The 72,089-nt window shown below is 43.2% G+C and overlaps 1 long non-coding RNA gene across 6 annotated transcripts; it reads right to left on the minus strand.

The window, feature by feature from the left end:
* Positions 1 to 18,136: 18,136 nt before the first annotated feature.
* On the minus strand, positions 18,137 to 56,926 carry LOC132214569 (uncharacterized). Of its 6 annotated transcripts, none has more exons than XR_009448312.1 (7): positions 56,730 to 56,926; positions 33,829 to 33,950; positions 33,302 to 33,428; positions 28,145 to 28,261; positions 22,834 to 22,885; positions 20,059 to 20,271; positions 18,137 to 18,248 (listed from the first exon to the last, which is right to left on the minus strand). It is a non-coding gene; the product is annotated as an uncharacterized LOC132214569 (long non-coding RNA). The 6 variants fall into 6 exon arrangements; XR_009448314.1 differs by having other exon boundaries at positions 33,306 to 33,428; positions 33,829 to 33,953; XR_009448310.1 differs by having other exon boundaries at positions 33,829 to 33,953.
* Between the last annotated feature and the right edge of the window lie 15,163 nt (positions 56,927 to 72,089).

The following is a 72,089-nucleotide window of genomic DNA, read 5'->3' on the forward strand; positions in this document are numbered from 1 at the left end:
CGTGCCTTTAACATTTATGTAAAACATTTTTTTTTACTCATCCAATAGAAACTTATCTGGCCACTGGGTAAAGCTAGCAATAAAACTACTGGTCCACAATGTGTTAAGATATTCGATCTCACAGCTGTACCTCTTTTCTCCACTTTCCAGTTCTCAAGGATACCTGAGATACTACAATTAGAAAATCACATAATGACTTGTTTGCTTTATCCCATAATACACATAAAAATCTAAAAATAGCTATTTCAACATAATCACTAACAACATGTTTACTGTAACCAGTTTGAAACTTGGATTTTGTTTTGTAACTTTTTTTTTGTCCTTAGAGTTTATCCTGCAAGGGATGTGCCTTATAAAAGGCACCTGCTATTTTTTCTGTGTAAGAGAACATGAGGTATAAAGGAGTCTCATCAGGAAACAGAGGGTGAGGGCATGAACAAGTTTGGGGTAGGGGGCTATGGGGGGATAAGGACACATATGTGATACCTTAATCAATAAAGAAATAAACAAAACAGGTGTGTTGCACACACTGCCGTGTCCATTTGGAATTTAGGGCTTCCCATTGACATAGGAGCAACCAGAGATGCTTAATGTGAACCTGATCCAGGTTGAGGGCCCAGCCTCAACATAGGGCCATTTACATGTGAGCCTTCAATGCTGTGGCCCCTCTGTCCATCTTGAGTTGACAACAGAAGCCCAACTTAAGGAATTAAGAAATGTGTATCAAAAGTCAAGGAGACATTCCCTTCGTACCTATTAGTTTGGAGCAAATCTGCCCTTGGAAATAAGGACCCTCTAAAAGAAAAATAAGTCCATGCCTCATATTTATCTGGTGGCTACCACTATGCCTACTGTGCGGGCCCAGTTTCTGGGACCATGGAGGCTCTAAATAGCCTCCTCCATCAGCTATTTATCCTACTACTTACCCTCCCCCCTTTTTTTTTTAAAAAAAGAAAGGATGTTATAGCTAAAAGTGATTAAAACTCATTGGCTTGATTTATCTCTCAACCCTATATACACACACCTACCCATCCATGAAATGGTCATAATTCTAAAAGACCCTCAATAAGACAACACAAACAACTCCTATATGCCAGGCTCTATAGCAGACTCTTGGATATAGAGAAGAATAAGGCACAATTAGCCTTATTTTGATTCTTGTATATTTTCTCTTCTCATTGCTCAGATGACTGCCAAGTTGCACAGGCAGTCCAAAGACAGAAGACCATAAAAATGTTTGGGCAGATCGGTGATTCCATTCTCTATCCCTCGTCTGCAAAATTAATGCTGCTAGTGGGGTGGAGGTGGTGAGGCAAGACTATTTCAAATTATCTAGATACCCCTGGCTTCCTGTCTGAGCCATGCATCGATAAGTGGTTTCAGAGGAAGAGATAAATTGGCAGTTTAACGCATTGTGCAATATCTGGAGGGGGCAGATAGTCAATACTCATTGTACCTGCAACTAGGTACAGATTCTTGGAGGCTCTGGGTTGTCTCCAGGCTGCCCCAACTTTCTGTGTTCTCTCCAAACCCTGACAGTGCCTACAATCAACTCCTCTGTCCAGTAAGGGTGGACTCCTCTCTGCTGCGTGGAATTGATGGCAGGTGAAGTTACTGCAGGACATGAGAGAGTCTATCAATTTAATTTCCTCCGGACAAGTAATCCTGCTTGGTAGAGAAATAGCCTTGAAAAAGACAGGCTTAAAATTGAGAAAAGAATGAGATTCCCCATCCATACAGTTTGAACTGTAAAACAAAGTCACCGAAAAGAAAATAGAGAGCCTGCCCTGGGAACCAGACATATTGATTCATCAGTGTGGTATTTAAAAAAGGAAGGAGGCGTGGCTCAGTGGTTGAGCGTCAACCTACAAACTGGGAGGTCATGGTTCGATTCCTTGTCAGGGCATATGCAGGGGTTGCAGGCTGGATCCCCAGTGTGGGGTGTGCAGGAGGCAGCTGATCAATGATTCTCTCTCATCATTGATGTTTCTATCTTCCTCTCCCTCTCCTTTCCACTCTGAAATCAATAAAAATATATATTTTTTAAAGGAAAGAAAGAAATAAGAATGCTTCAATTTTATCCTTTGGCACATGTGCCCAGGGAGAGGGAGTGGGAGATTCAGAATTTAGGAAAATGAACAATGAACTTTTCATTACCAACTTTAATTTTCCTCTTTCTCTCCTCTGCTTCTTTCACAGAAACTCAGAAAATGTCCTTTATCTATTTGGCTGGGCTTTTCTTCCACCCTTCTTGCACTGAAGACTCCCTGAAGTTTTCCCCAAATTGTGCTTAAGTCTCTGCCTGGAGCTTTTTCCCCTGCTTCTCACCTGCTAATTTCCCCTCATCCTTCAGGTCCCTGATCAGACATCACCCCCTCTGGGAAGATTTTCCCCCCAGAAGTGGATTGGTTGTCCTTCTTCTGAGCTTCCTTCACAATGTCACAGCACAGATAATCATCTTTTTAGAACAGCTGTGGGCAAACTACGGCCCACAGGCGGATCCTGCCCGTTTGAAATGAATAAAACTAAAAAAAAAAAAAGACCAGTACCCTTTTATGTTATGATGTTTACTTTGAATTTATATTAGTTCACACAAACACTCCATCCATGCTTTTGTTCCGGCCCTCCGGTCCAGTTTAAGAACCCATTGTGGCACTCGAGTCAAAAAGTTTGCCCACCCCTGTTTTAGAAGTCAGCCTCTTTCTCAAGACTGAAGGCTCCTTGAGTGCAGGCAGGGTCAAGTTTGATCTCCATATCCTCACTGCCACATCTTGCACCTGGATTACAGGAGGTGTTCAGTTCAATTTGTATGAAAGGTGATGAGATGAATGAATGCCTGTCAGTTGTGCAAAAAGCTTCCCTTGGAGTATACTCTGATGACCATGGTTTAGCCATCTTGCCTGAGCACCTGCCTATTGTCTTTTACACAATTCATCAAGCAATTCAATCAGGTAAGGTTTTCTGGCTGGATGTGTTCAATGCCCTCTGGCAATGATATGGCCTGGCCAGGTCATGCCCTAGCTTAGCATCCTCTCATGGTCCCTCACTGCCAACTCACTCGGGTCTCAGTGACTTAGCGAATCATCCACATCTCTGTGGTTGGAACTCACGTGGTCTTTCCAGCCCCATTTTGTGCTTCAGTCTCTCCATTATCCCAGAAACACTTCTTCTGGTCATACACATTAAGCTGTTTCCTTTGCCATAATGTTCTACTTTTGTTCTCTGCCTAGAGAATTCCAACTCTTCCTTTATGACCCCACACAAATGTCACTCTCTTTGACAAGCCTTTGCAGATTTCTTCAGAGAGCTCGTCAGTTGCTTTCCCGTGTAACCTTAACAGTTTGTCATGTTGACTGCAGTCCAACTGGGGAGACAGGCTTGTTAAAGAGAAATCTTACACAGTATAAGTGATGTTTCCACACATGCTGTGCTTTACCCATCACAGTACTCTCCCCTCCCTAAAAATATTCTATGTTAGGTTCTTAATCGATGTTTGTTGCAAAACAGAATGGCAGGCAAACAGAAAGGTTATAGCGTGTAATTCCTTAGGGTCTTTTATTCCTCCAGGAGAAGTGAGGGACATCACAGCAAGTCAGTAAGGAGACAAGTCTCCTCATCACTCAGGTTTGTGCTCACAGGGCATCTCCTCTGAGAGGCCTTTGGGTGGCCACTTGTCTAGATGCGGTCCTGTTGCCCTATGTTGTTTCTTTGTGATACTCCCAGTCTTTATTTTGCTTTTTCCAGTCTGAATTCTCTATGGAATTGGTAACTCTAACTTGAGCCCTTTATGGAAGACAGTCTTAAATTAGTGTCATTTTTTCCATGTCTCTGTAGTGGGGGTTTTGCTCACTATGGGTAGATGCCATGCCTCATGGATGAATATATTTCCACAACAGCAGCACCAGGACAAGCCCTCACCTCAGATATGATGGGTGGCTGTTGCCAAAGTGCACCAGTGCCCCAGGCCACAGTCCCTATAAACGTGGTCTATTTAATCCTTGTAATGATTCTCTCTAGGAGTAGAAATTATTTTACAAGCAAGGGCATTGAGATCAGAGAGTCTGAGTCATCTACCCAAAGCCACACAACTGATAACAGGCAGAACTGGGACTCTACCAGGATTCAGCCTGAGCCTTTTCAGCCTGTATCTGGCTTGGAGAATGTGCTCCCAGCAGAAGGATACTCAAAGCCAAGGCTCAGTGGCCATTGATGGTAGACATGGAATCCTGCTTCTGAAACTATTTTCATTCTCAGATCCATACACTTTAGACTGGCTTCTAAGTGCCAGCAACAGATGGCTCTCTACCTCAGGGCCCATTAGAGGGTCATGAGTTAGGGAATTCTGGGTCCTCATAAGTGTGCCAAAATTCACTGGCTAGGAACAGGACAAGAGTTGTTGTGCTCTGCTGTGTCCTGTCTTGGGACTCAGAGCAGCTGGGGGAGAAACAGGGAGAGGAGGCAGTCAAGTAGTTTAAGTTCCTGCCAGCAATAGACGCAATATCTCTTCCCTTGAGTTTAGCATCTTGGAGAAAAAAAAAAGCCCTCCTAATTTTAGAAAGAACTCTTTATTTCTAGATATTTACAAGTTCCCTTTTGATCGGAAAGAACACCATGGAATTTAGTTTTAAGTTATCTTTTTAAACACAGAATTGAAAAGGAGAAAATAAAGGTCACTTGTATAGAAAGAGGCTAGATGTAACAAATGTTACTAGTGGTTATCTTCGTTAGAGAGATTATTATGTTTTAGAAACATCTGTGATCAGGCTTTATATATATTTTTAATCCTGATTTATTTAACACATCACAAGTGTTATTCTCATATCTTTACATATTCCTCATGAGCATAATTTTCACTGACAGCATCATAAATACTTTATGGACATACCATAATTTGCTGCCATTTTTCTAGCATTGGACATTGAAATTCTTTCCAGTGTTATGTTTCACTGCATTCCTGATCGCTGTGGTGGAGATTTTGTTTTCATGGTGGCCACTGGGAAGTGACCAACTTGTTAATTATCTTAATGGCCATCCTGAATAGCCACTCTAAATTTCCATGTGTTTATCGTGTCACGACATCATGTGAAACTCCCTCTGGAGGTCATTATGGCTAAACAATGGTCCACGAGGACTTTCAACACAGTCTTTGTGTCATATTTATGCTTTCTAGGAAAGGATTGCTCTCCCACAACTAAGTTTTCTGAATTAATGCAGTTCTCCATGGAAGTCTAGGGGAAACAAGATCTCTTATTTAATGAGGGACCATCAGCTCAGTTAATGCTGATTTCCACATCACCCAACAGAGCTTTGGAAATAATATTCTTCTGCTTTTGTGTGTATTCCTGTGGAATAATGATGTTAACACCTCCAGGAGACTTGACATCCAAGCCTGAAGTGGAGACTGTCATTAGTTAAAAAATCATGATTATGTGAATTTAATCAAGTTTTTCTCTCTGGCAAAGTTTATTGCCATCCTTTTTAATTCATCAATGCCTTGTTCTTACTCCCTCCCCTCCTTCCCAATAGAGTTGGCTGGTAAAGTTACTTCAGTTAATTAAAAAAAAAAGGAATTGAGACAGGGTGAAGAGGTAAGAAGCAACTTTTTAAGGAGTCAGCATTGACATGGCCCAGATTCTGTTGTGGTGCCCATCTGCCTGGTTCTCTGGCCTCAGTGGAATCAGGCCTCTGTCCCCTCATGCTCCTTTGGTTTCCTCGACTTGCCTTCTGTGGAGCCGTACCTCATTCTCTGGATTTTCTCTTTACCTTAAAAATCACAAAGGGAGATTATGGAGCACTTTTAGACCTGTGAGAGCCAATGATGAAGCCAAGAGGTGACCTTGACCCCTCCATCTCCAAAGTCACCCTCAATAGTAATAATCCTATTGGTGAGAAAAATGACAGCATAAACAGAGACAAACAGCATTTTCTTAGTCTGATGGAAAGCATCTTTAGAAAATGTTTCCATTCCTATTGATCCGAATCGCATGCTGTGGGAAAAGTGAATGTGCTCGCTGTGCAAAGGCTGCTTCACAACAACCGTTTGCCAACTAGCGTGCTGCCATCAGGCCCCTCCTGCGGACACATCCTGGATCTGCGTAAAGAAGTGGCTTTTAATTGACTTTTGGATTATGGGTCTCTTTGAGACGCTGATGGAAGCTGTGGTTGCTCTGCCAAACTCAAGGTGTGTGCAAATTTAGTGCTGCAACTCAGTTCTGCTGCTCCAATCCCAGTGTCATTCAAAATATTCCTTGTTTACTGGGCCTTTAAAACAAATGCCATCTCTTAAAATGTATTAATTTTGATGTATGCAGACCTAGCAACTTTAAAAAATATATAATTTCAGAGAGAGGAAGGGAGAGGGAGAGAGATGGAAACATCAATGCTGAGAGAGAATCATCCATCAGCTACCTCCTGCAACCTGGGCATGTGCACTGACCAGGAATTGAACCATGACCTCCTGGTTCATGGGTCAACACTCAACCACTGAACCACACCGCCAAGCACAAAATACCATCTTTATAACAATCGTTTTCTTTAGCAACTTCCTAAAAATATCTTCTCTTCCGTTGCTCTTTATATTTTATGGCAAAACATATTATCCAAAGTCCCAAGTCAGAGTAGATTCAATGGGGCAGTATCCTTGGAGAGAAGTCAAAACTACCTCCTGAAAACAAAAGTAAAGTGAGTGTTTTGGACCTGCTGTGGGGAAAACTGTTTGGTGTTGGACAGGAACAAAAACCCTGTGCCAATGGGGTCTCATCTCAGAGGCGCTGCAGAGGAGCGTTCCATGGCCGGGGACACAGATTGTACCGTGGAATTCAAAGCATTTCATTGCAGTGTTTCATTGCCCTAACCGTTCCAAAATGGCGAGAGACATTTCCTGCACCTCAGTGTTTCTCAAGGCAAATATTATTTCTTACCCTCCAAAGACATCTACTATGGAAACTTTGGAACAAAGATAAATGAACCCATCCTCTGTTTACTGTAATTCCCTTAATTGCTAAATTATCCCATGCTGTTTGTCTTTCTACAGTATTTTTGTGAAGTTGAGACCTGGAACAGGTAAGGTTCTCTGGGTTGTGTCAACAGGATTATCACAAATCCTCTTTCTAATAGCTCTGCATGTCCTGGCATACATCAAAGTCCCAGTTTCAGCTGCCAGACTCTCCATATTCGTGAATTATCTGCATATAAAAACTAGGGTTTTATTTGCATATGGATTAAAATACAAAGTGGCCCTAACCGGTTTGGCTCAGTGGACAGAGCGTCAGCCTGCGGATTCAAGGGTCCCAGGTTCGATTCCGGTCAAGGGCATGTACCTTGGTTGTGGGCACATCTCCAGTGGGGGGTGTGCAGGAGGCAGCTGATCGATGTTTCTCTCTCATCGATGTTTCTAGCTCTCTATCCGTCCCTCTCCCTTCCTCTCTGTAAAAAATTAATAAAATATATTAATAAAATAAAATAAAATAAAATACAAAATGATGTGAGTTTTCCTCCAGTTTATGTTCCTCAAAGTAGGGGTACAAATGGGCTACGTTTTCCATGCAATTTTATTTTAACTTATAGTTGAAAGCATAGTTTACTTTTTCCTAATTATAAATATAGTATGTGCTTATTGTGAAAATTGGAAAATGCAAGATAATAAGAACAAAAACATCTTCCACAAGTTTGCCACTCAGTTGCGTCTTGATGTGCTGACATTATTATGGCTTTCCCCCCAGAAGTTGTCAGGATTCTGTATATACAATTTTATTCTTTTCTTTAAATTTAATATGATGATATTTGCATTTTACGTTTTATGATATTGTTTCTATATCATTTTTAAGAGCTGCATAATATTCCATCACAAAGGTGCATTATAGTTATATAGGGGCTATTTAGAATGTTTCCTTTTATTAATTTTATTATTTTTTTTGGTGCTGTTGATTATACTGCGTTGAAGATTTTTGTGCATTAAGTGTTGGGTAACTGCCCTTAAATACTTATTGCAAGTGGTATGACTAGTTCAAAGGGTTCTGTTTTTTAAATTACCTTTATTGTTGAAAGTATTACAGATGCCCCCTCCCCATTTACACCCTCTTCCCCACTCCTGACCCCTTCCCAGGCCTTCATAGCACTATTGTCTGTGTCCATGGGTTACACAGACATGCATCTAAGTTCTTTGGTTAGTCTCTTCCCCCTCCCCCCTCCCACATACACCTTCTTTCTGAGAATCGTCAATCTGTTGTATGTCTCTGGATCTATTTTGTTTGTTAGTTTATTTTATTCATTAAGTCCACATATAAGCGAGATCATGTGATATTTGTCTTTCTCTGACTGGCTTATTTTGCTTAGCATAATACTCTCCAGGTCCCTCCATGCTGTCTCAAAGGGTAAGAGATATTTCTTTTTTATAGCTGCATAGTATTCCATTGTGTAAATGTACCACTGATGGGCACTTGGGCTGTTTCCAGATCTTAGCTATTGTAAATTGCACTGCTATGAACTTAGGGATGCACACATTCTTTCTGATTGGTGTTTCGGGTTTCTTAGTATATATTTCTAGAAGTGGAATCACTGGGTCAAATGGCAGTTTTATATTTAATTTTTGAAGGAAACTCCATACTGGTTTCCATAATGGCTGCACCAGTCTGTATTCTCACCAGCAGTATACTAAAGTTACTTTTTCTCTACATCCTCGCCAGCACTTGTTGCTTGTCTGTTTATTAATAATAGTCATCCTGGCAGGTGTGAGGTGGTACTCATTGTTGGTTTAATTTGCATCTCTTTGACAATTAGTGGTGTTGAGCATTTTTTCATGTGCCTCTTTGCCATTTGTATGTCCTCTTTGGAGAAGTGACTATATAGGTCCTCTGCCCACTTTTAATTGGATTGTTTGTCTTCCTTTTGTTGAGTTGTATCAGTACTTTATTTGGAAATTAACCCCTTATTAGATGTATCATTGGCAACTATGTTCTGCCACATAGTGGATTCCCTCAAAGCGTTCTTTTTAAGGTTTTTTATACAAATGACTGGTTTACAGTCTAATATAGTCAAACCAATTCACACTCACTAGCACACTGTGGGGATGTTCATTGCATCCCAACTTTGCCAACCTTGATGTTTATATTTTCTCAGATCTTATAGACAAGGGTAGCATCTCATTGTTATGTAAACTTAAACATTTTTTATTGCAAGTGAGGTCAAACTTTTTCCATATGGTTTTTAACTAGCTGTAGTTCTTTTTCAATAAACTTTCTTTCAGTCATTTCATGGGTTGTAGTTTAAGATTGGAGCTGGGCACCATGAGATTGCCATTGTAGGAGGCTTGTCTGCAATAGAACATAGCAGAAAGACAAAGCCACAGTGCTTTTCTTTATATCAAATGGACTCTGCCAGTCCTCTTTAGAGATGCATGAGATTTTTAAGTTGATGTAAAATTTTCTACTTATGACTGTGGGGAACCAGTCTGAAATGAACTCCTACTGAAATGCCAAATGTTGGTTACTGGTGGTGGGGTCTCATTTGGAATGACTGAAATAATGTTCTGTCGTTCGCCTGGGGGTTGTCCTAAGAGGTTGGGCAATGGCTCGAGCTGAGGTCTAGCACAGTGGAGGTGGTCCTGAGCAGCTTCCACTCGACATATGCCAGTAATGAGATGTCTACGCCTGAGGGTTCAGTTTAATTGGTGTCTTCCTTCTTCTCTGCTCCCATGGAGAGGCATAGCCACTTAGGACATTTAAATGGTGTCTTCTCTGAAGTCTTCTGTCCTGTGTTATCTCTGAGAAATAAAATCTCCATCTTGCAGGGCTTATGTAACTGGAAATATTTGACACTTGGCAGTTCCCAGAGTCATGAAAAGGAATCAAAGAGGGATGAGGATGAGAAGTGCTGATTTTTACCACATCCATTGTCACCTTAGTGGAGCAGCACTTTTCCCAGTAGTGTCTGGTGTGTGTGTGTGTGTGTGTGTGTGTGTGTGTGTGTGTGTGTGTGTGTATGTGTGTGTATGTTCGTGATTGAATGGATTCAATTATTTTGTAAAGGAACACCCTCCCCCCCCAAAAAAAGTGAAATGACTTAACATTAAAATCTAGCAAGTTGATGCGATCTTCCATCATCTCATTGCATTGTGACCCATTCTGAGTTAACAACAAATGTGCCCTCCTTGTTGTACTCATGCTGCCAAGACTTGACCCAGCCATTTGCTGTTTATGTGGTCCTTAGAAAACTGAGGCCTGGGAGCAGAATTCATTTGCTTGGCTCTACACAGAAATTGAGCTATTGGTCTCTAAGTTCCTCTGCAATGCATTTTGTATACTCTCAGACTTCATGACCCATTCTCAGAAGGAAACATCTTTTGAATTGTATTTTGATTGTAGGCTCTCATCTGCTTCTAATTTGTTGCCTGGTCTCCTTGTGACCTTGGACATTGCACATCTGAGATGAATGCCTGGGTCAGGGGTATAATCTGTGACTTGGGAGCAGCTTTCCTCTTTATGAACCCAAAAGGCCTCTACAGCTCCCAGGAGCCCTCCCTCAGTTTCACATGCTGTTGTGCTGTCTTATGTACAGTCACTGTATCTTTTTGACCCACACCCAGAAGTGTACATTCAGAGGCTCTCTGGAACTTCCCATCTGACTCTAGTTTAGATTGGTGTCCCACATAAGAAGAAGTTGAGATGTCCATTTGCCATCAGGAAGTCCTGGGAACTGGAACTCCATAAAGAGCTCAGACTACAGGGCTAGGTCAAAACCAAGAAAATGAAGCCACCTGTACTTACAGCTAGAAGTCACCTGTACTTACAGCCAGAAGCCACTTTGTAACAAGTGGGTGGTTTCTTATGGGAGAGAGGGTAGATTAAAGCAAACAGCATGAGTAAACCAAAATACTAAAACACAAAAATCTCCACAACATCCTTTTAAGCATAGAATAAATTTGGAAAACAAAATCTTTTAATTCATTCAACAAGTGATTATTGAGTGTCCTCATCTGCCCGCCACTAATTGTGCCAATCTAAGACTAGAGGGGCAAGATAGTAGTGAGTGTATGCTTGGGCTCAGCCCCGAAACCATAGATTTAAGACAGGAACTAAAATGAAAGGAAAAGATAAGCAGAAGAAAGGACACCTGGATAGTTTGATGGTAGAGAAATAACAGATTACTAGGTAGAAGGTATATGTATCAATTTGTCACAAATTATCACAAACTTAGTGGCTTAAAAAAAAAACACCACAAATTTATTTTCTTACAGTTCTGGAAATCAAAAGTCCTAAAATGGATCAGCAGGGCTGCATTCCTTCTGGATGCTTTATGGAAGAATCAGTTTCCTTGCCTTTTCTAGCTTTTAGAGGCCATCTGTATTCCTTGGCTCATGGCCCATCGTCCACCTTCAAAGCCAACAGCATAATGTCTTCCAGTCTCTCTTTGTCCCTCTACTTCCCTTGTTACACTGTTTTCTGTTTTGTGAGGCTCCTTGTGATTACATTGAATCCATCTAGATAATCCAGGATAATCTTTCAAATCCCTTAACTTAATCACCTCTGAAAAATCCTTTTTGCCATATTCAGAACATATTCACAGGTTCTGGGGATCAGAGCATAGTCAGTCATCTTTGGGGACCATCATTCAGCCTACGATAATACAACAGAAAGGAAATAGGACATTTTGAGACATGGTAAATTATCCTTCACAGTTATTTATTTTAGGGGCAAGGATAGCAGAAACAGATAGTGTCTCCTCTCACACTCCATCTTGGTGTCTCCCCCTGGCCCCGATAGAATACACATGATGGCTATTTCCAATAAGTCTACAGAAAGAAGAATTGCAAGCAAAGGGTAAAAGACAGGGAGGACTCCTGATTTACAATTCTTCCAATTGGAAATGTCTCCAGTCAATGAAAGTACAGTGTCAGGCAGGCCCACTTTAATAAGATACAAATTAATGACCTTGTGGAAGAGGGTTGCATGGTAACTGAAGAAAGATGGGCATTTTCTCCATAGGACTGCTCTTATTCTGCCAAGCCTGGGGTACAGGGGTCGGGGAGCGATTTAGTTAGGTCTCTTGCCATTAGATCTAAGAGGTCCCCTCTACTACATGCTCCCCACCATGCACACTCAAGCACATACATACCATTCACATTTATATATATATCCATTTCTATAATTTTTAATTAATAGATTTTTTGGAGCAATTTTAAGTTCCCCTATTATCAACATATACATTAGTGTGGTACATTTCTTACAATCGATAAGCCAATATTGATAGATTATTATTAACTAAAGTCCATAATTTACACTGTTATAAAAATCTATGAATTTTTGAAACATGTATAATGACTTGTATCCACCATTACAGTATCATCCAAAATAGTTTTTACTGCTGTAAAAATCCCCTCTATTTTACCCCTATCATTTTAAAATTTCCTTTCCTGTGAATTTTAGTAAAATTTTGGGTCCTTTCATACTAATCAATGTGTGGCTTCCTCAAAACCCTATAGTTTAGTGTTCGTGGGTACACTATGTCTTGTGACAATCCTACATGGATTCATTTAGAGAAGTTTTGCTCTGGAGCTGGAAGTATGCTGGAGTTGCTTCATTGTATGCATCTCTTCCCAACTCTGAATTCAGTGAGGTGAAGCTGGTAGTTTGAAATCAGCCATGGTAGAAGTATTTATACCATGGAAATCAGCAAATGCTACAAATCAGGTCTTTGCCCTCAAGAGATCCAGTTATTAAACATTGACTAGCACAATATTTCCTGGAGTTCTTCCTTTTTCCTTCTTTAAGGCTGGGAAATGGCAGAACCAGAGCATTTGCTTGGGAGCCAGAGATGAAAGCTACAGGTTGGGCACAGCTGGGTCAATTCCATGGCTTGTGTTCTTGACAATTTTGTAGGGCAAGGGCCATCCTGCAAACCCTGGGCTGCTCAACTATGGACCTATAGGAAAGAGAGATCAATTTGTATTTTCTTTGAGCTAAGGTATTGTGAGATCTTTTTGTCATAGCAGCTTTTCTTATACCCAGTTAATACAACCTGCTCCTTTCTTGCCTGTTCATTCTGCTCAACACTCCCTCACCTCTCCCCACCCCCAATTTAGAATGAGAATATTCACTTACTGATATACACATGAGATTGCATCTATTTTTAACCTCTACAGTCCATTTTCCAAATAGAAGTCAAAGTGATATTTTATCAGATCATGTCATCCTCTCACTTAAAGCTTTCCAAAGGAATCAAACCCAGAATCTTTACCATGATGTAGCCCCTTCCCACTCCATCAGACTCCTCTTATGTGTTTCTCACTCACCAGGTTTGAGTTAGTATGCTGGTCTGCCTTCTGCTCTGGGAACATGCCAAGATCACCTACTTGTTAGGAATGATGGCTGACTCCTTATCATTTAGTTTTCAGCTCTGGAAGTCTTCTCCTCTCATTACTTTTTATTTCATTGCTGTTTTATTTCTCTATAGGACATTATAGACTTTGTCACCACCTGAAAGGATCTTGTTTATTGATTGGGTTAGTTGTTTATTATCTGTCCTTTCCAGATAGATAAAAGATCCATGAAGGTAGGCATTCATCTATTTTATTTACTTTTGGGCACCAAGGGAATGCTAGTAAACAACCACCGTGGATTCTCTATAAATATTTATCAAATAAAAGCATGTTCATACAACGGAGCCTTGCCTCTGTCCTCAAAAAGCTTTTCATCAATCTGCTGGTAACACTGAAGCCAGGCTGCCAGCAAGGTAGAACAATTTCACGTGACACATTCCGGGATACAGTCTTCAGGGACAAACTGAGAATTAATTATAACACCAAAGCAACCCAATGTATTTATATAACTTAATTTAATTTAATTTCCTGAAAGACTGTAGTCCCCTCCCCCCTTTTTCCTTTGAGAATTTCTACTTCATGAGAAGGTGAAATGGAAAAACTATTCAGATTTTCATCAAGAAGTTTGTTAAAAAACAGAGAAGGAGAGAGGAGGACAATGGCTTTTCCAAGCCAGTATTTAATCTGACTCTGTTGAATTTTTACAAATGTCTTTCTGGTGATGCTGGAGAGGTCTTCTTGCTTTCATCAGTTAGCAAGGGGAGCTGATCAGCCAGATGTGAAAGTGCTGGCAGCTGTTTCTCAGAAAACCCATTTTACACACCTTACATCTAAGACTTCCACTGAAACTCTTCAGGGCCTGCCTCTGAAAAGAGTGAAATGTCTTTAGAAATCTTTACACCATCTTTATTCCACAGTTACTGTCAGTCTCTGGCACTCCAGGCTCAGATGGGCAGGGAAACCTCCCCGTCTCTTGAATCACTGGTGCCCTTCCCATTAGACTGGAGAGCTCCACAAACTGTGCAAAGAAATTGTCTCTTGATGTGTCGACTGCTCTCCAGAAAGGGAGAGTTTCCCCAGCCCCCTCTCAAGCTGTCACTGGGAATGGTACTGCAGGGGTGGACTTGCCAAATGGCTGTCAGAGTTGACAGGGGGCAGCGTCAGCAGGGAGCCCGAGTTGCCTTTGGTGATGTGATCTTTCCTCCTGCACTTGTCCTTGGGTTCTCTCCTACTGTTCTGCACCAATGACACAGATCTAAGCTCCAGGAAACAGGCAAGTTATTCACCAGCTGATTCTTCCAGTAAATGGTGAGAATAAGCCAGATCTCCCTCTTTATTTTTACTTATTTATTTTAATGATTACCTACTAATACAGGTAATCAAACATTTATACAAGCATCTGTCTTTTGTGTTCAAAACAGGATGCATTCCTCTCAGAAGTACATACTGTCCATTGCCTTAAAAAGGAAGGCCTAAGTAATAACCAATGACCTATTAGAAATATTATTTCAGTGTAAAAGCCACCAATGTAATGAATGCCCTTGGTTATCAGAAGGCATTTGATAACCAGACCTCTCTTTTTAGAGCCTGTCTGGACCCACTTATGGAAATAGGGGGTGGGTGATAAGGTTTGCTTCCAGGTTGACTTACTCAGGGAGGAGTTTGCTGTGAGTGACTCTGGATTTAGATTTCTCTCCTCTATTATCAGACAGCTTCTCAGGATAGACCTGTTTCTCAAAGGGGCTTTCATGACAAGGAAACATGGAATAGGAGAGCCCGCTAATTAGAAACTTTGAAATAAGTGCTCTAATTTGCATATTCATATTTATGATTCATGTTGCTGTTTGTTGTGGGAAGCAGTAATTGAAAATGATAATGCAACAGAGCTTTATAGATATTTCAACATTTCAAAGACAAATCCACCCTGCCCCCATCATACCAAGTTGAGGATGGCAAGCACTTGGTACATGGGTGCCACTTCCTCTATCTCTGCCACAGCAGACATTGCTGAATGATCCCAGCTTTCTTTCTTGCTGAGCTGAAATACAGCTGGAGAATCCTTCTGAACACAGTGTTCTCAACAGCCGCTCTAATCTATCAGGAATGTCATGCAAAATGAAAGCCATTTGCCATTCCTGTTTCAAGTTAATGAGGTCTACTGTATGAGTGTGAGCCCAGGTGCCACCTGGGATAGCCTCAGCTGCAATGTCCTCATGTTTTTAATTTCGATTCCAGACTCACCTTTTTTGGGGACGCAGTTTCCTGCCCAAAGTGAATCAGCCCTCCTGTTTCCCCCTTCACCAATGTTTCTTTCTGGGCTCACTTGAGTGTGGATATAAGGGCAGCTGTTGAGGGCACCTCTTCCCATGGCCTTTGAAAGTCAAGTCCTGATAAATTAGTCCTCCAAAAGACAAGTACATTGGAGGTGGGGTCTTGCCCCACCTTCCTTAAGGAATCTGTGGTGCAATCACACATTTACTTTCTGAAATCCCATGTATTGGAACAGATCTTGTAGAATGAATTTGAGGCGGATTCTCAGTAGACTAAGCTCCCAGCCCTGAGCCATCATCCATGTTCCCACTGCAGTGTCCTGTGACTGATCTTCTTATTTTAGAGAATTGTACGAGTTTTGCAGTAAATTATCAGGAAGGTCTGGTTCCTGAAATCAGCCGAAGGCTAATTAAGGTTTCTTGGGGCCCTCTCTCTTGGCTGCAATGTCATCCTAACTGACTCTCCAGGGCAGTGCAGGGCTGACATTTTGTAAACCAACACCATATTGGGAACTGATTAAAATCTGTATTTGAGTCACCTGCCTGACCAACTGCCAGTAGCCATGAAAGAAAAATACTACAGTCAATTCATGTGCATTCAGAAAATGGTTTGAAACACTATTGGTTTAAGCTCAGTGGGGCTTAATCTGATTTCAGATAGAAAGAAGAGATGTGCAGTGAAAGGGGAGAGAAAAGGCGGAAAAGAAATTCAAATGAGGATTTCCCCCCAAAGCTTTCTTGATTTGTTAATTTCCAAAAGGATTTATTAAGTACCTGTCAAGTTCTCCTTTTAGGATAGACCCTGAAAGGGTATAAAGGAAGGGGGAAATACAAGCAGTGGCTGTCCTTGGAATTTGCCATCTAGGGGGAGAGATATACCATGTACTGAGGAAGCAGCCAGAGAATTAGTGGATTCATGTTGACAGTAATTTTAAAAATATCTTCTAGGCATCTGACTACTGTTGGAGAAAGAAGGAAAATGAAAAGTGATCATAGCTCTTACTACACGGTTGCATTAAGTGTTTCACACATATTAACTCAGTCTTCACAACAATCCTAGGCTATACATACCATTATTATCCCCATTTTGCAGATCAGGAAACTGAGGTCCAAAGAAGTGAAGAAATTTCCCTGAGGTTTCGCAATCATTGAGTCGAGGGGATGGAATTGGCACACAGATAGTCTGGCCCTAGAATCTGAGGATTGAACCATAGCTCTGTGTTGCCTCCCACGGTGATGAGTATTCCCAAACCTTGAGGATTTACATTCTCCCTGGAAGGATCAGGCCTGAGAGTGTGGAAGAGTTAAGCTAGAAGTAGAGGATGGAACAATGGAGGCAGAGACTAGAGAATGATGACTTCTGGGTGGGAGGGAAGTGTGACTGAACTATGGACATAGATGTGTATATGCAGGGAGAGGCTCTATACAGACGGGTAGAGGAGGTTCTAGACCCGGAGAAGGGCAGTTGCAAAGCTGACAGAGAGCATGGTTGCTGCAGTTAGGGTTTCAAGGGTTTGCAACTGCCCAAGAAAGAGGACTCATTAAGTCAAAGGCTGTTTTCACACATGGACAGAGTTACAGGCCTGGGGACAGAGCAAGGACTTGGAATCAGACAGACTAGGCTTAAAGTTTGATTGTGCCACAGGCTGCTTAAGTCACCATGAGCAAGCTCCCTAACCTCTATTAGTCAGTTTCTCCACATGCAATATAAGAAGAGTGGCTCTAGAAGAACCAGGGGAATCTTCCACCTTGTAAGGAATTCATTTATTCATTTCTTGGAAAACGTTCACCAAGTACCAATTGTGTGACTTGTGCTGTGCTAGATGTTGGAACAATGAACAAGAGGAACATGAGTGCTGCCCTCTGAGAGCTTGCATTCTAACTGCTGAGGTAAAATTATAAATAAGTGGACAGGATAATTTTAGATCACAAGAGGGTTTTGATGAAAACCAGGGCTGAGGCCAAGTGGAATCAGTGGTTGTTACAGTGCCTAGGACAGTGTTTGTCCTGTAGGCAGCAGTGAGCACATGGGAGCCTTCATTTTCTATAATATCAGGTACTTGGAATTCAACATAAGGGAGAAAGCCATGGTACCGGGTGCTCCTTTCTTCCTTGCTTACAGACCCCTATTCAATCCAAGATTCCCCTCCTAGCATAGAGAAACATACCAGCCAATGATGGCAATCCTGATCATGCGGCCAGGGTCTGGTTTAAGAGAAATTATGTGCTTGGTTCTGGCTGAGATGTGAGGGGACTTCTGGGTAAGGTTCCTCACTCTAAAAAACCCAACCAAGCAAAAGGTACATAGAGAAAACAAGCCATGCTCTCTCCTCCCGACATTTGCATGGGACAGGTAAACATGCAGTAGCTTTGTTGGGGCCATGAAGGAGCTGGCCTAGCAGGCAAGCCAGCATGCTAAGTGTGGCCGAGGAGAAAGGGGGAACTGATGTGGGTCGTGATGCTGCTTGGACACTGAATCAGTCACCTTGGAACCACCCCATCACACATTCCTTCTTAGGTGAGATAATGAACGTGGTACTCACTGTTCAAGCCATTTGGGGCTAGATTTTCTGTTATTGGCAGCCAGAGCATCCTGACTGATAAGAGGCAGAATATGGAAACAATGAGGATCCTGGGAGCAGCGTACTGGTTCTTCCTAAGGGCTGTTGATCGTGGGAGAGGGAAGAATTAGACTCTGCTATTGACATGCAACTTTTAAGATCCATCCCCATATTTGGCAGAACAATCCCTAAAGTAAAGTAGGGCGGTCCTTCCTGGTCCTGGCTTGTCAGTTTCTCCTGAGAACACTGCTCCTAAATGTGTGCATCCAGACCCTAGGGAACCCCCATGGGCAAGGTACTGAGGGTACAGGGACTCCAGGGTGCATGTCTCACACCCCAAGGAGCTACCACTTCCTACCAAAATGTGGGAAGAAACTCTGGAATGCAACTTCATGAGGACATGAGCCTTATTAATTATGTTTACTGTTCTCCACCCCCACCCCTGGTGCCCAGAACAGTTCCCAACACAAAATGGGGGATCACAAATATTTGTGAAATTATTAAGTGCATTGAAACAAACATAGATATGTTTAATGGCATATACAAGCATGGCCTGATTTTTTTAAATCCAAGTAAACATACTGGGAGGGTGTCTTTATATTTTCTACCACTAAGGACATTTGCTGAAAATGTTTAAGGAGCTGTCTCTTAGGGACATCCAACTTGGCTTTAGTGTGAGCCTTAGTGCATATCCTTAAAACCTTTTCTTAATCCTCTTTCCTGGATCACATTCCTACACAGACAGCCCTGCTCCCCAGGCCAGCTGCAGCTCTGAAGGAGAGGGAATACCCATGCATTTGCTTCCTAGTTCCTTTTCCATGAGTCAAATCAGCATCGTTAGCCCAGGCTGACTAGAAGGAAACAGGATCTCAAATGGCACAGGGGGTGGTCTTTGCTACTGCTATTTTCCTCATCTGCCCTGGTTTCTCCTTGCTTAGAGCATCCCTCTCTGTCCTGCAAAGCCTGGTGGGAAGTGCATTCAGCTTTCCTCACTTCCCTAGGCCACAGTGAGCTGGCTCTCCTATTTCATGATCTGCATAGCATATTATCTTATCTATCCCAGGCATGAAAACATAGAATGGTAGCACAGGACAAAGCCAGGCAGAGCCCAGCAGGATGTATATACTAGAGCCAGAGGCCAAGCCTTCTGCTCCTTCATATCTCCTACTTATAGTATTTCTGGGTCAAGCCCTGGTGATGCCACTTAGCAGTATATTCTTAAAGCTTTTCGAGACTCAGTTTCTCCAGTTATGAATGTGTACTGTACTCCTTCACAAGGAAACTATAAATATGAAAGAGGTAAAACTACTCCTGCAATATCTTGTATGAGTGTGTACTCAGAGGTTGCCCTCTCATTATTAGTCTGTGGTTGGTGCTCAATCCATTTGAGGATTTACTGGGTGATCCAGCCTCTGAGAGCTGAGAGCAGACTCGCCTCTCTCACCTTCTCTAGACAGTAGTGCTCCTGCTGTAGCGAAACACAGTTTCTCAAACCCTGCTCTGCAACTGCTGTCGGGGGAGAAGCCAGTGGCTTCAGGGAATGGGAACCCAGGGGAGGCTGGGCTAGCCTCTGCTCTCAGGGGGGTCACCAGTCTCTGGAGTGGCAAGAGCCACCAGTCAAGGAGACCAAGTGCAAAGTTGCCAGAGACTGTTGGGGGTGGCAAGGCCTGCATCATGCACCCAGGCCCTCCAGGAGAAGGTCATGCAATGAAGAAGTTTGAGAACCACCAGCCCTTTGGAGGGAACTTGGCTGAGTCAAAAAAGCAAGTTCCTTCCCTGTGCTGGCTCTTAGTTACCAGTCTCCCTGTGAGGGCCTCATAGTAATGATCAGATAGGAAACCTGAGGCCTGGGCCTGGCCTGACCCCCCCCCCCCATCTACCCCCTCAAGTCCTGTTGCCACATCAAGCCTACCTATAGGACCAGAGAGGCGAATGGACTGTTGACTCTGGGTAATTCTTTAGAGGTCATTGATGCCACCTCCTCATTGTACAGATGGGGAAACTGAGGCTCACAGAGGCGAAGTGGCTGGTGCAAATCACATGGCCCATTGATGCTCAGTTTGGACCCAATTCTTCATCTTCTGCTCTTTCCAATCGTAAATGTAATTAGAAGACCCCTTCTGTTCTGGAAGACAGAAAATAGCCATTTTCTGACCATAAAGGCCATATAACCAACTCCAGAAAAACAGATTGCTTCAGCATATCTTTGCCTGGATCCAGAGAGATCCTAGACCACAAAGGAGTGGATGGATTAACTCTTAACTACCTGCTTTATCATGAGCTCTTTGCAGCTTTTTTGTAATCTATGAGGTTGGCAGACCCTCACATTTGATGCTCCCCTGTAGTGTGCTTTCACAGGAACGTGGGCTAGCAAGAGGTTTGAGTTATCACCACTAATAATAAGAATATGATAGTTAACAAGTCCTGCTCACAGCTCCAGATGCTGTTCTAAATTCTTTGTATGTATTCACCCATTTGATCCTCCCAGCAATCCTATCAGATCAGTTGATAAATGAGGAAACCGAGGCATGGGAAGCAAGGAGTCTAAGATCACTCAGCTTGTAACCGTTGGGATTTGAGTCAGACTCTGGAGCCTGTGCTTTCTACCACGATGCCTTACTGACCCAGGTGCTGCAAGTGGCTCCTTAGAACAGGGCTTCTCTATCATTTAAAAGAAAATCTTTATTACAAATTCTGTCTCCCTGTGCTCAGGGACTAGAGGTGGGATGGGCTCAGAAAGGCAGTGACTGTTCCCCACTTCTCCCCAGTACTGTGGCCATGCACTCCATCCCCCACCCCAGCCCTGCCCCAGAAGGTAAGTGCCTGCTCAGGCACCACACTCTCAGATGCTCAAGCCCCTCCAAAGACAGAGGAGGTCAATACTGGATTGAGTTTTCATATTCCCTTGGGGTCAAACTTGCAGATTCTCGCTTGTGCAGTGAAAAACAGCCATTTGATCTCTCTCAACTCTGTATAAATCTCATGAACTGGTCTCCAGAAACCACTCGAATGACAGGAAAGAAATAAAAGGAAGCCTAGTCCATATGTCCAGAGGAGGAGTTAGAAGGTTGGGATAATTCATCAAAGCCAGCCCTCAACCCCTGCATACACACACACACACACACACACACACACACACACACCAGTGCTCCACTCTGCTAGAGGAGCATTCGGGCTGCCTCTGCATTATGTGCCTTTGATTAATTTCTAAAGAAAAAGATCAGCTTTGCCAGAGCCCATGTTGTGTTTTCTCTAAATCAGAGCAAATAACATTACTTCTCCAAACGTTGCTATTAGGATGAGATTTATATTTACCTAGAGAGGCTGCTCCTGAGAGAGAGGCAGCGAGAAGTTTAGGCTACAGACAGAATAATCTGCCCTGCTGAAATGTGATTTGCTGCAGCGGGCTGTTTGGGGTTTGCATAAATGAGAAAGATAAACACGATGACTGCTGGTGGTTTTCAGTAACATGATTACTGCTTGGGAATAGATCTCTCTCCCTCCTTCTGTGTCTCTCATTCTCTCTTGTGAATGAGCCCAAACCAGTAATTTTCTAAAGTAGAGGATTGAGCTGGTGAGGTCATGACCCTTGCCCATGTCCACACCCACCTCGTTGCACATGTCCACGGTCACACACATACACTCACTTGCACACACGTGTGTTATTTGGACTTCAGTGCGGGCAGCCTGGTGGGCAGAAGAACACCCATGGTCCCCTTTCCTCTATCTCCAGGCGGAGCACATTGTCCTAAGAGCAGTGGTAGGCAAACTCATTAGTCAACAGAGCCAAACATCAACAGTACAACGATTGAAATTTCTTTTGAGAGCCAAATTTTTAAAACTTAAACTATATAGGTAGGTACATTGTTATTAACTTAATTAGGGTACTCCTAAGGCTTAGGAATAGCCACACTCAAGGGGCCAAAGAGCCGCATGTGGCTTGCGAGCCGCAGTTTGCTGACCACAGTCCTAGAGGAACTACCAATTCACCGGCAGGAAGCAATGTCCCACAAGCTGAAGCTGTAACATTCAGACAAAGTGAAAGAAAATGTGGCTATTCACCCGCTGGGTGCTCAGATTGTCACTGTCGTGGCTTCAGGCTATGGATAAAAGTATTTAATGGATGTAGTTGGCTTTGTGTTACTCTTATGTGTTTTGCAGGGCAGAGTCAGATCTGGAAAGAGGAACCAGGAGTCCTAGATTCAGGTTCCGTCCTCCAGTTCAACCTTTGTGGAGCTCTCACGTATGTGCTAGGCTGGTCTGGGTCTCCGGGAAGGAATCCAATATAGACCCTGCCTCCAGGAGCATCAAAGCATGGCCCCAAGTAGACTGAACCTATGCTCAGAAAGGAAGAGGTGCCAAGTGAGAGGCACGGTGCAAAGTTTTTGCAAGGGAGATATTGCCTTCAGCTGGGGAAGAAGAGAAGCGCACTGTGGACTAGCCCCTGAGTTGGGTGCTGGGGGAGATGTAAGATTTGGACTAGAGAGGATGGAGAGTGGAGGTTATTTCTGGAAGAGGCAAAAGTATGAGTAAAGGTACAGAGAGGGTGTCGTGAGCAAGGGAGTATCTCCCAAAGGAGTCACTCACACACATTTGTGACTTTCCACAATGCCAGGTTTGTTAGGGAAGACCTCCCCAATAAACCAATACAGTCACTCACAGGTTACACACAGAGCAGGGATCTTACATGACAGAAGCGAGCAGAATGTCCAGCGTAAAGTCCTGGTCCCTGTTGGCATCTGCAGGTGGAGCGGCGGGTGTCAGTCTCAAGCTAGGTGGCTGCAGGGGCGGCAGGCATCCGGTGGAGCAGAAGTCCCTTCGGCTCCTAGCATCACCCGTGGTGCAGCCATGCCTGACTATTGCATGATCAGAGCTCTGAGTTCTTATAGCCCACAAGGGGAGGAGGCCCCACTCGGATGGGTGTTCAGATGGATTTCTGATCCAAATGTCCAGTTTTGGGCATTCTGAGCCCCATCCTAAAGGTGTTCCCATTACACCCCATTACCTCAGTCTTTACTTAGCACTTGACATAACTCTCATGGCGGACAGTGACTCCATATTGTACTGTCAAAGTGTCCAAAAAGTCTGCTCTGCTTGTGCTGTAAACAGAAGGGGGAAGGGGGCATGTTTAGGGGATACTGAGCAGGCTATTCTAGGTCATGGAACACATGTGTGGATGTAGAAGAAAGGAAAGTGGGTGAAAAATAAAATATCTTTTCTATATCCCCTTTCCTCCCTGTCTTTGACCACTTCTGCCTCAGTTCAGTGTGCTCATGCCTAAGACTGCTGATCTGAAGCCATTTTCCCAGGTAGCAACCACTCTTACCATGTAAGGATCCTAAGGATCCCTAAGGGCTCTGTGCCCAGGACGGGGCACCAACGTGGAGGGTTCTGGAGGATGCCCAGGAGAGGAAACATATCTTCTACCATGCTATTGCCCAAGTTATTGCCTTTGCCTGAATTATTCTTCCTCTGCCATCACCACTTGTCTAAATTATACTCATACTCCAAGATGCAGCTCAAATGCAAGTTTCACAGGAAATTCTTCCCTAATGTCCCCGGCCAGAAACAATTCCTTCTCCAGGACCTCGAAATCCTGAGTGTCCTCTGGGAATTAATGGGATTCTCTCGCAAACCATGGAAAACCCCAAACGATGAGCTGTGTCCAAGCTCCCAATTCATGTGGTTTCTGTGTCTATTTCTGTAAAAAGTTCTTATGGATCTGAAGTCAACTGCCAAACTGTGGCTTAAAAAGCATAAAATATATAAAGCAGAGAAGACTTAAAGTTTCAACGCAGTAGCTCTGAATGTTGAATCAGCTTGTTGACAGTATTGCCAACAGGTGAGAGTGTGACAGCATCATCCCAGCTCCAATGATCAGGGGTCTGGAAAGAGACCAATCAGACCTAAAGCCCCTCATCCTATGGCCCTAGGATCTTAATTATCATTTGCTCAAAACAAAAAATTACCTTTCCTCTCCCCAAACCTGACTTCTCATGTTTCCGCTATCTCAGTCAGAATCAATGCCATCCACACACTCGTGCGATTCAGAAAACTAGAAGTCATCCTTGGCCCACTCTCTGCCTCTCCCTCCACTCCCAATCTACCATCGGATCTTGTAATTTTATGTACATCATTCGAATCCATCCCCTTTCTTTTCACCTTTCCCCCTAACTCCCTAATCAAGCCATTATCATCCCGACCCTGGATAATCCCAGTAGCTCCTCTTTATCCTAACTCTTTATAGTGTTTGGCTTCCCTAGTTTGATAGAAAATTGATAATTCATTCTTTTAGTCACTGATCCAAGCCAGCCAGGGGCTTCCTGCTGCTCCCAGGTGGGGAGCAGTCACACAGCCTAATGGGCCATGGCAAGGAATTTGAAATTATTTTGCCCTTCAGTCGGCATCCTCCCTGACTCTCCGTATCTCTCTAGACTCCAAATGTCATGACCTTTCCTGACAGCATTTGCAGACTGCCTTTCTCTCTGCCCAGAACGAGCCTCCTCCTGGTTCAAGTTTCAGCTTAGTTCTTTGTTTTTAGTTTAATCATCATTTGCTCCCTTTACCCAACAAACTAGACCATGCTCTTCAAATATTATGGGCTCTGAAGTACCCCATGCTTGTGGCTCAGCACTCTTACCACAGTTTATAATTAGACATGAAGCATGACAGCAATATATCATTTCTACTCGACAGACAATATGTTAGGATCGGAAGGTGCCATGGCTGACTTCTCATTCTTGTATTCCTGGAAGATGGCACCTGGTATCCTATGTTCCTGGCACCTAATAATGTCCAACGCACATTTATTATGGATGAGTGAATGGATTGATAAATTCGGAATGAACCACAGAGCTGTAAGGACCAGAGGCAGCTAGTCCTTGGAAGAAAACTCTGTAAGGATGAGAGCTGGGCTGGTCTCTGGTTTGTTTTCCTTGTTTAGACCACTCCTGGCCAGTAGGATGTGATCACTGCAAAGAACGTGCACATGTTAAGCACTGGACGAGGGACTGGCTTCAATCTGGGGGGCGGGGGCAGGGTCTTTGGGCACAAATCTCTCCCTGGATATTGGAACCTGGGCTTTATGTGGCCTTTCTCAGACTAGCCTCTTACTTCAAAACTTCTTCCCATTTTTTTCATGAGTCAATTCTGAGAGAGTTAGGTCCAGCGTTGTTCAGTATGATGAGCTGTCTAGATTTTAGAAATGGCCTCCTAACTTGTCTTCCTGGCTTCAGTTTCCCCAAGTATCAATCATGCTGACACTATTGGCATTTGCACTTCCTAAAGCAGAACCTTCCATCTGTCACTCTCTGGCACAAAATCCTACTTCTGTTTACAGGAGGAACCCAAGTGGGGTAACTGAGGACACTTTAATCCTCAGCTCAAATAATCTTTTCCTTCAAATATACAATTAACTTTAAGGCACACTTCCCAGCCACGTCGTGCTGGAATTGTAACCCGGGGAGGCAGCACTGAGATCTCTTTCTAGCCATATCCCATAGTCCCAATCCAATTGTAGCCAACCCTAGTTCCCAACACATACCCACTGCTCTGGGTAGTAGTCTCTTCTCTCTTCTGGCCTCTCAATGTCCCAAGTCATCTCTCCCTGGCAGAGCTGAATTAATAATAAAGCATATAATAAATTATGCTTTTATTGGGGTTACATTGGTTAATAAAATTGTATAGGGTTTGTATATTATATTTTGTGTTTACCATCTCAAGTCATGTCTCTTTGCATTACCATTTAGCCCCCCTTTACCATCTCTTGCCTCTCCCCACCTTCCCCTTCCCCTCTGTTAATGATCATACTATTGTCTGTCTATGAGGTGTTTTTTTTCTTAATCCTTTCATCTTTTTTACCCAGCTCCCCTACCCTCTCCTCTCTAACAGCTATAAGTCTGTTTCTATTTTGTTAGTTTATTTTTATTAGCTTCCACATATAAGTGAAATCATATGGTATTTGTCTTTCTTTAACTGGCTTATTTCACTTAGCATAACCTCTCCCAGTGACCCCAACCTTTCCTTGTATGTTCTCTTTTTAAATGACAGCAGGCCTCTGCATTGGTTAGGATAGGCCAAGTTATGCTGCAGTAACAAATTCACCTCTAATTACAATGCCTTGACACATAATCGATGTATTTCGTCACCATGAAACTTATCCAGCGCAGTTCAGCACAAAGCTTTCTCCCCAAAGAAACTCAGGGACCCAGGCTGACAAAGCCTCCACAAACCTGGAATGTTCTGGGACACACAGAAACTTCATGTGCTCTTCTTGTTTGGGCCCAGAAGTGATACATATCACATCCCCTCCCAGTCTATTTTCCCAAATAAATCACCTGGCTCTGCCCAGTGCACAGAAGCAAGGATATGAGGGCAGCATGAGGTGGTCCATGAGCAGGATATGCCTCTCCCACACGAGTAAAGCATGAGTGCATAGAAATTCTCAGTAAAGGCCTGTGCAGAGTGGGATGCAATGCCAATTGATTTTCTCTCTATTCTGAACACAATATTTATGCCTGGAGGGCTTATTAATTGACTGGCGGCCAGACTTTGGCCTTGGTGTGATATTAGCTCTGTATTATGTTTGTCTTGTTTCTCTTATCAGATGATAAATGCCTTTCCAATATTAATAAATAACTTCCTCAAGCGGCAGGGATAGAGGAAAGAGCTCTGGGTAGGAGTGGAGCTTCATCTCTGGCAAGTCGCATGATGTCAGGCTAATTATTTAACCCCTGAATTCAGAAGAGCCTTGAATTTCAGAGCAAGGATACAGGACTTCCTTAGTTTAAATACCAACTCTGTCACCCACTATATGTGCAACTTAGGGAAACATAAGCTCTCAAAGCTTCAGTTTTCTTATCTGTAAAACTGAGATGATAAAGTCTGTATCTTAAATGGTTGTTGTAACCATAACGTGTGCAGACTTGTTTTGCCCAGCCCCTGGCACTCAATAAGTGCCTGCTCTTCCTGGCTGTTCTCTGAACCCTGGTTTCCAAGGCTTGCAACTATAAATCCTGCCATGCCGATGTAAAAGGAACAAGCATCGAATGCAGGCTGGGGGACAGAGTAGGTGGCTAGTAGATATTTATTGAAATGAATGAAATATAATCAGTAAGAACAGGAGGCTTTTCTAATTGTTTGGCACCAGATATACTTCCTGTGAATATGCCTGTTTGCATTTTAAGTAAAAAGCGCTCAGAATCATTTCAGGCACATACAGGCCATCCCTCCTGGGGGCTCAAGACAACCTCCATGGCCTGAGACACCGTGCAGCTCCGACCCTCTTGTCCCCCATTCATCACGCCTCTTGTACCCCTGTCCATGTGGTAGCTGAACCAGTGGCCCTGCTCTGTGCTTGGTTGTGTTAGTATCTCTGGAGATAAACTGTTGTCTTCAAAAGAGGAAGCGAGCTGTTATTTCTCTGGCCTAACTCATTTTTCTCTTAGAGACAAGGCAGAGCGAATCATAATTCTCTCTGAAGTGTTTATTTCCCCTGTCAATAAAAACATGGTTAGCTACCTGGCTGGGCAGGGCTTAACATTGGCACACTCATTTGGTCAATCCTATTTCTATTTCTCTATTAACCCTGGTTTGGTGTTGGACAGTTGAAATGCTGGCTCCTTGAAGATCAGAACTCTCAGGTACAGTCAACAGCCCAGGGCTCTTAATTTGGTTTGGAACTTGTCCTCTCATTCTTTCGACAAACATTATTATTTGTCCTATGAGGGACTGTAAGGAACAAAGAGAGGCACTGGAGGTGGTTGGGGATGGCTGAATGGAGAGGGAGGTAAGAGTTTGATCTTTGGAGTCAGATTGCCTAGGTATGAAATGTGCCTTCACCAACGTAGGATGTTTCTATACCTATTTATGTTTATAGTTTTTGAAATAATGACTCTAAAGTACTTGGCATGGTGCCTGAAAGGAAGTAAGTAGACAGTAACTTCTAGCATTGATAATGAGTATTCAATGTTCACTGAGGATTTAAAAGCATCACTTACATGCCAGGAGCCTTTTTTGAATATTTGGAGCTCATCAGGAAACAAAAATCCTTGTCCTCATGGAGCTTACAGGATGATGGTACTGAGGATGGTTCCTGTCCTCTGGGATCTTAAAATCTATTGGGGGGAAATAAAATAAATTCACGTGTTGCCATGGCCTTACCCTGAGATACTTGCAGCTCAATGAATGTCCCCTACTGCATGCACAGTGAGATCACTAAGTCAAAAAAAAAAAAAAAGCTCTATTCATTGTTGGACCTGTACTGCCTGGTTTTTCTGAGTATATTAATAAGTTTCTTGTATTAACTTTTCAATTTCATGATAGTGGGTTGTCTATCATGGGTGAGAAAGATGGCTCATGGAGGCTCCATTAAACCAGAGAAATATGTGGGGTGTTGTAGGACAGAGTTCACTCATCCATTCATTCAGAAATATTTCTCCAGCAACTAGGAGGTAGCAGGAAGAGTGCCAAGCACTGTGGGAGCACAGAGGTGAGTGATGAGTCACACTTCACCAGAGCCAGAGCCACACATCAGTGGCTATTTCCCTTAGGTTGTTGTGTAGCCGCTCATGCTTCTATCCCCCTTCTCTACAATTGGGTCCCTCCCTTAGGGAAGAGGAGGAGGGGCTGCTACTAATGGAAGTGTGTTTGGGCATAGAACAATCCACTGGAACACAGACTCAGAAAAATAAGGGAAACTGTACCATCCTCTGCCATCTGACTGTGAATAATACCAATGTCTCGAGAGGAGAAAAATCAATTACGTGAACACCTGACCTGTAATTCAGTGAGAAAGGTTCCACCCTTGAGTCAATACCTTCTACAGTCGATGTTTTGAGGATTTGTCATGAATGACAAGAGAAAGTTAGTATTGCAGTGATTTGAGGGTTAGCTGGTTACTCTTAGAAGCCGTTTTTGTGTCACAATCAACTCCTGGTGTCACCTTGTCAAGGTCTTGTGCTTAAAGACAGGAGGAGGTCTCTGGGATGGAGAAGATCTCCTGAGTGATGAGCCTGTGAGGGGGGAGGAGAGTGACATCTATTCTGCAGGCAGTTAGTTGCATGCGTTCCTCCAAACGACCTAATAGAGGTGACAGGAAAGAGGTGTGTGTCTTAGGTTCCTCAGTGGTAAAATGGGGCAAGAGACTTTCCCAAGGTCTCAAAACTAGCAAGGGTCAGAGAGGCATCTAAAACTCAGGTCTCTAGGCTCCAATGTGAGTGCCTTTTCCATCATGGCAGCTGGCCCACTGCTTGTGACATGGACTTGAGTAAGAAACTTCTGGATGAGTAGATGATTTCTCAAGAGCACTAGTTACTCAAAAATGAGAATGAGGAAAGCTAAACAGGCTGCTTTACTGCAAGACATCTCAATGCTTTTATAGGCTCACCCAAGTGATTTCTTGAAGCTATTCAAAACAGGGAAAAAGGATCCAGTGACCTCTTCAATTATGTAATTCCTTCTTCATGGATTACATTGTAAAAGGCACTAAGAAATGTCCTTACAGAAACTATGCTTTATTTTGCAATTTTCTTCTTTAGTTTCCTCTAAAAACTGCACAGAGACATTGCTATGAACCGAGGAAGACTTTGGAGGGATGGTAGACCAAAGATTTGTTTCTGGCCTGGGTAACCGTCATATCCATCCCTCTGTTCTTACACAGGTCTGTCCCTCTAAGGCCCAATATCCCCACTGAAAATGGCTGGCCTGGAGGTCAGAAGACCCTGCCACCTCCCTGCAGTGTGACCTTAGGCAGGTCCATTTCCCACATGTGTCCTCAGATTCCTGTCCTGAAAAGGGTGCATGAGACTGACCGGGGCACTTCGTTAAGATACAGAATCTTGAGCCTCACCCCAGGGATTGCAATTCAGTAGGTTTGTGGTGAGGCCCTGGGGTCTGTGAGTGTCATGACAGGTGATTGTGGTCGTGTGAAAGCCTATCTACATGAGGGCCCAGGAGAGATTTATTTAGACCCATGAGGATCTCAGGAATGAGGTGATCAGTCAGGTGAGCACGTCCAACATACTGCCTGACTCTCTGAGAAAGTGACCTTCTCCCAGCCCCCACCTTCTTCTTACCCACCTTGATTATCCTCTTCTGATTCACCACTAGATGGTAATTAATCGCTAACAGCCGTCTTAGGGAAGAGAAGACTCCATTTGTTTATCTACAATTCACTGCCCATTACAAGGCACTAAAAATAACCATAAATCCTGTCACACTTTCAAGGGTGTATTCTGAAAATACCAGCAATGTAGGATTATAATTTGCTTAAAAGCTGCTTTGATACCATGGGTTCTAGAAGAGAAGCTGGCCCTTTTAGAAAAGTTTTTCTGCTAAACTCAGAGTTACATAATTCTAAGCTCTCTTTGGAGGCAAGCTGCCAACAATTTGGGTTGCTGAAGAAACAATCATTTTCCAATTTCACTCCAAACCAGGCGTGGTTAATAAACTTTAAAATTAGGGCGATTTCCTAGTGAACATATATTACTTTGGTAATCAAACATAAGTTATTAAAAAAAAAAGTTCAGAGAACTGAAGTAGGACTGGGAATATGAGAGTATTGAAATCTTTTCCCCACAGGGCCAATTGGCAGAGAAAGTTCTGAGGATGAAAAGTTCTTGGTGGAAGAGGTTCCCATTCCTGCAACCAAGGTGACCTCCACCATTTTTCCACTGGCAGAGGGTAAGTACAAGCAAGGGCTATGATACAGCTGTGCTTCTTAGTTTCTTGTGCTCATATTGTATACATGCTCTTTACCTTGCTTTTTCATGTAATGTCTTAACACAAATGCTTCCCCAAGTAGCTACAAAGCCTTGCAACATAATATACAGTGGCTGCATTGTTCTCCATCCCACAAAACACTATAATTCATTTCACCATTGCCCTCTTGTTGGACATTTTGGGTGTTTCTATTTTTTTTCCCTCTTGTAGAAAAATATACTGTGATGAACTCTCAGTGCATAGTTTTCTGTATTTAAATTTTTTCTAATATAAATGGGAGTTCTAACCACAGCAGTGTAAATTGTCCTCTTTCTCAAAATGTTAGGGGGAGTTTTTGAGGACAAGCTGGTCTGAAGTCACATCCTGGGAGGGGTCTGACTTTAAAGATTTATGGAAAGAAAAACAGCTAAGTAACTCCAGATATAAAATCAGGATGCAACTAACTACTAATTGAGTTCTGTATGTTTAATTATTTAAATTTTTTGCATCTGTATCATCTTTTCACTCATTTATTACAAAATAGCTAAGATAAAAGGGTCACCCGATTTAAGCCAGAAAGTCTAGTTCATGCTAGTAACAGTGACATCTTTTATTATATTCAACTTACACATTAGACATGAAAATACTCTGAGACAAGTAATTTCTCATGTGGCCATTACTGCCCACTAGAAGAGTTGTTTAGTTATTATCTGGCCATTGTTCAGACTAAAGAACCAAACACATCTTGGAGGAGGGGGGGTCTAAGTTCACAGGGCCAAGTAGAGGCCATACCAATGTCTGGGGCTGTGTTTCTTGATTCCCAGACCTGTGGTTAATGGGAATGCTTTATCCCACTACCACAAACCAGTCTTCATGCTTCTATTTATCTCTGCATGCAATAAAGGGCACAGAGATTGAATCTAAGAGGGGGCCAATATGCTGAAAATATATTTAAAATTTTTCTGCTATCAAGAAGCTACCATTATAGTGGGAGACTTGTAAGTTCAATGTATTTCCTACAATCCCTACAATTGGATTATGCATAACTCCGAAACAGCAGTTAAATACTGAGGACACACGGAAGGGACCTAACTAACAAGCAGGAAAGGCAAGGAAGGCTTTGCCAAAGTAGGGACATCTGAGATTAGCCTTAAAGGAAAAATAGGTTTACAAGCCAGGGAATAGGTGTGTGTACTGGGGAAGGACATTCAACCTGGAGAGCACTGAAGAGGCATAAACAGAGAAGTGGTAAAGGGCATGGTCTCTTCTGGGGATGGTAATATTAATTCAGTACCATCGGCTTCTAAGGCTTGGAGGATGGATGAATGGGAGACAAGGCAATAGGTACTGGACACTAGTGGGCTTGCAGGTCATTCTAGAAGTTCAGACTCAGAGCACTGGGTGAAGGGAGTCAAGAATGTTTTGCAAGTTATGTGGGAGGGGTGTGTGTGTGTGTGTGTGTGAGAGAGAGAGAGAGAGAGAGAGAGATTTTTGCAAATGACCTTACCTGTGAATGAGGGTCAAGAATATACTGGAGGATTGACATTTGTAGCTGGGAGATATTTATGAGGTTAGTCTAAGGCAGGGATGGACAGCCAGGAAGGAGAGAAGAGGCCAGATGCAAGACACTAATGGAACTGAGCGTCTCTTCAATGCGGGGAGTAGCAAAGAATTGGCAACTGAGGATAATGTTAAGCTTTTTGTTAGGGAGAATGAGTGGAAAATGAGAGCTGGAGAAGCGGTTTGAGGGAAGGGAGATAAGAAAGTGAGTTACCTTTGTGATGTTCAAAGGGAATCCAGGTGGGTGTGTGGCAGCTGGAGCTGTGAGCCCAATCACAGTCGGTATAGTTGAATATGTGGCATCATCCAGAGAGGACAGGGAGAAGGAAATAAGAAAAGAGGAAGGAACCACAGCTGGAAAATGCTGACCTTCATTAAAAAGGACCCAGTCAAGGAATCTGAGAGGGAAGAGAATTTGTGATTTCTCTGCCTAAAAATTTCCTGCTGGAAAGAGTGTGGCTGGAAAACTATTACCTAGCCAGGACTCTTCTGTCCAGCAAACGCTAAGCTGGGCAGGACACAGGGCCCACAGCAGCAGAGTGAGGTTGACATTGTTGCCCTGGGGAAAGTGTCTTAGGGGAGCTGCTACAGAACTTGGCCTTGTTCATTTCCAAAATAGGTTAGGGAAGGGGTAGGTTTGGGGGAAAGAATATGGAAGGAAAGAAAATAACCACAGATGGTCACTGGCTCTCTGATTGATGCACCACTTACTGATCTCATTTGATTATTTCACCAACTACACGGAGGAGGTGGCAGTATCTGATTGAGGGACCTCTTCCTCTGTCCTCATATTTTCAGGTTTCCATCACAGACCCTCCCAGACTCAATGTCATACTCCCACCCCCAGGAGAACCTGTTCCATTTTACGATTGGTGGAGTACCAAGGTTCTGCGCACCCACTGGCTCACTGTTCTTTTCCCAGGTGATTTGAGGTCATCGAGTCCCCTCTTCTTCCTCTTGTTTTTGAAGTGATGTCATGCTCTGTCTAATCTCCATTATCTCTTCTTTGTTGCCAAGAGTGACCTTTGGGGAAGACAGATGGTTATGACTTTCTAGCTATTTTGTCTGAATTTGGTTCAGTTTTTGGAAAGGGTAAAATATTAGAAATACTAGGAATGAATGGTTCATGATTCCCAAATCAAGATGCACCAGTTATTAATCTGATGTTGGGCACCCCCACCCCAATTTGACTCGTCTATTTTAATTGAAGGAGGAGAAAAGCATTTATTATTGACCTGTTCAAATCTCGTCCATTTTACCTATGACAAAATTGAATTCACTCAGTTTCTAAATGACAGGCAGGGATTAAACCAGACTCTTTTGCATGCGCTATTTCTGTTCCTCCATGCTGCCTCTTCAGGTTGAAATTATGTTGAACAAAGAAAGAAAGTCTTATATAGCCGGATGATGTGATTCCAATTACCACGAGTCACGGGTTCACTTAAGCCAGCTTTTGAGGTCCTGCTTGCTCCCAGGCTATCGGTTCAGGAAGGCTCTCTGCTCTATTCCCACGAGGTATATTCTGAGATGGTCTTCTCATGGGCCCTGCTGGGAAAGAACAAAACGTTAACATGGCAAATACCCTTCCTTTTCCCAAAGATTCCACTTCTTTTGATGACAGCAACTTTCCTAATGGGGAACAGGAAAAGGGTCAAATTTTTCTGCAGGATCATTCAAGCCCTTTCCCAGGACAGGATGATCCTTGGGAAAGTTATGGGACTGTCCCTTCAGGTTCTACCATGCTGTAGGCTACAGAGAATTCTTGACTGTTTTCCCCTCATCCTAACCATCATCCTCTTCCTGTCCCCTCTCTAAGCACAGGCACGCATGGGAGGATGCATTGCATTTAGGCCCAAAGTAAGACTTTATTGCTTCGTTCGCTCTTCACAAAAGCCCTGCTGGTCCATGTTCCCAAATGAGGAAACTGAGTCCCAGAGAGGCAATGAGCAGTGTCCCAAGCTAATCAGATGTAGATGGTGACTAAGGGATTGCTAAACATAGGGTCTGGGTCTTCTGACTTCTGGTCCTCTTTACATGGTAAAGAGTGGGTATATTTTAAATATTGTATTCCAACATATAAAACAGAAGAGGAATCTGTTGGGTTTCCTTGTTATTGCCTTTTTTGGTATTCAGAAGTCAGAAGTACTCACTATCTTTGAGGTAGCACTGAGGCTCAAAACTGAAGTAAGATGGGAAAATCTGTGATTACTCCAAAATTACTAAGTATAGACATTTAAAAATATCCAAATCCACCCTGTGAGTTGTCTGTGAAATATATGTGCTTTGAGAACTGTGAGACATGTTGAGTTGGGGACCAATATGACACATGGCTGGTAGTTTATGGGAAAATGCTGGGCTTGGCTGCTACAGAGACCTAGTTAGTGGGTTTCAAGGCCTCCTGGGCCAGGTGCTACCTTCTTACTTAGACCAGGGTAAGGACTCTAGAGGTTAGGTGAGATGCTTAAGAGATAGAGTCAGGGGAGCTCCTACTCATTCTGGTACATTTTTGCACTTTGATAAGCCTTTGAAAAGAAACAAAGGCCAATACTTCCTGGCAACATGTTGTATATCTTGAAAAGACCATTTGAATATACATAGACCAAAGACTAGTGAATTTCCCTGCACAGCCTATGAACTACTTTGAGTATAGATAGATCAGTGTCACGTCAAAAATTATTTATTTTAAAGTTATAAAATTTAAAATGATAAAAGTTTAAAATATGAGAATAATAATTCTTAAAATAATAAAAACAAAACATATCATAGGTGAAACCCCCAGTTCCTCCTATGTGACTGGAACAGTAGAGAAAGGTGCTGACCTGGAATTTTATCTGGGATAATCAATATAATTTTTAATGATTCTCTCTCCACCCCCTCCCCTTTTCCAATTTGGAAATGCATGAAATGCAGAACATCTGAATGGAGGTAAGGATTTAGTTTGGTAGATTGCTTGGCATTGGCACTTGTTTAGACAAAAATGTACCGGTAGAACTTGTTGTTTTTCAAAATAAACTTTCGAAGGAACAGAGATCCAAAATATAAATTATCTTTTAGAGAAAAAAATGGCTTTAAAACTTTGCAAATCAATAAAATAAATTTGCTTTGTGACTATCATAGAGTTTCTCATTAGGATGATTTTAAAAAAAAGGGGGGGGGAAGGAAATCTCAAACTATCTGCAGACATAGGCAGGCAGGCAGGTAAAGTTTGGACTCTCTGGACCTACTTTGATAACTTACTACTCAAAGCATGATATGAGGACCAGCCCCAAAGAATCACCCAGGAGTTGGCTAGAAATGCTAAATCTTAGGCTCTACCCCAGACCTTCTGAATCAAAACCTGCATTTAACAAAATACCTATGTGACTCCTATGCACATCATAGTTTCCGGGGCTTTGGTACTTTGAGTTCTCAGGGCTGACATTTGGAAACAATCCTAAACTAGATGCCAAACTAGACCTCTGGAGTCACACACAGGAGGAGAGACTGCTGATATTGGAATGACAGTTTAGTTCCCAAACACAAGACACATATTTCTGTGAGTGACCAATTGTCCTTTTGTATAAGTGGGTGCCTTTGCCCCTGGGCTGTGGGTGAGTCACAGCATGTGATTTATCAGACAAGGGATATATATTTAGAAATAAATCATTGCCAAAAGGAAGGGTATGAAGAAATAATAATCACTCATATCTGGTTTTCATTATAAAATAATATTGGAGTTTTGCATGCTTTCTAGACTCCTTAGGGTATTCTATTGCCACTCTGAGGTTTTGTCTTTTTTTCTTTTTACATATTTAGAAGCTATTTAATAGAAATGGTGCTGCATGGAAACAAAAATATTTTTCTCACAAAATGTTCCCATTCAATAAGTTGCCACATATTTTTGTTCCATATGGTGCTTCATAAACTAACAGTATCCGCAGGCAATGCAATTGAGCAGAGGGGTTCATTTATATGCTTAGAGTGGCAATATGAACCCATGTTCAAGGATTTTTTGTTTTAGGCAAAAGATAATTGATGTTTAATTAAAAAAACATATAATGTTAAAGAGTAGTTCAAGCTAAATTCCTTAAAAGAGACTGTAGAGAAAGTAAATTCATTTATGCATGTCATTCATTCATCAAGCATTTACTGATCTTTTACTGGACTTACAAAGATGAATAAAACATTGTCCAAGACACCGAAGAACTCATCCTCTAGTGCAGTGATGGTGAACCTTTTGAGCACGGCATGTCAGCATTTTGAAAAACCCTAACCTAACTCTGGTGCCGTGTCACCTATAGAAATTTTTTGACATTTGCAACCATAGTAAAACCAAGATTTATATTTTTGATATTTTATATATTTAAATGCCATTTAACAAAGAAAAATCAACCAAAAAAATGAGTTTGCATGTCACCTCTGACACGCGTGTCATAGGTTCATCATCACTGCTCTAGTGGATGAGAAAGAAAGAAGACACCACAGAGTGATTTAGAGGGTAAGTGTGGATATTCTGGGTGCGCACAGTAGGAGTTCTCAGTGAACAAGAGGGATGGGACAGGAGCTGAGGGAAGTCTTTCTGGAAAAGGAATTCTTTAAAAAGCAAGCCATAAAGCTACCCTTTACGTCCCTGATATGTATCGGTGAAGCCCTCTCTGACCATCTGTATTAAGAGCAATGGTAACTCCAAACCCATGCCCTCCTACTCTGCTTTCTCCATGGAGTTTAATACCATCCATGATAGCCAGCCTCCCAGACAGCCCTAAAAATCCCTGGGTCTTGGTATCCATGCCCTTGCATGGTCCTCCTCCACATTTTATCAGGGTTAGGAATAATAGAATATGACAGACGCCACAATATGTCATTTCCAAGATTAGGTTATAACGGCTTCCATCTTGATCACTCTCTTTTTCTTAGCAGATGGCTTTGCCCAGAGTGAGCCATCTAAGTTGTGAGCAGCTCTTGGAGAGGTCCACATGCCTCATGATAATGCCACATGAATGAACTTGGCAGCAGATCCCTCAAAGCCAGACATATCTCCAGATGAGACTGCAAGCCTCATGACAACTGGATTACAACCTCATGAAAGAGCAAAAGCCAGAACCACACACCTGCTCTGCTCCCAGGCTCTGATTCTCAGGAATTGTGAGATAATAAACCGTTGTTGTTTTAAGGTCTAAATTTGACATAATTAGTTCCACAGTAATACATAACTAATATATCATCTGGTGCATTATACACTATTTTCCTTCTTCTCAAGTAAGATGTAACCTCCATGAGGACAATAACTTGCTTGATTCATTGCTGTACTTCCATTTCCTAGAACACTACCTAGATCATGGTAGGCGCTGAATAAACATTTAAACCAGCGACTGAAGTCTGCTGACACTCATTCTAATAATTTGAATCAGGATTTATAGTGTTTCCGTGTACATAGAAGGGCTTCATGATAAGCACTAGCTTTATTTCTCTTCTGATTTAACTGGTTGGGCATTTTGTAAGTGATGAACCCCACAACTAATAAAAAGAATCCAACTAGACTTTCCAGAGAAAAAAAAGCAGAGGCATAAAAGCTCATGTTTTTTTCAACCACACATCACAGGATAACAGATTCTCACCACGGCCAATGGCGGCAGACCACTATTGGGACTGCCCATCAACACAAAGTGGTGCTGGACCACGAGAACTAGCTTCTTCTAGCAAAATATGGTCCCTGAAGTTATGAGCCAAACAAACTCCATGGACATCATAGTGCAATATCTGCCTTCTCAGTGCCTGGCCTTGGGTCCTATAGGGCCATAGTCTTTAATGCTGGAAGAATCCCTGGGCCAAATCTAAGCTATAACTGTGGGAACCCAAAGGCCAAGAGTCCATTCAGTCCAAAGGTAAACTAGAAGACCGAAGGAGCAGGCTGATGATCATCGGCAGGATGAACTGACGGGGGACAACAAAAGCAAACCAGGAATGCCACAAGGAGAGTCCTAAATCATAGCTTTCAGTAGTGAACCCTGCCTGTCCAACAGATCACCTGGGGGCACAGTGCTGGTTATTAATTCACGTTTTTTACTTTAAATCTACCCTTCCATGTACTGCTTTGAAATGCTAGTGTTGGAACTGTGCCAATAGCATTTCTCCTTTACCAGCTCTGATGATAGAGGGCACTAGAGAAAACTGGAATATGGAGAAGGGCTTTTTCTCCACCCTGTTCCATTTCTCTTTCTATCAGTGTCAACCTGGCCCTACCAGTTAGTTCCAGTAGGAAGTTGGTTTTAGTTTCTAGTTTTGCCACAATCCCAGAACCATTTGCATCTGAGGTACAAGTAAGTTCTAGCAAGCCCGTTCCTCTGAAATCTGGGTCCTATCAGCTCTAGGAGGTCCTTCCCCTGAGGTCAGACACCAGCAAAAGCTGGAGAACACTGCCCAGAAGCCAGGGTCTCAGCTCTGTAGGGCCCCTAGCCCTGACTTCATTCCTTTGTTTTCCCCACCCTTAGAGGTAGTAGCTGCTTCCTGAATTCTCAATAACTGGTTAACTTGTTAAAATTATTTCAATTAAGTTTTTGGTTCTGGTTTCTGAGTCCTGATAGGACTCCTGACTGTAGGCATATAAAAATGCACAGATGTCTGGATTTTTCCATAACCTAATATTGATTTAATTGGTCTGTTGTGATTAGACACAGAGCATTAGTGACTTTAACATACGGCCAGGGTAGAGAACCTGGTATTCTTCTTACCTCTATAGAATGGTCCAGCTGACTTAAAATGGAGGGCAAGAGGTACTCAAAGCAGGACTCTGAACTGTCTCCATTTTGAACAATTCCTTCAGCTGCCTATACTTGTGTTTAGCAGAAACCACCTTCTTTTTTAATTTGACAGACTCATCCATTGAAGAGTAAGGATTCATTTGGCCATTCACACCTCCAACTCCTTGGTACACATGGTCCCAACCATTTGAGCTGGTTCCATCCATCTGCTTCCATATTCAGACTGTCCCTATGCTGTAGGCAGTTACATAGACCTGAGCAGAGCAAGGACGATGGGCCAGGTACAGATGGTCATCAGCCTGGAAAGCCCCAGGTGCCTAGCAAAGGACAATCAATTATAGGGTGGGACCTTGCCCCCAGGGTGACTTTCCTCCCCTAGAATATCACTGGTCATGAGGTTTGGACCCCTTGACCTTTCCTCCCTAGAAATAACATGTAGCCTTCTGTTGTATTTTAGCTCCAGCCCCAGATAAGCAACAAAACCAGCCATGGCTGACGTCAGGACCAGCTGCATTGGATAATGACCCCCTGCCCTGGTGCCACCAATCAATCAATGGAGACCACAACCCTGAATGGACACACCTGGAAAGCTACCGAATATTCTATTAAGATCTTTCCCCTGGGGCCTCCCCTAAAATCTCCACCCTTAAAACCCTTAGGATGGAGGACCCAGTGCGCTCTCCTTCCAGGGAGCGCGCCTGTGCCTTTCAATTACCCACCCCTCAGGTATGTTACCATTAGCTTCCTCACTACCAAGCTCCAAGGGCCCTTCCTTTTTCTCCATAACTTGTTTCCTAAGCCCGTTTCTTCTAGGAATTACTTCTTTTCCTCTGTAATTTACCAAATAAATGTTCTCCTACAGTTTGCGTCTTACTCTGAATTCTTTCCTAGCCAGAACCCAAGTACAGAGGTTGCTGAACCCCAGTTTGGTCTGACCCCATCAGTCAGACAACTGGTGCCATTCCCAAAGCCTACCACACCTGGACTCCTAAAATAGCTCTGAATATCCCATTCTGGGTGACTTCAACTGAGACATGAAATAATGAAATGAATGTTTCCCTGTCACTAAAAGCAAAACAAAGGATAGATCTTGGGTATTTGCCAAGAAAAAACAACAACTTGCATTTGCATTCAGAGAATGTTAGGCCCCCAGAGCAAGGGCAATAGGCCAGGTACAGAAACTCGCCATGGCAGAAAGCCCTGGATGCTGAGCAAGGGGCAAAACTGGAAAAACAAGAACCTCACCTCCAGGGTAACCCATCTTCCCCTAGCATATCACTGGTCAGGCAGTTTAAACTCCCTGACCTTTTCCTTCCTAAAGATAACATTGAGGCCTCACTTGTATTTCAGCTCCAGGCCCAGAAAAGCAGCAAAACTAGACAAGTGGCACCTGGCTGCCTTAGAACCAGCTACACTGTCTAATGATCCCCCCGACCCCCACCCCGGCCCTGGCACCAACCAATCAGTGGAGAGCACAACCTTTAAAGAGCACACCTGGAAAGCTGATGAGTATCCTAATGAGACCTCCCCTATGATTTCCACCAGCAAGAGAGACAAATATGCTCAGAACAGTGCAGGCTCTCCCACCAAGGAGCATGCCATAGCCATTCCCCCCACAGGCACATACCCCCAACTTCTAAAGGACCTCATGAGACTTACAACCAGGGGAGCAATGAGCCATGGCAGCTCGTCCCGGGCGAACCCTGTCTTCAAGGCCCCTTTTTTATCCTTGTATCCGTTCCCTTTGAATATCCCCACCTCCCATCCCCTTTTCCTTAAATAAATCAAATCTTCTTTAATCAGTGGATGAGATAGCTATGCACCACTGACTTTAACTTTTCAGAGAATATCCATGTTACATAGGTCCTTTGTGTGCAAATTCAACTCCCTAGCTCCTGTTTTTCATTAAATCTTTCATGTGTGTGGGAATGTTGTCAACATTGCTAATGGTGTTTCTGTTTAATTTCTTGATATAATTTATCATCAAATAAACTCCCAGAAAAAAGTTCTGACCAACTGGATGGGACCTCCTAGAGAAGGATGGGTTGTTCTTGCAAAGGCAATGATTTTCAATTTTGAAAAAGCTTAGGAGTGCAAGGACCTAGTGACTTGGCAGGAAACATTATGAAATGCAGCTAAATGGATCTTTCCAGCACAAAGGCTTGCTGTTTCAGGTTTCTGCATAACATATCTCTTTGAATCAAATAGGGAGAGGCACTTCTTGAAAAATCACCACCTTCCCCCCTGAATGGACTTTTTTCTGCGTGGCTGTCTTGTACTAACCAGACCATGGCATTACGCTGACCTCAGATGGCATACATCTCAACAAATAGCATGTGTCGATCCCAGCCACCACCCTCTCAAATAAACCACATGACAGTTCAGAATAAAAGGCAATAAAAGGGCATAAGCAGCCTCACAGGAAATTGGTAAAATGACAAAAGATGTGCACACGCACACACAGAGACTCTAAATCAAGCCACACACACATTTATTTGCCCTGCTCTGTTCTCATCGCTCAGAGAGAAGCCGAGACCCGGCACCTCTTCTACCTGTTATTTCTTTAAGGAAATGAGATTTGAGACATGATAGACTTGAGAAGAAATGTGTTTAAGCAAAGCTGCTTACAACCTTTCAAGTGTTTCTAGTTTCTGCTAGAGAGAAAAACATGGGGGAAAATATTAACAAGTGAAGGGGAAAAAAAGCTTGAAATGGATTAGAAATAGGACATATTCCTTTGATCTTCCATATACTCTCTTTGATTTGTTTAGGGTTTGGGAGCAGCAGCCTTAGGGGGTGATTTGTAGATGTCTAGAGATAAGGCGTGGTGGGACAAAACGGTGTTTGAACTAATTGCTTTATTGCCATGAATATCAAATTAGTCAGGAATGCTTCCACCATGATGTCCTGCTACCTAGAAACTTTCCAATGCCCACAGGAAAAATCCTTGAACTTGGAGTCCACCACAGTTTTGTACCAACTTCCTTTTCTTTGTTTTGCCGCCTGGAACTGTGCCATGCAAATGCTCCCTTTTAGCCTTAAGGATTCATGTCTCGCACCAGTAGTTCAGAGCACTCTGTTGCATATCTCAGCTCCCCATGTATTAGCAACTATGCGATCTGAGACGCATTCCTCTGCCTCCTGACCTTCCTTGCCCTCATGTGTAAACTGAGAATGATAGTAGCCTAGACCTCATAAAGTCCTAAGGAATGCATGTCCAGTAACCAACAGTCCCAGTTGGTCCAGGACTGAGAGGCCTGGTATGCAGGGTTTTCAGTGCTCACGCAGGAAAATCCCACCCAGACTAGGATGAGTGGGTCTTTATGACATATTGCAAATGAAACATTTAGCACTGTGCTTGGCGTATAATAAATATGATAATCACATACATATTTCTCTTTCCTAAACATAAGCCTTGCATTTCCCTCCTCCAAGCCTCTGTCCCCTGCCGCCCCAATGCCCACCGATGGAACCTATCCTTTCTCCTTTGCTTGTCAAAATCCTATTCATCATATTTCCCTGACTAGACTGGACCCCAGTGAGGGTGGGCCCTCTTTACTCAGACTTGTGTTTTCTGCAGCTCTTAGCAGAGTTACTGTCACATGGGCAGGGGGTGCCCCATGCATGTTTGTTAGTATATTAACTAATAACTATTTTTCACTGTAGAAAAAAATTCACATCAGTAACCATATTAAATGGACAGAAAATACATTTGCCCTGCAAGTATTTGCTACCTAAGAGGCAAACACAAGCCACAATGGCCAGACCTAATGCCAAAGTATCAAGTGATAAACTTTGCTGTATATTCACTTTCACAATTGCTATTGAGTTGTTCCAATATTTCATCAATTATCACACCTAAAAGGAACAGGCATATCATTCAGAGGAATCAGGGAGGTTTTGTTGGCATCACCAGAAGAAATTATGCCACTGCAGGGTCATGCTTTTGCGCTGCTTAGTGGAATATTTTACAATGTTCTTTTTGGAAGGGATTGTCTTTCACTATTTCCTTTGTGTAAATATAACACTTAATTACCAACACAAAGAAACCATTCTCTGAGAACTAAATTGCTTATTAACAAAAGATTTGAAATGGACTGGAGTTTCAAAAGGCAGAAGAAATTGAAGACATGTATCTTTAAACAGTAATTACACAGCTGAAAATTATATACCGAACGTAATTTTACAGATTCAATTTTCTTGTTATTGGCGGAAAGACGGAAGATTAATCCTATAAATTTAAAAGTGTCTGGATTTGTTTTTTCAAAACTTGACTTAAAATGGCGATACTTCAAATTTGGAGGTTGTGTTCCTTATTCCACAGTTCAATGGACAATTGTTTGAAGAGATAAATCCACTTTTATGGTGACAGTCTCAGAAGAGTTTACGAGCAAACCATCCTTTTATTTGCTTATGTCTTTCCATCCATTACAATCGGAGCCACATGGAATGCTGATTATTCAATTTTCAGAATCAAGCTTATTATGTTTTCCATCTCATCCCAGAGTTCATCGAATCTGAGACCCAGCCATAATATGTGGATGCAATTGCTATGGTTTTCTCTTGTTAATACAAGCATATGTTATTTTCCTCTGTTCCAATTCTTAAAATAAAAATTGCATCATAGGTTTTTAAAATATGAATCCAGAATGACTGGAAAGTTCTAAATTCAATTGAGAGGAATGGCAGTTCACTCAAGCAGGACTAGAGGAAGGAGAGCTTAAGGTTAAGGGTGGTCTCTGACCCACCTGGCCAAGGCAACAGGGTCAAATAGGTTGTGAAGAGTCTTTAATACCAAAACCTCCCTCAAAACACATACATAACGACAGCCTCCCTAAGCCCTAAAATCTTTACTAAAGCGTCGCAATAGCCCTGGCTGGTGGTGCTCAGTGGTTATAGCTTCAGTCAATGCACCAAAAGGGCACATAACTGGGTTGCAGATCTGATCCCTGGCCATGGTCCGGGCCCTGTAGGAGGAAACCAATCGATGTAGATGTCTGTCTATCTGTCTGTCTCTCTCTCTCCCTCCCTCCCTTCCACCACTCTCTCTAAAAATCAATGGAAAAATATCCTCAGGTGAGGATTAACAAAACAAAACAAAAAAGAGTCTGCAATAATCATCAGCCACAGAAGGTCTAAATAACCAGGGCCTTGTGTGATTGACCCCCACCCCAGCCACACACACATATGCATCCGTGCTGTTTAATGATAAAGAGGTAAAGCAGAAGAAAAGAAAATAAGACAAAACAAAAAAATCCCACATATTAAAAATATTTGTTATATATCCTCAATTCAATAAACGTTTAGTATAACCGACAAGTTTTTCACATAATGTATGGCAGAATTATTATTTTTTGACTGATAGCTGTTAACCTCCAGAAAGAAAAAAAAAACCTACCAAGAAAGGCTCTTATTGGCTAACTGGGCTCAAATATAAAAACAAAGCCTAGCAGCTGTTTCTAAGCAGCAGCCTCTCATACGAACTGAGCTTCAGGGAGAAGCATGCACTAAGCTGCCTGCCTTCCACACCGAACTAACTGCCTGCTTGCACTGTGTTCCTGACATCTGAGCCCACCCTCAGATAGGCGTTCCTGGAATTCTATTTCAACCAATAGGACTGAGGCTGAGACTTTCCCCATCCAATGGAAATGCGCAAATATAACTCCATCAGCATCGTCGCTGACCTATCAGATCAGCTCCATTCTGACCAAGCAGGACTTTGCCTTTTAGACCAATCAAACTGCAAGGATTTGGAGTCCTCGCTGGCATGAGGATTGACCAAACAGGGGCCAGGGGTGGAGACTTCTCTCTCTATTTGTCAGCTCCCCTCTGGCGTGGGAAGCACACCTTCCCTTTCCACCGAAGACCGAAAACTGCATTTCCCTGCCATGGAGAAGAGCTGTCTAGCTGGGGAGGCTGCCGTACTCAATGCCATCTCCTCCCAGAGCGGCCTCACAGCTATGCCGCATCACAACTGAGCTGTTTGTCCTTGTTCACCACACCGCAAATTGGGGATTCCTGTTGGCATTGAATTGGAACTGAGGACCATCAATTGACACAGCAAAAAAGATGTTACAAAATAGTGGTAAGAATATGGGCTTGACAGTCCGGTAATTCCTCAAAAAAATTAGAACGAGCTACATACAACTCAGCAATCCCTCTCCTGGGTATCTATCTGAAAACCTCTAAATCATGTATTTGCAAAGATATATGTACCCCTATATTCACCGCAGCATTATTCACAGTAGCCAAGACATGGAAACAGCCAAAGAGTCCTGCAATAGAGGAATTGATAAAGAAGATGTGGTCCATATACACAATGGCATACTCCTCAGCCATAAGAAAGGATGAAATAGCCCCATTTGCAAGAACATGGATGTACCTTGAGAACATTATGCTAAGTGAAATAAGTCAGAAAAAGCTAAGAACCATATGATTTCATTTATATGTGGGATATAAAACTGAAACTCATGACCACAAACAGCAGTGCGGTGGTTGCCAGAGAGAAGTGGGTGGAGGGAAAAGGGAGTCCTAATATAAGGCAACAGAAGATTTGACTTTGGGTGGTGGACGGACACACGGTGCAATATACAGATCTTGTAACATAGAAACACACACCTAAAAGCTATATATTCATGTTGACCAATGTCATCCCAATAAATTTAATTTTTAAAAGGGGAAAAGGAGAATATGGGCTTTATTGTTGGACAAATCTGGTTTTAAACCAGGTCCTGCCACTAATTAGCTTCATGATCTCGGGCATCTCTTTAACACTCTGACCCACTAATCTCAGTCTCCTTAGCTCTGATGTGGGGATACTGGTCCTCTCCCACAGGTGGGATGAGGCTGAAATGAGCTGCTTGGTGCTGAGTCCGTATGACCCAGACTCCATGATGTCATGTTACTGGGGTAGCGCTCACCACTGATGACCGCATGGCCTGGCATCGCACAGTGCCTCACCTTTGACTAAGCAGATTCAGCTCCTGAGCTCATTTGATGGCCACAACCATTAAGGGTGATGGTGAAGACAGGAATTCCTGCTCTACAGACAAGATCCAGATAAATATGACAGGTAACTCATAGCAAAGGCTTATCATATGTCAGGCACTGTCCTACATGTTTTATATACATTCTTTCACCAAACCCCCAGCAAGGGGGCTACCACGATTATTCCAATTTTCTACAGATAAGAAAACTGAGGTGTAGAAGTTAAGGAACTGGTCCAAGTAGCAGATCGGGTAGGTAGGAGTACTGCCTCTTCCTGTTGGGGCTGCAATAGAAAGCTTTTAGTTAACCTCAAGCTCCATTTCCTACAGATTTGATTGAGCCTCTTTGTTGTGCTCAGAGGCTGAGGGGCACAAAGCACAAGGGACCACAGAAAGGACATTTGAACTCTGAGCTGGGCTGAATGGCAAATGGGGCCCTGGAGCAGGTCTCCTGAATGCTGAGGTTCCAGGCCTTGACTTGGAACCAGGTGCCAGCAGTGACATCTGAGATGTCACACAGAAAAGCATAACATCTCAAATCAGGAACACTCTGTTCTCTGGGCTGGTCCCCTGGGAGATCCTGTGTGGCCAGCAGGACTGATGTTAGAATTCCCTGACAGGGAAGAGTGGCTGCCCCTGAGAGAAGCCCCTGTCTTTCTTCCCAGGGGTTGGTCAAACAAGAGGTAATGCTTTCAAGGAACTGAGCTGACTCCTGGGAGTCAGCTGTGAGTTGAGGGCAGAGCAGAGGGAAGGCTGACAGGACACGTGGCCTTAGGAAGGACAACTCCACACACATAGAAAGGGCAGTGGAGCACTGTCCAACCTCATCCTGCCCAGGCAGGGAACCGGGGCTGAGCTCGGGCCCTTGCCCGGACTTTGCCGTGAACTGTAGGAACCTTGGTGTAATGCCCCCACCAGCAGGATGCTTCTGTGACTTACACACTAGGTTTGTCCCACATGGGACTGTCCTGTCTAGTTCTCGTCCTGCTACTCTCTGTGTGACCTTGACTGAGTCTCCAAACCTTCTGAGCTTTAGTTGCTTCATGGAGAAGACCAGTAGCTTATCCTGGATGATATCTGAGAGCTCCTCATCCTAAAACAGGATGACTCCATCCCTTCCCCTGCCCCCTTAAGAAGTCTCTCTCTGCAGAGCTTCAACCTTGCCCTTCCAAATAAGAATTTGGAAAATTTAAATGAGTCTAGAAGCGGGATGTTCACTTACTAATTGAGCTTCAGGAGGAACCAAGTTGTACACTCTACATTCAAAGATTTAAACTGGGCATTTTTGCCATTGGTTTCTTATAAATCATTATTTAAAAAAAATTTTAGCTTCTCAAAATGGTTTTCAATAACAGTGATGAATTATCTTTAATCCAACTGATTCTGCACAACTATTATTTTCATCTTTGTCTCCTCTTCCAGGTTGCATCCATCGTCCAGTTATACTGATAGATCTGCAACCACTATGTCCATACATTTGGTAAATTTTCTCTTACTTGATACTCTTTTAAAAATATATATGTATTGATTTCAGAGAGAAAGGGAGGGAGGTAGAGAGAGCGACATCCATGATGAGAGAGAATCATTGATTGACTGCCTCCTGCACACCCCACACAACTCGGGCGTGTGCCCTGACGGGGGGAATGGAACTACGACCTCCTGGTTCATAGGTCAATGCTCAACCACTGAGCCAGCTGGCGGGCTCTCACTTGATACTTTAGCCTAAACATTTTCCATGCATCCAAGTCTTTCTAATTATCATTTCAGTGAATGCATTATCTTTCATCATAGTCCATGCACCATCATGTACTTAACAGCTTCCAGAATACTCTCTCCCAATATCTTGTGGGTATTGATAATGTTGCTAATTAACATCTTCACACACACAGCCCACCCCCCACTCCTCCCTATGAGTTAAATTGGGGGGGGGGGAAGCCTTCTCGTGTACTTTGAAAGTAACTGCTGGACTCTGAAGCAACATTTTCATCCTTGAAATATGGTTGCGTATAAGCTGCAGAATTCTCCCTTTGTTGCCAGCAAGAGAGGAGGTTTGGGACACAGATTTTAGGAGCTGTCCCTTTGGAAGGGGCCTGTAAACACTGGTGGCATTTGGGCAAGTCCCTTTATTTTATTGTCCCTTATTTTCTCTTTTCTTCTTCTAAAGATTATGTTCCAGGAGCTTGAGGGCAACATGGCTCACTTTTCTGTAGATAATTAGGCCATCATAGTGGGAAATCCAGGAGGCAAGACACAGTGACCCTCCTCCCACCTCACATTAGTCCCTTACAAACCAGTGTTTACACATATCAGTGCCGCTTGAGTCACTAACCATTCAATTTAAAATTCAGCCCCAAAACACAGAGAGAGCCGTTTCTGCCTAAATGCAGTACACCAGACACAGCCAATAGGACACTCCAGATCAGAAAGGGCTATGAACAATTTCAACCACACTTAGAAACACCATTTTTAACATTGTAGCAAATGTTGCCAATTTCAGGCATAGGAACAGACATTCTGGTGCCCACATTCCTAAAGTCTATCTTGTTTTAGACGGAAAAAAAAAAACACACAACCCCCCCCCCCCCAAAAAAAAAAAAAAAAAAAAAGAATCGAGCAATTTTCATTTTATGGAAAACCAGTTAACCATCAAATGCAAAAAAAAAAAATAAATAAATAAATAAAACTACAATAAAGCCACACCTGCAGCAATGCTTTCAAGGGGGTGTCTTGAAGTCTGGTGCTTTTCCCAAAGGCATCGACAGAGTTGGGCAGCAAAGAAAGTGTAGCCTGAAAATGTCTCATGAAGCAAAACTTAGGTCATTTTTAGTTGTGTTATGCAGAGTCATAAACCTCAGAAAAAAACACACTAATAAAACATCATGCTCAGTTTAAAGGTCTCCCATCATTCCGTGCCATAATGATACATGAAACACCATTAGCATAAGGCCAGTCCATTGCTCCTGGACTGTGGAGCTGTTACAAGATTCCAGGACAGGAGGAGTAGGGAAACTGAGACGGGAAAGTTAAAACCAGGCCACACAGTGCGGGTAATTTGCAGCCAGCTTCTAACTAACAAACCATTGTCCTCCCCAGCCAAGGACACTGAGAGCAAATGATTAACAAAACCTCCCTAATGAGAGAATGCAGAAAGGGAAGGGGGAAGGAGAAAGGAAAAAAGGGCAGTTTTATTCCCTAAGAAGAGAAGCCAGCAGTCTCAAGGCTTGGTCGGATAAAGATGCCAGGTGTTTCTCATGATTTCTGGGAAGGCCACAACAAAGTAAAAAAAAAAAAAAAAAAAAAAAGACTTTGAGAATTAATCTGTACCAAAATATTCAGCAGAGGAATTTTGAGACCTCAGACCCACACCCAACTTGCTCTTCATAAGTCAGATGTATAGGTTTGCTTGCTTTAATTTTTCAAGAAAGGTGCATGCTTTCATGCTTTAATGAACTGGCTTTTTACAACTGCAGTCAAGGCCTCTGGTATAAATTCATTTGGTGCACAAATTTGTGCATGGGTGGGGTCCCTTGGCCTGGCCTGCAATCATGGCCAATTGGGACCCGCCATCCAGGGGAGAGGGACCGCAGGAGGTTGGTGGGCCGTGGGAGGTTGGCTGTGGGAGCGCACTGACCACCAGGGGGCAGCTCCTGCATTGAGCGTCTGCCCCCTGATGGTCAGTGCATGTCATAGCAACCAGTCAACTGAATGACCGGTTGTAACGGTCGCTTAGGCTTTTTATATAGAGAGATGAGAAGACAAGGATCCAGGTTGGGACAGCCCTCTGCACTGACTCAGGGGGTTGTCCTGTCCGGTAACACCTCTCTGGTGTCGTGAGAGAGGCCTATAACAGAACCAGGACTGGGACAGACTAGAAAACAGAGAATTAATTGCTCAGAGTTCAAAGGAGGAATATAATGTGTTTCCTAACCTCATGCTGCAGTCCAGATCAATGTCCAGGCCCTGAGAAGGGTTGGGGTCTTCCGACCACGTATGTGGACTAGAATAATTCTTGGGAAAATTTTTAAAGCACCATGGAAGAAGACCAGAAGAGCAGGCCGCTGGGTGCTTCCAAGGGCCTCCCTGCTCTGTGAGGGTCCCCTTATTCAGTCATTACGCAAACACCTTTGTGTTATTCTGACCCCAGGCCAGGTGCTCTGCTGGGTGAGCCCCTGGGGATACAGTAGAAATAAGATAGATAAGATCCTGCCTTCACAAGTTTACGTTCTGGTGAGGGGACATTATGATAAACCACTGAAAAAATGATACTTTATTAACACTTTTCACTGCCTGTAATTATTTAACAGGGTAATGGGTTGGTAGGATTATTAGTCTGAGATAATATGATTTTTTTAGTGTATGGCCCACATATGCATGGGATGTACTTATACTAAAAATTTCATTATTTATCTGAAATTCAAGTTGAAGAGATTCCTGTATTTTATCTGACAACCCATGGAGAGGGTAGAGCAGTGGTTCTCAACCTTCTGGCCCGTTAAATACAGTTCCTATGTTGTGACCCAACCCTAAAATTATTTTTGTTGCTACTTCATAACTGTAATGTTGCTACTGTTATGAATCGTAATGTAAATATCTGAAATGCAGGATGGTCTTAGGCGACGCCTGTGAAAGGGTCGTTCGACCGCCAAAGGGGTTGCGACCCACAGGTTGAGAACTGCTGGGGTAGAGGGTGAGAGCAACCTAAAACGGGAGGGTCGGAGACCTTTCCAAGTTGGGAGCAGCCTGCCTTTTAAATTTCTCGCCTCTCCATGCATACTTCCTGTTCCCACTGCTGATATCTGTGGGTTATTTAACAACCTAATAGCACCTTTCATTTACAATCCCTTTTATACGCATTTTTGCTGGAACACCATCTAAGCCCCATGTATTAAACTTCATCATGTTCCTCATTTCACAGGTGAAGAATTGAGGTTTGGAGAAGTGAAGTCACACAGGTGATTGTGATCCCAGGGTAACCAGCAACAGAGGCAGGACTTTGGATTCTGTGAGCACGTCCACCTGGCATCTAGCCCGCGTCTAGCAGGTGCTTAATAAATATCTTTGAATTGAACTAAAGGCAGTGTGTTTCAAGTGTACGCGCCTGCCTGACAATTAGCTTCTGGATTGCACGTGAGTGCTGACGTTAAGCACTTGATTGCCCGGCGTCCACTTCCAAGAGGGGCCATGGTGAACCATCACTTGGCCAGCTACAGAAGACAAAGAGCCAGGCCACGCCTCCCTGAAGGTCCCCTTTTACAAAATCCCGGTTGAGGTAGATGACTATTGTATTTGACTGACAAAGCTTTACTTTCCAGAACTTTAATTCCTGCTCTTATGTTTTAAATTCACCAATAGAGAGTGAACCAGAGAAACCATAGGCACCCCACTATCAACCCAATAAAGGCAGAACCTAGGGTCCTTCTCCCTCTCTCTCTTATCCATCCTCCCTTCTCCCTCCCTCCCTGTGACCTCACTGTGCAGCCCTGGACATGCTGTGGACCCTCAAGAACTTGTGAGTAATATATTTTGTCTTTTCAAAGTTCCCCGATGGTTGTGGCTGAGAGCGTCTTGCAACCATAAGAACCACAGGGGCAGGCCCAGCCACAACATGGGCTCTGTCTGGGGAAATGTCCGTGGTGGTGCCTCACAAATTGATCATAGGCTTTCGATGAGCAAAGACTAAGGTTTGAATTGAGGCTCAGAGGCATTCCAGCTGCATCACTCACACAAGTCAGCTGACTCCTCAGTGGGCTTATCCTCATTTTACAGATAATTGTTATGTAGATTCATTCTTTCAACAAACATATTGAGTGTCTACTGTGTTTCAGGCTCCGCTCCAAGAAGTGGAATACCAAGAGAAAGAACCTCCTTTAGGGAGCTTGCATGCTAGGCAGGGGAGCCAGAGACTAGACAAATACAGAGAAAATTATCAGACTTTTATGGGATATAACATTTAAAATGTGGGCAGGATAGAGAACAGCTGTGCGGAGACTGGGCTATGTTAGGTCAGGGAAGGCTTCTCTGAGATGGTGACATTCCAGAGGCTCCCATCCTGGCCTAGGTCTGTGGACCAGGTTCCTGGGCAGAGGCAACAGGTAGGGGGAGAGGGGACAAGAGCAGGGTGTTGGGCGTGAGATTGAAGCCAGGGGTTTGGACTTGATTCTAAGTGTAATGGAAACCACGGGGGGTTTTGACCAGGGCCATAACCCGAGCCGATTTGTGTTTTTAAAAAGATCTCTCGGGCCACTGTGTGGAGAACAGATCATAAGGAGCAGGAAGCCAGACTGGGAGGTGACTGCATGGTGACTGGGATGGATGAGATGGGAAGATGGAAAGAAATGGTCTGATGGGTGAGGGTGGAGGGGTCACATTTAGAAGGTCAAGTCCCTAAAACATGCTGAAGGCAGAGAAATCAAGGATGGAATCTGGGTTTTTAGCTTAAACAAGGCAAATGATCTGTCAAGGTTTCAAAGAGGAAACAAACATAGGTACAGCAGTCCTGAGAGTGTTTAACATAGTAAATACCTTAGTCAATATCCCTGTGGGTGCCTTTCAGGGGCAGGAAGGAGGCAGACACACTTGGAAGGGAAAGGCTGTCAGGGACCGTGAGAATCCATGTTGCGTTACCTCCTCAGCCTGGCTGAGTTGTGTGTCCACTATTACTGCAGCCAGGGCACCAGGCCCTTATGCACAGGCCATTGGACAAAATCCTATGGAGAACTGATAAATGCTGCGATGAATGAGAAGCAGGAGCTATGGGTCCAATGGGAAATAGCCATGCACAAAAGTAACACCAGGCACCTCTGTTCACGGCAGCATTATTCATGGTGGCCAAGACATGGAAACAACCAATGTGTCCTGGATAAAGAAGATGTGGTACATATACACAGTGGAATACTACTCAGCCATAAGAAAGGATGAAATAATGCCATTTGCAGCAGCAGGGATGGACCTTGAGAACATTACGTTAAGTGGAATAAGTCAGACTGAAAAGGCTAAGAACCATACGATTTCACTCATATGTGGGATATGAAACTGAAACTTATGATCACAAACAGGGAAGAGGGTGTGGGGAGAATGGGATCCTAATATGAGGTGACAGGAGAAGATTTGACTTCGGGTGGTGGGCACACGGTGCAATATACAGATCTTGTAACATAGAAACCCACACATGAAACCTATATGTTCATGTTAATCAATGTCACCCCAATCAATTGAATAAATAAAATTTAAAACACGACAAACAGAAACCCAAATCAGAAACACAACAAACATCAGGCAGAGATATTCCCAGGACCAAACAGACAATTCCTGTATATATACTAGTATATGGCCAAGTCCATATCCTTGAAATGGCTACAGAAAAACTCTTGAGCGCCAAATGGGGACAGAACAGTCACATGATGACTCTGGCCCAGAGTTCCAGGTCCTCCCCTCTCAAAGCTCTGCTTTGAGGTGCAGCATAGCAGGCAGTGGAGGCAGGTTGGAATCAGAGGGCTGGACTCATGGGGAGAAACTGACTTTCCAGTCCCAGCTCTGCTCTGTGCTGAGCAAAGTACTAAATGTTTGCATCTTTTCTCACAGTCCATCTTCACTGCAACACTGTGAGATGAAGGCTAGTATCACCATTGTATTGATCAGCAAGTAGCCTCAGAGAGGTCAATTCATTTTCCCAAGGTAACACAGCTTGAGTGCAGTTTCACCCTCACGGAGCTCCCAGCACATCATCCAGTCTTATTCCTTATTGAATCCCCACCATCCTGCTCACAGCAGGGGCTCAGTAAACATTTGTTGCATGGATAACAACCCCACAGCTTGTGTTTAATCATGAAGGCAGGCCATTTCCTTTGAAGTAAAGATTGAAGAAGCTGCCTTCACCCCAGCTTTCTCTAGGTGATAGACAAATTCTGCTCCCTGGAAGACTAAGTCCCCAGGCTTAGAAGTCTTTGGGAAGACAGGCTGCCTCAGGGCTCACTCTCTCTGGTCCGAACCAGTTTCTGCCTCAAGGGTGATGAGGTCTTATGAGAAAGGCAGGTAGGGCCCACTAGCTCTCAGAACTCACAGGGGGACTGGCACCTGCAGCCCTGGTGTTTATATTCGGATTATCTTTGATGGCATGCTAAATCGGTGACTAATTACAGCATGTCCAAATAAGGTACTTTAATTATAGCTTCCTTAATTCCAATGAGAACTCTGCTTGGAAAACAGAGGGGAGAGTGGATACATATCTGCTTGCTCCCATCTCAGAGCCTGGCTTGGTAAATGAATTACCAGGAGAGTCAGTGGCTTATTCCATTAGCTCCTGATAGGACACTGCTTTGTAACTGCTGGGAAGGCTTCCCACGGGGGAGAGGGGGGGCTGCTTGCAATCTTTGCAGCCAACCCTGAGGCAACGTGGGTGTGCAGGGAGGCTGACGCTGGCTTGGGCTCAGCCTCCTGCTCCTTCCCGCTGGGCACGGCCGCCCAGCTGTAATGGGCATTTCTGGAGGGCCTTGCTCATTCCACTTGAAACGGCAGACTCACCCATGGTGCTGTCTTCTGTTGGAAATCACTCACTGATCTCTGCCACCTCTCGAGCTGTACAATTCAGAGCTTTCTGAACTGGAGCCCTCCTGGATTTCGTGGGCCCTTAGACAGGTGTTCTGTTTATATAGAATGGGACTCCTCCTTCCCCCTGCTGCTAGGCTACAAATGTTAAAGAAACAGCATCCGCTTGGCGGTAAAGTTTAATGTTGGTAAATGTCTTATTTAAATCATGTTTAATACTTTCTGCAGGATGGACTTTGGAAGGCCATGAAGTTTAGCCCCCTCCCTCTCCCCACAGGGGTCTTAAAACCTAGAATCAGTTACTTTGTGATTTCCATGGAAGACAATACATTTTTCCATAGTTTTGGCTCCTTCTTATCCTCTGTCCCTTTACATGCAACATTTCCTCCAAAACAGAACTGTTTTGGAGTTCTCTTGGGACTTTTCTACTTGTCACTGTGATTGTAATACCAATGATGAGAAAGCCTTACCTACAATGCCAGACCATTTCATGTAAGTGATCTCACTCACTTCTTACAGCCAGCCCTGAAAGGTAGACAAAACAGCTGTAGCTATTGCTACTCTCACATTATAGCCAAGATCAGAGAGGTGAAATAATGGCCACGTCATTCAGTTACCGTGGTCAGCAAACTGCGGCTCACGAGCCACATGTGGCTCTTTGGCCCCTTGAGTGTGGCTCTTCCACAAGATACCACGTGCGGGCACGCATACAGTGCGATTGAAACTTCGTGGCCCATGTGCATAAGTCGGTTTTCTGCCTGGGCAAGTCTATTTTGAAGAAGTACTGTTGATATTTGGCTCTGTTGACTAATGAGTTTGCCGACCACTGACAGGTCTGCGTTATCGGACGCCATCCCAGATTCTTTACTATGTTGCCTGTCAACAGGCCTTGTTTTGACCACAGCACATTGTTTCTCAGCTGCCCAATCTTTCTGAGAAGGCCTCCAGCTGACTCTTGGTGTTCCATTTTCAAATATGCATATTGGGTTAGAACTAAGACCAATTTAAATGAACAAATATCTCTTAAATGCCTATGTGTGCATGGCTCTATGGTGGCATTCAGGGCATTCGGAGATGGCTCAGAGGGTGAAAAGCATCCTGCCTATGGATTTCAATTCCAGACAGATCTAATTCAAATCACAACCCCTCCTGGGACCTTGAACAAGCTACAATCAAAAGCTCAAGATTAAATGAGATAATGTAAAGTGGCCAGCAATCTTGATATCGCTAAATTAAATAGCCATGATGCTTCATGTACATCATCTCTTTAAACCTTACAACAGCCCTGAGGAGGTAGGGACTATTCTTAGCCCCATCTTATAGATTAGTAAACTGAGGTGATTGGCCAATGGTTATGCAATGCAATTTACATCCAGGTCTGCCTGGCTCCAAACACAGCTGCTGCTCTTAATCAGTGTCAGGAGCTGCTGCTTATGAGAAAAACAGGACTTGCTCGTCAGCTGCTTGCTGTAAACATATGATTATGGCATGAGCTTTGGATCAGGGGCAGGGGTCACTGTCATTTAGACTCAGCCCTCCCACTTACAGGCAGGAAAAAAAACAAACAACATTTGCCACATTCACTTCCTCCTATTTGCTGAGTGTGGTATGATTAAAATGCAAATCCACTAGAAAGTAGGCCTCACTTCAGAGTTCCTTATGTCGGTATGTGTTTTTGTAAGGCATAGATTCTGAAATCCCAATTACCTCTTGAGGGGATGGTTGAAAAATTTGACCCAAAAAACCAGGCCAATATTGGCCGATCTCCCCAGGGAGATGTTACCTAAGAATCACCAGTGCCTTTGAGAATGTGATAACATGTAATTATTCTCTCCACACACAAAAAAGGCTACATGCACGCCACACACAACTGTGTACACAATTTCAGGGGGTTGACAGACATCCTTCCCCCACCCCACTGTCCATTTGCAGACTGGATAGCTGGAGTCCACAGCCCTGCGGTTGAATCTGAGGTTCAGCATCCTCATCTGTCTCTCTGGGTAGGAGTGAGGATAGGATGAGGTGACCCCAAGGCAGAGCCCGATGCCACTTACCTGCTCAGTGTGCACCAGCCCAGCAGTGGGGCAGCTAGAGACAGGAAAACAACCACATCACTGGGCAAAAAGGGCACCACCAACGGGAGAGAGACTCTCCTCAAATGAGCGACCACTCCACAGGTAAGAGCAATTTCACTGCCCGTCGCATAGGGTTTTTCATTAGCCTCAATAAGGAGCACTTTCTGGTGCCCTGGAGTGAGTGCGGGGAGGGCTATTGGAGCCACTTGTAAATGTTAATGGCTCTCAGGCCAGCTTCCCTCTGGCTAATTGCTAGTGGAATTGATGAGCCAGCAGGCTCTCCACCCACCTCTCCCTCTCAGAGCTGAAGCTGCTACCCTGTGTTTCCAAACCCTACTTGGTCCCGCCCATTCCCACCCAGGCAGGGCGGCTGCCCACCATGCTGCACAGGCTACACTCTGATTTAGAGCTTAGTAAGGGGATTTCCGCTGGGAAGAGACCTCCATGGGGTGGGCTCTGAGGGCTTTAATACCTCGCTATTCACACTGTGGTCTATGAACCAGCAGCATAGACCATGGAGGCATATTAGAAATGCAGAATATCAGGTCTCACTCTCAACTGAGAAACTGTGTTTTAATAAGACGCCCAGGGTGATTCCTATATGTGTGCAAGCTTGGAAGCATTGGCGGGGGGGGGGGTGGGGGTTGGGTGGGAGGGGAGCATCGTTCTAATAATGGAATTCCCCTACACGCTTGCAAAGCCCTGGGAAACTTCAATGCTCCTTGGGGGAGATTTGACTCTAAAAATAATGCAGTAGGAATAATGAGTACCAACAAGTTTCTCCCATTGTTAATGCTTCACAGATTCCACCAAGTGCCCGGGTGGCTGCAGGGCCGACTCTTTGTTAACTGCTTTTATTGCAGCTCCATCCTCCTTGCTAAAATCCATTCCTCCTCTATTTCTCTGGATAACATCTGTTTTAAGAAGAAAGCAATTGTGAGTTTGAGTCTTGGCTCTGCCATTCATTTGATTCCAATAAGCTTAGGTAAGCTCCTTAGCCCTTTATGTTTTTACATTATTTTTATATAGTTTTATTGATTTCAGAGAGGAAGGAAGAGGGAGAGAGAGAAACATCAATGATGAGAGAGAATCATTGCTTGGCTGCCTCCTGCATGCCCCCCACTGGGGATGGAGCCTATGATCCGGGCATGTGCCCTTGTCTGGAATCAAACCTGGGACCCTTCAGTCTGCAGGCTGACACTCTATCCACTGAGCCAAACGGGCTGAGGCTCCTTACCCTTTTAAATCTCCAGATTCTCGTCTGTAAATCGGGAATGATGATACTTACCTTCATCACAGAACTTGTTAGGGTGAAATGGAATGAGCATTAGCTCAAACCCAGGGCTTCTGGTGCTGAATCCTCGATAAATGGCAGTTCCATGGTTTTGTTAGAGAGGACAAGGGCCTCCAGGTCTCGGCAGTTCTAAATGTCATCTCTTGCTAAATGTTAAAACGTAGCCCAGCATTTTGTAGATGCAGCCATAAACAGGAGCTCAACCAGATGAAAGTAGCCAACTGCAAAGAAGAAATCAGCATGTAATTAATTGGCCAAACAGTATATATAAACAGTGGCTAAGCACACCCTTTGAGGAGGAAGAGCTTTGGATGGGAATCCCCTATCTCCTTTACTTGCCATAAATAAAACTACCTTGGACAGCCTTGTCTAGTTTTTGACTAGAGCACCCCAAGTGGCAAACCGCTTGAATTTGGTAACTGTTTTATTTCTCTCGTTGCTGCTCTTAGTGTAAGTCCCCCAGGAGACCCCGCTCTGCAAGGACAAAAGCTGAGGCTGTCTTCTGACTGCCCAGAACATGGCAGGCTTCTTAAAAATGTGTGGAATGAATGCTTGATCTTCACAACAGCCAGCAAGCTGAGCCCGGCAACATTTTCCCTATCATAGAACTTAATAATCACAAGAGCCCTGGAAGGTAGGTTTCATTTCCCCGTTTGTAGATGACAGCCCCAAGGTTCTGGATCGGGAAGGATCTTGGCCCAGGGTCACACAGCTGGTTACCGATCTGAGTCCACTTCTCCCCCTTCTGATCCAAGACCCTCTTTGTTTCACTTCGCTTCCTCCCAGATTCGTTTTGATAGTGGGGAAGGACACGTAATAAGAATAGAGCCACAGTTTGTTTTTCTTAAATAGTTATTCACCTTCTAAGTATAGATAAAAGGTTTTCTTACAGACCCTGGAAACTGGAGGATGAAACAGATAAGATGCCTCGATGGGTCCATTACTCTGAAAAGAAATACATTTTGAGAACAGGCCAAGGACAGGACATGCTTTGATTTGGTTGCTGTGCCCGGACCCTGACCCCCTCTGGGAGTTTTTCTCAGGAACGCTGACCGTTCTCCAGTCCCAGGAATGGGCTGAGCTGTTCGTAGTATCATAGGAGAGTAGCCACCTTGTTGTTGGACTTTGAGCTCCTGAAGGCTGGACTGCAGACCCTCCCCTCCCCTTTCCATGTTACACTTGCAGCTCTTACCTGCACGTAGCTATCTTCTGCCTCTTGTGTATATAATCAGCCAGCTGGTGAGGGGCATCAGAACAGAATTTCCAGGGTGACTGACTGCTCTCCCATACTGCTGGCATTATTGGAATAAACACTCATATATGATTCGACCCTGTCTTTGCTTAATTTGGCTCAAGTAGTGACAGGCAGCCTTGAACCCATTGTGTCAGGTTTCAGTTTCATCTTAAATTTATAGCTTTACTTTAACATGTGTCATGGGTGGGAAAGAGGAGATTGTTATTGTCTGGAGATTGTTCACCAACCACTGAGTAGTAGCTGATGATGGGGGGGGGGGGGTGAGGAGGATAAAACATTTCTTAGCATCTACCCAAAGTCCAGCTTAGAATCCTGCAAACCCAACTGTCCAAAATATTGTTTCCCAAATTCTAGTCTTTGGTTGACTGCTTGCACCATTTTGAGCCTGTCTGATACCACCCAGGCTATTTATTTTCTATTCACCGTATCAGCTCACTTGTTTTACTTAAATTTGGTTTAAAATGAGACTATCATACTGCCACCAATGAAAATCTAATAGTACTTTCCAATAATAGAAAGTATTATAAAAATAAATATAATGCAAACAAAATGGTCTTTATTTCTAGGCAGACACTGTTGCCTGCAGAAGGCTCTAGGCCCAAGGTCTTCTTTCGCTCCCTCCAAAGTGAGAGTAAAAAGTAAAGTTAGTGCCAATTTGTCCTTGACAGCCAAGCTTTTTTAAAAAAACAGACAAAACAAAAACCTAATTAGAAGGATTGGGAAACAGAGGAAGAAGCAATGAAAAGGGAATGCATTTATCACCATGTGATTCAGTGCTATTTAATGCTCTTCAGAATTAGTAAAATCATTTCATAAGCTCTGAGGAGTTCCATTCCCTGGGAAACAACACTCTAGTACATGCTATGCCATTCGATGCTTTTGTTACTCAGTAGCATCTAATAGCATCAAGACAGGTAGGCCTTGAATCCTCAACCAGTGTGTCTGTTGTCTAGCTCACAGGTAATGGACCATGGACTCTGGAGAAACTGCCTGGACACTTAATATTCGTTGACCCCCGAGAAGTTACCTTACCCATTTTGCCTGAGTTTTCTCATCTGTTGAAAGAGGATACAAATAATAAGCATCTCAAATAGTTAATGTGAGGATTAAATACCTAGTGAAACACTTAAACAGTGCCTGGCCCAGAGTAAGTGCCATGCAAATAAATACTAGTTCTGCCACTGCTGCTTCTGCTGTTACTGATGTTTTGATGTGCTCAGGGCAGAATATTACAATGAAGTCCTTGCCTTTAATCCATGTAGTAACTCTTCACCTGTTTGAAGAGTACTATCTAGATCTCTTACTCTTCTGAGTCCTCAGACTAAGCAATTTCTGATGTGGGAGTCTCCTCAAAAGGAAGAATAGACAGTTGGCCGGCATGACTCATGGTTGAGTGTCGACCTATGAACCAGGATGTCATGGTTCAATTCCCGGTCAGGGCACATGCCCAGGGGGTTGTGGGCTCCATCCCCTGTGTGGGGCATGCAGGAGTCAGCCTATCGATGATTCTCTCTCATCATTGACGTTCTCTCTCTCTCTCTCTCTCTCTCTCTCTCTCTCTCTCTCTCTCTCTCCCCCTCCCTATCCCTTCCTCTCTGAAACTGATAAAAATATATTTAAAAATATGTTTTGTTTTGTTATTTAAAAAAGGAAGAACAGACAGCTGGGAAGGAAGTGCTCCAAGTGATGGGGACATTTCTCTGGAGGGAGCTGGCATGTGGTTGGCTCCTGCTGTGTACCAGGCACTCTGACATGCCATCTGTATTCTCTCCCATTCACCTGTAGTTGGTGCTATTCTCCAAATATTCCCTGTTCCTGCCTTTCATGAACATGGTAGGAACTTCCCTTCCCAAAAGAAATTTGGCGCATCCATGACTTTCTGTGGCCAGTGCAATGTGAGCAGAAGTAATGAGAGTCACAGCAGGCAGAGACAGTCAGAGCTAGTGAGTGTTTAACAATATTTCTTTTTTTTCTTCTTCAATAACGATGGAAATAAAAAGTTCCTGGGTCTGACATGAGCAAGAGCTTTCAGCCAACACATGATGGAAAGTGTGGCAGAAAGGAAAATAAAACTTTGTGGTTTTAAGCTCCTGAAATTTTGTTGAATACTGCAGCAAAACCTACCCTATGCTAGTGGAGACAAGCCCCGAGGTGCTGAAACACACCTGTGTTCTTGAATCTAGCAAGAATTTGTGGCCTTTGGAATGCAAACTAGAGTCAGGGCCCAGGATTCAGGTGAGGTGGCCATGTAGTACCTATAACCACTCTCCCTTTCCCCTGCTATCTCATTTCTTCTCCCTGATCAGTATCTAATAAAGAAAGTGAGGAAACGTGGGTTCAGGACTCTTCCTCAGTTGCCATCGTCCTACAGAAACTTAAACTGTTTAGTCTCTGGGTCTGTTTGTTGGTGAATCCCTGATTCTTGCTGAATCTCAGGGAAAGAAGGAACCCCACAAAGTCATTGCCTTAGGTCCCTATTTGCTCTCTGTGTCTCCTTTACCTCATCTTATCTAGTCTTTGCTTGAATAATTCCAGAGGCAGGATGCTTACTAGACTCATCATCTATATATATAAAAGCCTAAGCCACCAAACAACAGAACCGGTCGACTGGTTGCTATGACATGCACTGACCACCAGGGGGAACACACTCAATGCAGGAGCTTCCCCCTGGTGGTCAGTGCACTCCCACAGCCAACCTCCCATGGCTCCTCCCCCAGGCCTGCCGGCCTAGATTGGCCCTGATCGCCTGCCAGGCAAAGGAACCCCACTAGTGCATGAATTCGTGCACCAGGCCTATAGTTAATGGATAAACCTGGGCTATGATTGCAAGACTTCCTGAGTTCCTTGAGTGAGTGCTTGACCTACCTGAAAGATGAATAATTTTGAAGGTCCTTACTTTGTAGGATGATCATATCATTTATCATCCAAACCAGGATACTTTTAATAATGAAAGGGGGTACTAATAACAATTATACTGGAATAATAAGTATAAAATGGGACTATCTTGGGAAAATGAGGATGTATGGTCACTTGGCTTCTATGATTCTATGGCTACCAACAAATGGTACAAATTAAATTCATGGGCAGGACTGGATTCCATCTTTGGTAACTAACCCTGACTTTTGGTCTACCTTCTCCCCAAAACTCTTGACAGCCATTTTTCTTTGGATGGTCTCCCATTCTCTAACCAATTCTCTTGTGAGAATTTTAGTTCAGAGTCATTTCAGAGGGAAAGCATGTACACATCGCTATAATTTCAAGCAAATTTTCCCCATAGGTGCTTCATATTCCTAACAACTATCTTAATCAGATGCATATTTAATGATTTTTGATGGAGACACAGATGAGAACTGCTCGACCCTTCCTGAAGCTTTAGAATGCTGCCAAATCCCAGTCCAGTTGTGAGAGCCACCAGAATGCCCAGAGCTACGCTTTCTCAGCATCCCCACAAGACCTAAACTTTCATGAAAGTTACTCGCGAGGTAATAGAAGGAGAGGCAGGGCATATTAAGTTTTCTTCTGCAGGTTGCTTGATTGTAATTCTGCCCAGGGCATAGGCTCATTTGCATAGTTGATTTATAGCTTTAATTTGAATATTACAGTGACTTCAGATAAGTCACTACCTTAGTCCCTCTTTGAATTTTTCTTCTAGCAATCCACTCAATCCCACATGGAATCCAGTGAGGCCAGGAGCCTCTGATATCAGAAGATTTACATATCCCTTCCCACTGGGACGGAGGAGTATGAAAGGGGGAGAATGAAAATGAAGAAACTGCTCCATTTTGGAAATGCTTGATTCTTACTCCAGGGCAGTCTGTCAGGTTCAAGACTTACTGATAATTATGTTTTGTTTTTATATGACGGCTCCTCCAATGGGCACTTTCTCTTAAACTTGCCTCTTCTTTTATTTTATTTTTTTCCAGAAGATAGCCGAATTTTACTGAATGCATGCTATATGCTAAGCACTAAGCTAATTAACTGGATTACAGTCTTGCAAAGGGCAAGTTTGTCCTAGCCCTCAGGGAGATTATACTCTTGCCACACAAGACAAATATCAAGAAAGAGTTACACAGTCCATTAATTAATTATGTTTTCAAGCATCTGCTTTTCCCATTTCTTTAGAGGTCAGTAGGCTGTATGCTTGTGTGTGTGTATATATATCATATGGTAATAAAATAAAATTCATTGAGATGTATACTACTCAGGTACACATATTTTGGCATGTATATTATATTTCCAATAAAATGTGCCCTTTTAAGAAAGGGCAAGGAGAACACAGGAAAGAAAAGCTATGTGCCGAATACAACTTTTCCAAAACTTAACGGAAAAGTAGTTTTCAAGTCATCCCTTCCTAAAGGGGCTCTTGTCCTGCACTCTTTTCTCTGCCCACCATATGTACTCTTCCCTCACCTTCTCCTGTGTGGAGCTCCACTCCTCTTCATGTGAGGTGAATAAAGACTCAAGGGACTAAGGAAGGGAAATAATATGGAACCTGAATTTTATACCTACTGCACACACACACACACACACACACTTCTATATACATCTTCACTCAATTTTCACTATTCTCTGGCAGCAATCTGAATGCAGATAGGTGGTATATAGACTCCAAACCTCTCAGCATCCCTGTAGGATGGGAATGATGCCTTGGAAATCACAAAATGGTTAGAATTGTGGACATTGAGGTGGATATCAGACAGGTTACGAAACTTGCCAAGGTCACTTAGCTACTAAATGGTGGTTCTGAAACCTAGGACAAATGGAATAGCATCAATAAAGTAAGACCCAGGTCCCTGGTGTCCTATGTTTATCTCCCCTCACATCTGCTGCACACTTCATAGAAGGTGGCCCTGTAGAGAGGCAAGAACAGAGCTTTGGACAGGCTTGGGTTCTAAGTGACCATCAATTTCCAAACATGTGTCCTTGGGCAAGTTAAGTTCTCAACTTCCTCATCTGTAAAATAGAGTTAATTATGCCCAATTTATAAGATTTATGAGATATTTAAATTTGTACATGCAAAAGTAGCAAGGATAGTCTGAGCACATGGTAGGGGTTTAATAAATATTCATTTCGTCTAGGAGGATGCTGTTATGATGAAGAGCATTACCTCCTCAGTCTCCCAGGGCAGCAAGCAGTTCATCAACAGAGGCCTCCCTGTCCCCACTGAGAAACTGAGGTCTCACTGTGCATCAGCTTCAAGGTTTCCATTTGGTAGGCGGTGGTACCAATAGAAATTAATTTCCTCAGTCCTGGTGTTCCTGTTAATTATTATGAAAACATATTCACATTCTGTCAACAAGCTTGCTTTCAAAATTGTGGCCATTTTTCATCTTTAATACAATCTCCTTCCTGTCTCCTCCCTCCTATTTCACAATTGAAAACATCTTAATCCTAGTGAATTAAAGAATATGGGAGAATAGCAAGTATAGAGCTCTTTTCTTCACACTCTCTAATAATTGCTCCCTAAAAGAGAAACTGACCCCCCCCCTTTATCTTTTCTCTGCCTTGCTCAGTCTTCACACCAAGGCACCACTTAGGTTGCTACTCCGTCTTCTGACATGGAGAAAATGATGCTGAGAGAGGTTACCTACCTTCTTTGGCCAAGACCACGCAATCAATAGATGATAGAGTCAATATTTGAGTCCAATATGTCTGATTTCAAAATCCAAGCATGTGTTAGCTATGTGCCATTTCTGCCTCAAATCACACCACATACACTCCTCCTCCTCCTCTCCCTCTTCCTCCTCCTTTTTTGCCTCCTCCTCTTCCTCCTATTTTTGGTCTACTATAGAGAAAAGAAAGCACCTTCCTTCTCTATCAGCTTCTGACTTAAAGCCACTGTCTCCCATGGATCCTGATAAATGCCCAGGAAAAAGCAATTGTGATTTAAGCTTATTTCTTCATATACAAGCAAGATATTATGTTAAATACAACAACCTAAAGGGTTCTCCTCAGATCAGTGGACTAGCTCAAAAACAGAAATGCTATTATTTTAGGATAATTAGAAGAATCACAAGGTCTTTGTAGGTGGGGACATGGCCTTTACTTTCTCTGGATCCACACAAATCTGAGCCCTTATAATTAATGAAATGAAATAAAAGACAATAAAACCAGGAGCATCATGGTGCTGGAGGAAGTTCTTGGCTTGTCTTGGGGACTCATCTCAGCACTGACACTGATTTGCTCCGTGTCTTAGGAAAGTCACTTGCCTTCATTGAGTCCATTTTGTCATTTCTAGAATGAGAGTTTGAGCAGGACAACCCTCCAGGTCTCTTATTCTCTGTGTCTATGGTATTTATCCAGGCCTTTGTGACTATGCTGTTGTTCAGCTATATTTTCATATTTGGGGACATGATATTGCATTAGTTTGCATTTCTCTAATCTGTCATACCCACTGAAGGGCAAAAACACCCTTTCTTTTTCCCCTTTGTACTTTCATTTTCTGAGAGAACAAATTTTAAGGGGAGGGATTCTTTCTCCCTATTTGCAAACAAATAGGTTCTTCTATACAAAGAAGAGGAAGTCCATTTATTTTGAAACACTTTCCCCAAAGATAACCATATACAGTATATTAATTTTCCTAAATATTTCAGAATCCTGTTTTTACTGCCAAGTGAACCTTTCTTCAAATAACTCTGATGGACAAGATTGAGTCCATGCTATTTCAATTAGAGTGAAGTTGATTTAGAGAAAAAAAGACGTAGAGGGGCAACGCTCAGTTTTCCTTGTGAGTTTATTTCTGAAGGTAGAGCAAGGTGTTGCCGGTATCTTAAGGCCATCATGCCACAGTTGAGAATCATCTCCCCAACCAGTTAAATGAGTTTTAATTACTAGGAAAGTATGTAAATGTCTCTTAAATGCATCTAACTGTTTAAAGTGCCTTTGGGTCAGACTTGGAGCCAAAACTGAAAAATACTTCAATATATCAAAATACTTTCTCTTTCCAAAGGCGAGAGTAAGTGATGATTCCCAATATACATTGTGAAGGTTATTCTCTGAATGGTAATGAATCATCTCTAGGTAAATGTTGGCTGGAAGCACTGGGAAAGAAAATGTTTCCATGCAGCCCAACCTAAGCGCAGGGATGACTTCCGGGAAGAGCAGCTAAAAGAAATTCCAGATTTGGTTAGATATTGTAAGCCTCAGACTGAGCAGAGCCTGAGAATATCATGCAGCATCCCTGAACAAGGACACAGATAAGGATGCTTCTGTTTAAGCTCCTGCTTTATTGTTCCTAGCCCAATCTTTTGTCAATGCACCATCGAAATGAGTAACAATAGAAGAAACTGGCATGACATTCCCGTCAATCAATACAAGGGCCAAACAGAGGAGACTCACTGTGAAAAGCAGGTCCATATCCCGGGGTACCTCTTGGCCCTGCTCCTTGACGCAATGCCCTTATGCAGGACACAGTCTACACAACCATGCATAGCAGCCCCAGACCCTCACAATGCCTCAGAGGTGCCATGTTTTCTCTTGAATTTGGAACACATACCAGCCTAGACCCTCTCTAGCTCTCCTCCAGCCCTTTGCTGGTCTGCTGCACACTCACCTCTTAGGTGTCAGCTTGACATCACTTTCTTGAGTTGCAGCCTGGATTAGATGCCTATTTAGGTGTCCCCACCTTACCACTTGTAACTGAATTGCAATAGCCTCTTTTCTGGATCTTCCCTGTGCCCTGGGAGCTCCTAGAGGCCACTGAAGGTGTTGCTCTTTCTTCAGTGCTCTCCACAGGGCTGGGCACAGAATGGACACCTCATACATGTTTGTTGCAAAATGGAGAGGGGTGGGAGGGGAGAAGGAAAGGAGAAAATGGAAAGGTAGACAAGAAGAGACAGAGAAAAGGGAAGTAGGAAGAGAAAAAGAAAGAGAATGTAGGTGAGGAAGAGAGACACAAAAAGAGAGAGCGAAGGAAAAGGAGAGAAAGAGGTGAGAGAAAGAAAAAGAAGAGAAAAGAACTGGCCTACCCAGGAGATGAAGTGGGGTTTCCCTGAAGGCCTTGCCTGTCCCCGTGGCTTTCTCCTCCTTCCTCACTTCTCACTGTCATCATTACACCCTATCTAATCAAATTCCGTGTCTCCAGCAGAACCAGCTCGTGCAAAACCTCTTCCCTTATGAGGAATGCAGCAAGCCAGGAGATAAGTTCCGGGATTTTCATCAACAATGTCAAGGCCCAAATCTGGGCATTGCGCTCAAGCCAGATATGTCCTCTGGTTATGGTCATCTTCTGATTGGAGTTTAGTAAGATCCTTCTAATCCATGGAGAATTGGGGTGCTGCTGCAGGCTGTGCAGGCTGCAGAGTGAATTGTTTTCCAAGCCTATTGAAAGCAATTCCTTGGGGGAAATGTCCCCTGCCTGCCAGAGTTAGGGCTTGTTCTGGGACTTCCTGTTTAGTGACATGTTCTGGGAAAGGATTTGGGGTCTGAGGTTTCCTACCAAGCTGATGTGAGAGAAATTCACTTGGTTTCTGGGGGGTTGAGAATTGCATTGAAGTTTTCATTTAAACTTGTGATTTTAAACTTGCAACAGCATTACCTATGGGACTTGTTTAAAATGAACAGCCTGAGATCCCAACCCCATAGATTATGATTCAGTAGGTTTGAAGAGAGCTCTGGGATTCTGCCTTTTTTACAGCAATCCATCCTCCTTCTGCTTAATTCTTTTTTTTTAATTAAAAATGTTTCAATTACAGTTGACATTCAATATTATATGAGTTTCAGGTGTACAACACAGTGGTCAGACATTTATAAAACTTATGAAGTTATCCCCTCATAAGTCTAATACCCACCTGGCAACATACATGGTTATTATAATACTAGAGGCCCGATGCACGAAATTCTTGCAAGGGGCTCAACCCCCGCTACCGCAGCGGCTGCCTCTGCCTTGGCCCTCACAGCCCTGGCTTCGTCCAGAAGGTCATCCGGTCTAATTAGCATATTACACTTTTATTATATAGGATTGTTGACTATATTCACTATGCTGTACTTTAAATCCCTGTGACTATTTTATAACTACCAATTTGTACATCTTAATTCCTTCACCTTTTTTCACCCAGTTCCCCAACCCCCCTCTCCCTTCTGACAACCATCAGTTTGTTCTCTGTATGAGTCTGTTTCTGTTTTGTTTGTTCATTTATTTATTTTTTTTAAGGTTCCATATATAAGTGAAATCATATGGTATTTTTCTTTCTCTGTCTGACTTATTTCCTTTGCATAGTACTGTCTAGATCCATTCATGTTGTCACAAATGGTAAGATTTCATTCTTTTTTATGGCTGAGTGATATTCCACTTATATATGTGCCACATCTTCTTTATCCAACTGCCTATTGAAGGACACTTAGGTTATTGCCTTATCTTGACTATTATAAATAAGGCTGCAATGAACAAAGTAGTGCATATATCTTTTCAAGTTACTGTTTTGGATTTCTTTGAATCAATACCTGGAATTCTGATGCAGGGTCTCCGAACCCTTAGGGAGGGGCCTGGCAATGGAGACTGTGGGCTGGCAGCTCTCAGTGCAGTGACAACTCTTTTGCTGACATGGGTCCCACATGAGCAGGAAAGAGGCTGGTAGAATCTGCAGCTATGTAGCTCCTGGGGAGGGAACACTGACCATTTTGCACTTGGGGGTCAGCCTTTGGTGAGTTTGGAGCTCCGTATCTGGGCCTTAGTTTTCTCTTCTCCAGAACCATTCCTTCTTGCCTTAGGCACCGTCATTGGGAATTTGGCCACACCATATTCTCCTTACTCTCTAAGCTGGCTCCACAAGGGGATGGATGCTGCAACACTGCACTGAATTGGCTTATTCCAGAGAAGCTACAACCTAGGGAGTAAGTTATATACTTTGTTGGAGAAGGTGGAGGTGGAAGGAAAGATGCTGATGGTCCCTTTGACAGTTCATCAATATGCACTGACAAGGTCAGGCTGAGCAGGGAGAAGGGGTGGCGAGGAAGGTGGGAGCGGGTAAGAGGACTGAGTGACTCAGGAGCTGAAACTCCTGCATCCTTATCCTCTCTCAGCTACGAATTAGCTGTGGGGCACAGACCAGCCTTTGGCTCTCAGGGCTTCTATTTACTCTTCCAAAATGCAGAATCCCCACTGGTGAACTCAGCATTTTCTTTTCCCCTGCACTTGACTTCTCTAAGCAATGCTGTTGTTTGTTTCCTTCCATTCCACATTCTCCTCTTCTCCAGCTTTGTTTCCCATTTCCTAGAGACTGCTGTTGAATAGTGCGTTCTTTTTAAAAAATAACTGTTTAAAATTTGTGGGCTCCTCCACAGATGGTCTCTTCGGTCAGTTATTTTTTGCTTCACCTCTTTACAAAAACCAAGTGAACTTCCTAATCAAACTGTAAGGCCTTGTCTCTCGGACAGGGAGCAGTACATTCCTCTGAAGCACGATCAGAGGTTTTAGATGACTTGGCCAAGGTGTTAACAACTGTAAGCTAGGACACAAAATCAGGTTGAAGGGCTGCAGAACCTAAACTCTTAACCACCTCACTCTCCTGCCTCGTGGGCATGACAATGCAGTAAAAGGGTTAGGGAATACCTGGGAAAGTATCAATAGAGGGTATTGTCCATCATGCTGAGGAATCTGGACATGGATCTAGTTGGGTGTCTTTGGGCCATTTCACCAAGATCTAGCTCTCTGCCTCATCCCCTTTATCTGCCCTCACATGCTTCCTAGGCTGCAAGAAAATGTGAGTGTCCCTGAAAGGTCAGCAGATAGCGGGGACCAGCCTTAAGGCTGTGCTTCTCCTTGCAAGATTAACAAGTACTCCTGTTACACCTCCCCACCCACTCCAGCTCAGTGTGTTTCCCTTTCACATTAAGCTAAAACTCAGACACATTTTTATCTTCATTTCACCTTGAGCTTCTATTAGCAGTAGCTCCTACTGCCTTAGATCTCAGTTTTTCTCTTCTTTCCCCCATATCGCCCTAACTCCCATAAGACTCAAACAGGGAGTTAATGCATCGAAACAGATATGCAAGGCAACCAGGAGAGTTCACAACTTTAAAAGGTCTTTTTAAAATTTAGAATAGAATGAAGAAACAAAACAACACTTCCTGATTTTATACTATTTGTAAGTTTGGATTTTCTGAAATCAGGACTTCTCCTTTCTAAATCAGATTGCATTTGTGTTATGAGAAAAATATGATTGGGAGAAAAACCCTATAAATAGAGTGCAAAGATATTCAAGACTCATAACGCAGCTTCTCTCCTGACTATAACTTTTAAACCTACAATGTTCAATTCCTTAAATTGTTTCCAATTTATATATTGAAAATGGAGCCCAGACAGACTCCATTATATTCCTTTCCAAATTTGGATTCATCTAGTCTCCATTCTGGACTCAGACTAAATTGGGTCTCTTAGCTCTGCCTCCCTTGGGCACACAGCAAGCACACCATTTCTCTGGTGGGCTTCACAGATGTGGCTGGAGGGCCCTGGGCATGGATGGCTGCCCCAATTCCAACAATTATCTCCATGTGGTTTACCCTGTGTCCTGTCATTGATGGAATGTGGAACACAAGCGAATGAAAAACAGATTGGATTGGCCTCATCCTGCCTCTCCCCAATGGTACAGAGGGCTTACAAAGATGATTTTTATATCACGTGGCAAGAGAATTGCCAGAAAGAGACCTTCAGCAGAGCCTCTGAGGGACTAAACACCATGATCAGCAGGAAAGCTATAAAATGGAAGAAGAAAATAAAAAGAGGCCAGACAGTACAAGCAGGGAGTCTCAAGATAGTGCTAGATGAAGATGTAAGACATTGAAGATGGGTGGTCACATTAAAGAATAGGTAAAACTGAACATATGGACCAGGAGCTATACTACAAAGAGAAGATAATTCTTCTACTATCTAAATGCTTATACTACTAGGTGTCTGTTTGACAGGTATAGTATTTTGTAATGAAGTTTCCCACACTCTCACCTCTCCCTGTAAACCACTCTCCCATACATATATGAAGCAAAAAGAGAAAAAGATTTGACCTTGCCCACTAATATCTGTCCCTTCTCTTTGCTGTCTCTAGAGTTTCCATTTTAGTCAGCTGATTCTCTGATACTCAGCAATGTACAATCAGGGGTTAGATGTCACTACTACTACTACTACTACTACTACTACTACTACTTCTACTGATAACAATAGCAGCTAAGATTATTGAGTGCTTACCTGAATCCTTATCCAGAACCAGGCACTGTTCTAAGCATTTTAAAAGTATTAACTAATTAATTCTCATAGAAACTTCCTCACAGGACTAACTGCCTACCTTCTATAAAAGAAAGTGGAAGTATAAACAGTCTCTATTACATGCCCAAGGTTATGCAGCTCATAAGTGAAAACGTTCTAGAGAAGTTGGAGGAAAGATCAGAAAACTGAGGCAACTAAGCTCAGTCAGTTCACATAATACAGGCCTGGGAATGGTGATGGAAGAAGAAAAGAAAAAGTCAAATGGACTTGGAATTGAGAAAGACTTTAGGGTTCCCAGAGCAACAGCATGTGGGAAAGAATTAAGGAGAGAAAAGATGCTTGTCAAAAATATTGCTATAGATTATGAATTGGATAAGATTTAATGCTCTTCAAAGGACACAAGTAAACATTGAGCTTCCTTTTATAGTACAGTGGGGCCTTGACTTAGGAGTGTCCCGACTAACAAGTTTTTCGAGATACCAGCCATCTCTCGGCCGATATTTTGCTTTGAGTTGTGAGCTAAAATTTGGGTTACAAGCCAGCTTCAGATACCCCACCGCTAGTTGGCGCAGCGAACGTCACAGTGAACGCCAC

The sequence above is a fragment of the Myotis daubentonii genome, chromosome 13, assembly GCF_963259705.1.
Source record: "Myotis daubentonii chromosome 13, mMyoDau2.1, whole genome shotgun sequence".
NCBI lineage: Eukaryota > Metazoa > Chordata > Mammalia > Chiroptera > Vespertilionidae > Myotis > Myotis daubentonii.